Source organism: Rhinolophus sinicus, chromosome X (assembly GCF_036562045.2).
Source record: "Rhinolophus sinicus isolate RSC01 chromosome X, ASM3656204v1, whole genome shotgun sequence".
NCBI classification, from domain to species: domain Eukaryota; kingdom Metazoa; phylum Chordata; class Mammalia; order Chiroptera; family Rhinolophidae; genus Rhinolophus; species Rhinolophus sinicus.
The window spans coordinates 92,584,398-92,656,486 of record NC_133768.1 but is presented as its reverse complement, the minus strand read 5'-3'; the positions used below and the strand labels follow the sequence as shown (position 1 = coordinate 92,656,486).

At 39.0% G+C, this 72,089-nt stretch overlaps 2 protein-coding genes and 1 long non-coding RNA gene across 6 annotated transcripts; 1 reads left to right on the top strand and 2 right to left on the bottom strand.

Annotated features, from left to right (window-relative positions):
* The first annotated feature begins 18,700 nt into the window (after window positions 1–18,700).
* GPR119 (G protein-coupled receptor 119) lies at window positions 18,701–19,991 on the top strand. The gene has a single exon (XM_019716996.2). It carries the CDS (start codon window positions 18,984–18,986, stop codon window positions 19,989–19,991), a length of 1,008 nt encoding a protein of 335 aa, XP_019572555.2. The 5' UTR covers window positions 18,701–18,983.
* Window positions 19,992–23,043: 3,052 nt separating this feature from the next.
* On the bottom strand, window positions 23,044–24,689 carry LOC109437644 (uncharacterized). The gene is made up of 3 exons (XR_002136279.2): window positions 24,625–24,689; window positions 24,043–24,114; window positions 23,044–23,434 (listed from the first exon to the last, which is right to left on the bottom strand). It is a non-coding gene; the product is annotated as an uncharacterized LOC109437644 (long non-coding RNA).
* Window positions 24,690–32,734: 8,045 nt separating this feature from the next.
* SLC25A14 (solute carrier family 25 member 14) lies at window positions 32,735–66,460 on the bottom strand. Of its 4 annotated transcripts, none has more exons than XM_019717016.2 (11): window positions 66,307–66,424; window positions 65,938–66,147; window positions 61,011–61,104; window positions 57,764–57,911; window positions 53,196–53,290; window positions 51,409–51,494; window positions 47,961–48,056; window positions 42,367–42,491; window positions 41,425–41,560; window positions 34,149–34,229; window positions 32,735–33,188 (listed from the first exon to the last, which is right to left on the bottom strand). In XM_019717016.2, exons 2-11 carry the CDS (start codon window positions 66,010–66,012, stop codon window positions 33,147–33,149), a joined length of 978 nt encoding a protein of 325 aa, XP_019572575.1. In that variant the 5' UTR covers window positions 66,013–66,147; window positions 66,307–66,424; the 3' UTR covers window positions 32,735–33,146. The 4 variants fall into 4 exon arrangements, with proteins under 4 accessions (XP_019572575.1, XP_019572576.1, XP_019572574.2 ...); XM_019717017.2 differs by having other exon boundaries at window positions 65,947–66,147; XM_019717015.2 differs by lacking the exon at window positions 65,938–66,147 and having other exon boundaries at window positions 66,307–66,460.
* Window positions 66,461–72,089: the final 5,629 nt, after the last annotated feature.

Sequence of the window (72,089 nt, the reverse complement as noted above, 5' to 3'; positions counted from 1 at the left end):
TGTGGGTGTATCATTGTGCTCACCCAGAATATCAAGGATTATCTCCCCATCTCAAGAGCCTTAACTTAATCACATCTGCAAAGTCCCTTTTGCCATGTGAGGAAACGTGTTCACAGGTTCCAGGGATTAGAACGTGGATATCCTTGAGGGCTATTATTCAGTTTACCACACCCAGGCTTCTGTAACATGGAGTATCCAAAAGACCATTGGACCAGGAGTGAGGAGATTCCAATCCCAGCTCTGCCAGTCCTTCCTAGTTGGGTAGCGTTGGCCAGGTTCTTTCGCCTCTTCAAGTCTCAGCTTCTTCACTTTTAAATTGGGGATAATAATAACATCTGGCTTTTAACGTAGTATTTAAATATATGAGGAGCTCTTTCTTGCTGCATCCCACAACTACTGCAGCTGCGGGAGAGGGAAGAACTCAGACTGCTAAGGCTCTGCTTATGGCCCACAGGGCTGAGGGGACAGCATATAACACGGCTGAACCCAACGCTCACAGCAGAGACCTCGGAGAAAAGACTGAGGGAAGAAGGCTGAAAACAGTGGTTTAAGCGCTCACTGCTGAGCACACAATGGAAGACTTAGGCACTGAGACTAGCCACCCCCTCCCTACCTGACCAGAGCTCGCGCTGCCACCACCTACCTAGTGCTAGAAGTGAAACATTAGCAGTGTCAGATCAAAAGATCAGAACATTTTCAGTTCGGAGAACTGTGGTCCAAAGACACTGACTCACAGGCCAACTAGTTCTGGCAAACAGGATGGAGCTGTGGAAGCACGACTGGCTATAGTGGTGGTCACCGCCGCCATGGCTCTGCGCCACCTCTCACAACCCACCCTGACCCTGTCTTTACCTATCTGGGTAGATCCCTGGAGAAAAAAGAGCTGCAGGAACACATGGGCTCTGAATCTGGTGCAGGAAGAGCTTTGGAACTTCACAAGCTCTCCATATCCTCCCGAGAAGGCAGCGCCCTATCAGCCAGGCGAACTGTTCACAGAGCAGAAGCCACCTTCCGGGCAATCCCCCCCATCGTGTGAGAAGCTGGAATAATGTAGAGAAAACATAACACTACAGTGTGAGAGAGAATAAAAGGCTGCAGTCAGAGAAAAAATGAAACATTCTACAGACACCTACTGGAAAACAAAAGAAAGACCACTTTCTATCAACCTGTTGCAGAACGCACTTCTGTAGATGTCTAGGAAGAGAAATAATAAATGATTAATTGCCATGAATACCAAGGCAACTAGACAGCTCAGAAAGAAAATGAAAAGTCACCAAAAAATGAACTTAAAGATATGGCAATGTGTGACTTAAATGACAGAGAATTCAAGATTGGAGTTCTTAAAAAATTCAATGAGATGCAAGAAAACACAGACAGGCAGTTTCATGAACTCAGAAACACAATCAAAGAACAACATGAGCATTTTACCAAAGAGATTGAAATTTTAAAAAAGAACCAAATAGAATTTCTGGAGATTAAGAACTCAATAGAAGAAATTAAGAATGAAATAACCAGCTTAGGTAGTAGAGTTGACCAGATGGAGGAAAGAATCAGTGACATCGAAGATAGAAACCTGGAAATGACACAGATGGAAGAAGAAAGAGACTTGAGACTTAAAAGAAATGAAAGAACTCTACAAGAACTTTCTGACTCCATCAGAAAGAGCAATATAAGAATAATGGGCATACCAGAAGGAGAAGAAAGAGAGAAGGGAACAGAGTATATTCAAACAAATAGTCAATGAGAACTTCCCAAACTTGTGGAAAGAACTGGATCCTCGAATCCAAGAAGCAAATAGAACACCTAATTACCTCAATTACAACAGGCCTTCTCCAAGACACATTGTATTGAAGCTGTCTAACATTAACAACAAAGAAAGAATCCTCAAGGCAGCCGGGCAAAGAAGATGGTAACCTACAAGTGAAAGCCCATTATATTATAATTAGATTTTTCAGCAGAAACTCTGCAAGCCAGGAGGGAGTGGAACCACATATTAAAACCATTGAAAGAGAGAAATTATGAGCCAAGAATAATATATCCAGCAAAGATATCCTTTAGATATGAAGGAGGAATAAAGACCTTTCCAGACATACAGAAGCTGAGGGAATTTTCTAATACACGACCTGCACTACAAGAAATACTAAAGGAGGCTATTCGACCACCATCAACAGGGACAATTTGTGGCAACAAAACATAAAAAGGGGGAGAGTAAAGGCCTGAACTGGAATATGGGAATGGAGAAAGTAAGCATGCTGAAGAAAATGGAATACTCTAAATATCAAACTTTCTTTTACATAAACTTAAGGGTAACCACTCAAAAAAAATCCAGAACTGAAATATATACTGTAATAAAAGAAGAAACAGAGGAAAACATCATAGAATACCACCACACAGAAATAATAGACAACAACAAAAAGCAAAGAAACAATGGAGACACAGCCTTACCAGAAAACTAAAGATAGAATGACAGGAAATCCTCACATATCAATAATCACCCTAAATGTAAATGGACTGAACTCACCAATAAAAAGGCACAGAGTAGCAGATTGGATCAAAAAACTAAACCCAACCATATGCTGTCTCCAAGAGACACATCTCAGCTACAAGGACAAGCATAGACTCAAAGTGAAAGGGTGGAAATTGACACTCCAAGCAAATGGTATCCAGAGAAAATCAGGTGTAGCCATAATGATATCAGATGAAACAGACTTCAGGTGAAAAAGATAACAAGAGACAAAGATGGACATTTCATAATGGTAAAGGGACTATACAACAAGAAGACATAACAGTCATCAATATTTATGCCCCCAATCAGGGAGCACCAAATATACCAAGCAACTACTAACAGAACTAAAGGGAGAAATTGACCAAAACACAATTATACTAGGGGACTTAAATACATCATTGACAGCTATGGATAGATCATCCAAACAGAAAATAAATAATGAAATAGCAGCCCTAAATGACACATTAGATGAAATGGACATAATTGACATTTATAGAGCACTTCATCCTAAAACATCAGACTATACATTCTTTTCTAGTGTACATGGAACATTCTCAAGGATAGACCATATATTGGGACATAAAATCAGCCTCAACAAATTTAAGAAGATTGAAATCATACCAAGCATATTCTCTGATCACAAGGCTTTGAAATTGGATATCAACTGCAAAAAGAAAGCAGGAAAAACACAAATACATGGAGATTAAACAACATACTTTTAAGAATGACTGGGTCAAAGAAGAAATTAGAGGAGAGATCAAAAGATACATAGAAACAAATGACAATGAAAATACATCCTACCAAAATTCTTGGGATGCAGCAAAAGCAGTTTTAAGAGGGAAGTTTATATCATTACAGGCCTATCTCAAGAAACAAGAAAAATCCCAAATAAATAACCTCATGTTACACCTTAAAGAACTAGAAAAAGAAGAACAAGTGAAACCCAAGGTCAGCAGAAGAAAGGAAATAACAAAAATCAGAGCAGAACTAAATGAAAGAGAGAACAAAAGACAATAGAAAAAATTAATGTGACAAAGAGCTAGTTCTTTGAAAAGATTAACAAAATTGACAAACCCTTGGCTAGACTTACTAAGATAAAAAGAGAGAAGACACTAATTAACAAAATCAGAAATGAAAAAGGGGAAGTTATCACGGACACCACAGAAATACAAAGGATCATCCAAGAATACTATGAAGGACTATATGCCACCAAAGTCAAAAACTGAGAAGAAATGGACAAGTTCTTAGAAACATAGCCTTCCAAGGCTGAGCCATGAAGAACTGGAAAATCTAAACAGACCGATCACCAGTAATGAAATTGAATCGGTCATCCAAAACCTTCCCAAAAGCAAAAGTCCGGGACCAGATGGCTTCACTAGTGAATTCTACCAAACCTTCAAAGAGGATCTAATACCAATCCTGCTCAAACTCTTGCAAAAGATTGAAGAAGAGACAGTACTCCTAACTCATTTTATGAGGCCAACATTACCCTGATACCAAAACCTGGTAAGGACAACACAAAAAAGAAAACTACAGACCAATATCTCTGATGAATACAGATGCAAAAATCCTAAACAAAATTCTAGCAAATCGAATACAACAATGCATTAAAAGATTATTCATCACGACCAAGTGGGGTTCATCCCAGGGCACAAGGATGGTTCAACATCCAAATCCATCAATGTGATACATCACATAAACAAAATAAAGGACAAAAATCATATGATTATATCAATTGATGCAGAAAAAGCATTTGACAAGATACAACATCCATTTATGATTAAAACACTTAATAAAATAGGTATAGAAGGAAAATACCTTAACATAATAAAGGCCATATATGACAAACCCTCAGCTAATCTCATAATTAATGGTGAAAAACTGAAGCCCTTTGCTCTACGTTCAGGAACACGACAGGGCTGTCCCCTATCACCTCTGCTTTTCAACATAGTGTTGGAAGTCCTTGCCAGAGCAATCAGGCAAGAGAAAGAAATAAAAGGCATCAAATTGGGAATGAAGAAGTTAAATTATCACTCTTTGCAGATGACATGATGCTATATATAGAAAACCCTAAAGACTCCACCAAAAAGCTATTAGAAACAATCAATGAATACAGTAAAGTTGCTGGCTACAAAATCAACGTACAAAAGTCCATTGCATTCCTATATACAAACAATGAAATCTCAGAAAAAGAAATACAAAAGAACAATTCCTTTTGCAATTATAGCAAAAAGAATAAAATACCTAGGAATAAACTTAACCAAGGATGTGAAAGACCTATATGCTGAAAACTATAAGACATTTTTCAAAGAAATTGAAGAAGACACAAAGAAATGGAAAGACATTCCGTGCTCATGGATTGGAAGAATCAACATAGTTAAAATGGCCATATTACCCAAAGCAATATACAGATTTAATGCAATCCCCATCAAAATCTCAATGGCATTTTTAAAAGAGATAGAACAAAAAAATCATCAGATTTGTTTGGAACCACAAAAGACCCCGAATAGCCAAAGCAATCTTCAGAAAAAAGAACAATGCTGGAGGTATCACACTCCCTGACTTTGGCTTGTACTACAGGGCTACAATAATCAAAACAGCATGGTATTGGCAGAAAAACAGACACATAGACCAATGGAATAGAATTGAGAACCCAGAAATAAAACCACATAAATATGGACAGATAATTTTTGACAAAGAAGCTAAAAACATACAATGGAAGAAAGACAGCCTCTTCAATAAATGGTGCTGGGAGAATTGGAAAGCCACGTGCAAAAGAATGAAACTGGACTGCTATCTGTCACCATGTACCAAAATTAATTCAAAATGGATCAAAGATTTAAGAATAAGACCTGAAACAATAAACTCCATAGAAGAAAACACAGGTATTAAACTTATAGACCATGGGTTCAAAAAGCATTTTATTAATTTTACTTCAAAGGCAATGGAAGTAAAAGCTAAAATAAATGAATGGGACTATATGAAACTTAAAAGCTTCTGCACAGCAAAAGAAACCATCGACAAAATAAAGAGGGAACCAACTGAATGAGAGAAGATTTTTGCAAACAGTGCCTCCGATAAGGAGCTAATATCCAAAATATACAAGGAATTCATGCAACTCAACAACAAAAAAACAAACAACCCAATTGAAAAACGGGCAGAGGACCTGAAGAGACATTTCTCCAAAGAGGACATACAAATGGCAAATAGACATATGAAAAAATGCTCAACATCACTAATCATCAGAGAAATGCAAATCAAAACCACAATGAGATATCACCTCACCCCAGTCAGAATGGCTATCATCAACAAGACAAATAGTAACAAGTGTTGGAGAGGCTGTGGAGAAAAAGGAACCCTCATACACTGTTGGTGGGAATGCAGACTGGTGCAGCCGTTATGGAAGGCAGTGTGGAGGTTCCTCAAAAATTACGAATAGAATTGCCATATGACCCAGCAATCCCTCTCCTGGGTATCTACCCAAAAAATCTGAAAACATTTAGAGATAAAGACACGTGTGCTCCAATGTTCATTGCAGCTTTGTTTACGGTGGCCAAGACATGGAAACAACCAAAATGTCCTTCGATAGATGAATGGATAAAGAAGTTGTGGTATATATACACAATGGAATACTATTCAGGGGTAAGAAAAGATGATATAGGAACATTTGTGACAACATGGATGGATCTTGAGAGAGTAATGCTGAGCGAAATAAGTCAGACAGAAAAAGCAGAGAACCATGTGATTTCACTGATATGTGGTATATAAACCAAAAACAACAAAAGAACAAGACAAACAAATGAGAAACAAAAACTCATAGACACAGACAATAGTTTAGTGGTTACCAGAGGGTAAGAGGGGTGGGGGTGGGAGATGAGGGTAAGGGGGATCAAATATATGGTGATGGAAGGAGAACTGACTCTGGGTGGTGAACACACAATGGGATTTATAGATGATGTGATACAGAATTGTACACCTGAAATCTACGTAATTTTACTAACAATTGTCACCCCAATAAATTAAAAAAAAAAAAAGAAATATACCAAGCAACTACTAACAGAACTAAAGGGAGAAATGGACCAAAACACAATTATACTAGGTTACTTAAATACATCATTGACAGCTATAGATAGATCATCCAAACAGAAAATGAATAACGAAATACCAGCCTTAAATGACACATTAAATGAAATGGACATAATTGACATTTACAGAGCACTTCATCCTAGAACATCAGACTACATTTTTTTTTCTAGTGTAAATGGAACATTCTCAAGGATAGACCATATATTGGGACATAAAACTCACCTCAAAAAATTTAAGAAGATTGAAATTATACCAAGCATATTCTCTGATCACAAAGGTTTGGAATTGGATCTCAAGTGCAAAAAGAAAGTAGGAAAAACAACAAATATGTGGAGATTAAACAACATACTTTTAAAGATCCACCGGGTCAAAGAAAAAATTAGAGGAGAGATCAAAAGATACATAGAAACAAATGGGAATAAAACCATATCCTATCAAAATTTTGGGGATGCAGCGAAAACAGTTTTAAGAGGGAAATTTATCTCATTACAGGCCTATCTCAAGAAACAAGAAAAATCCCCAATAAATAACCTCACATTACACCTTAAAGAACTAGAAAAAGCTGAACAAATGAAACCCAAGGTCAGCAGAAGAAAGGAAATAATAAAAATCTGAGCAGAACTAAATGAAAAAGAGAACAAAAGGACAACAGAATAAATTAATGTGACAAAGAGCTCGTTCTTTGAAAACATTAATAAAATTGGCAAAACCTTGGCTAGCCTCACTAAGATAAAAAAAAGGACACTATAAACAAAATCAGAAAGGAAACAGGGATGGATCTTGAGAGAGTAATGCTGAGCGAAATAAGTCAGACAGAAAAAGCAGAGAACCATGGGATTTCACTGATATGTGGTATATAAACCAAAAACAACACAAGAACAAGACAAACAAATGAGAAACAGAAACTCATAGACACAGACAATAGTTTAGTGGTTGCCAGAGGGTAAGAGGGGTGGGGGGTGGGGGGTGGGAAATGAGGGTAAGGGGGATCGAATATATGGTGATGGAAGGAGAACTGACTCTGGGTGATGAACACACAATGGGATTTACAGATGATGTAATACAGAATTGTGCACCTGAAATCTATGTAATTTTACTAACAATTGTCACCCCAATAAATTTAATAAAATAAAATTTAAAAAAAAAGAAAGGAAACAGGGGAAGTTATCACAGATGCCACAGAAATACAAAGGATCATCCAAGAATACTATGAATGACTATATGTCACCAAATTCAATAACCTAGAAGAAATGGACAAGTTCTTAGAAACATACAGCCTTCCTAGGCTGAATCATGAAGAACTGAATAATCTAAATAGACTGATCACCAGTAAGGAAATCGAATCAGTCATCCAAAACCTACCCAAAAGCAAAAGTCCAGGACCGGATGGCTTCACTAGTGAATTCTACCAAACATTCAAAGAGGATCTAAAGCTGTCCTACTCAAGCTCTTCCAAAAATTTGAAGAAGCGACAATACTCCCTAACTCATTTTATGAGGCCAACATTACCCTGACACCAAAACCTAGTAAGGACAGCACAAAAAAAGAAAACTACAGACCAATATCTCTCATGAATACAGATGCAAAAATCATAACCAAAATTCTAGGAAATTGAATGCAACAATGCATTAAAAAGATTATTCATCACGACCAAGTGGGGTTCATCACAGGAGCACAAGGATGGTTCCACATATGCAAATCCACCAATGTGACACATCACATAAACAAAATAAAGGACAAAAATCAAATGTTTATATCAATTAATGCAGAAAAAGCGTTTGACAAGATACAACATCCATTTATGATTCAAACACTTAATAAAACAGGTATAGAAGGAAAATACCTTAACATAATAAAGGCCATATATGACAAGCCCTCTGCTAATCTCATAATTAATGCTGAAAAACTGAAGCCCTTTGCTCTACGTTCAGGAACACGACAGGGCTGTCCCCTATCACCTCTGCTTTTCAACATAGTGTTGTAAGTCATCGCCAGAGCAATCAGGCAAGACAAAGAAACAAAGGCATCCAAATTGGGAATGAAGAAGTTAAATTATCACTCTTTGCAGATGACATGATGCTATATATAGAAAATCCTAAAGACTCCACCAAAAAGCTACTACGAACAATAAACAAATATACTAAAATTGCTGGCTACAAAATCAACGTACAAAAGTCCATTGTATTCCTATATACTAAAAATGAAATCTCAGCAAAAGGAATTTTAAAAAAAGCACAATTCCTTTTGCAATTGCAACGAAAATAAAATAACTAGGAATAAACTTAACCTAGGATGTGAAAGACCTATATGCTAAAAACTACAAGACATTTTTAAAAGAAATTGAAGAAGACACAAAGACATGGAAAGACATTCCACATTCATGGATTGGAAGAATCAACTTAGTTAAAATGGCCATATTACTCAAAGCAATATACAGATTCAATGCAATCCCCATCAAAATACCAATGGCATGTTTTAAAGAAATAGAAGAAAACATCATCTGATTTGTATGGAACCATAAAAGACACAGAGTAGCCAAAGCAATCCTAAGAAAAAAGAACAATGCTGGAGATCTCACACTCCCTGATTTCAGCTTGTACTACAGGGAAACAATAATCAAAACAGAGAGGTATGGCAGACTAATGGAATAGAATTGAGAACCCAGAAATAAACCCACATAAATATGGACAGATAATTTTGGACAAAGAAGCAAAAAACATTCAATGGAGAAAAGACAGCCTCTTTAATAAATTGTGCTAGGAGAATTGGATAGCCACGCGCAAAAGAATGAAACTGGACTGCTATCTGTCACCATGTACCAAAATTAATTCAAAATGGATCAAAGACTTAAGCATAAGACCTGACACAATAAACTGCATAGAAGAAAACATAGGTACTAAACTTATGGACCTTGGGTTCAAAGAGCATTTTATGAATTTGACTCCAAAGGCAATGGAAGTAAAAGCTAAAATAAACAAATGGGACTATATGAAACTTAAAAGCTTCTGCACAGCAAAAGAAACCATCGACAGAATAAAGAGGCCACCAACTGAATGGGAGAAGATTTTTGCAAACAGTGTCTCTGATAAGGGGCTAATATCCAGAATGTACAAGGAACTCATGCAACTCAACAACAAAAAAACAAACAATCCAATTGAAAAATGGGCAGAGGACCTGGAGAGACATTTCTCCAAAGAGGACATACAAATGGCAAATAGACATATGAAAAAAATGCTCAACATCACTAATCATCAGAGAAATGCAAATCAAAACCACAATGAGATATCACCTCACCCCAGTCAGAATGGCTATCGTCATCAAGACAAATAGTAACAAGTGTTGGAGAGGCTGTGGAGAAAAAGGAACCCTCATCCACTATTGGTGGGAATGCAGATTGGTGCAGCCACTATGGAAGTCAGTGTAGAGGTTCCTGAAAAAATTACAAATAGAATTACCATATGACCCAGCAATCCCTCTCCTGGGTATCTACCCAAAAAATCTGAAAACATTTATCCATAAAGACACGTGTGCTCCAATGTTCATTGCAGCTTTATTTATGGTGGCCAAGATATGGAAACAACCAAATGTTTGTTAAACTTGGCAAGAGTGGAAGTGAAATCAGGGACATGTGGGTCAAAGTTTATGGGGATAATGCCATGAAGAAAATAGCAGTGTACAATTGGAGTAAACGTTTTTCTGAGGGGAAAGAACACGTCACTGATGAAGAGAGGTTAGGGTGGCCAGTAACGAGCAGAACTGACGAAAACATTGCAAAAATTCATTGAATTGGGCATCCAAATTGTCAGCTGACTGTGAGAAGCATAGCAGACCAAGAAAACATTGATAGAGAAACAGTTAGGAAAATCTTAACTGAAAAATCTTGGCATGAGAAAATTGTGTGCAAAAATGGTCCCGAAGGAGCTTTTACATCAGGACAATGCATCATCTCACATTGCACTGTCTGTGTGGGAATTTTTAGCCAGTAAACAAATAACTGTATTGGAACACCCTCCCTACTCATGTAATCTGGCCCCCAGTTACTTCTTTCTTTCCCCAAAGATAAAGGAAATAACACTAGCACAGATGGAAGAAAATAAAGTGCTAAACAAGAGAGGCAATAGCAAGAATGGAAAAGCAGGACCAGTAACATAAATGGAGAGGTATACGTGAGTACAGATTTATATATTTCCTTGGGCTTGGGGTAAAAATGACCCTAATTTTCCACAATCACTAGGCTTTAGCAACAAGAAGAAAAAAGGAGGGGGGGGCCCTTCTACTTAATCTCAGCTCAAGCACCTTAAGAAAAGGAAACATGTAGTCTCTATGGTTAATATGAGACAGGACAAACTCTTGCTGTCTGTCCCATACAAGGTGCTGTTTCCAACATCTACAGCTTACAAGCTATGTGGCCTTGGGCAAATAAGTCACCCACTCTGTGCACCTTGGTTTCCTCATCTGTGAAATTGAGGTATTAATAGCACCTACTTTATAGAAATGTAAGGATGAAATGAGAATCCATATTATATATTTAGCACAGTACTCAGCACTTAAGGGCCCCATAAATATATCATTGGTGCAAGAAGGCTCGGATGCTCCCAGAAAGCTAAGGCTATTTCTCAAAGTGCCTCCCACTTCAAAAAGAGACTAAAGCCTCAAATACTGATTCTCCTACACTGTCTTGCCCCACCATTTCTCCCACTCCACACACACAGGTAAAAACAATATGAGCAAAACCATATATATATAATATATATTTACATACATAAATTTACACATATAAATTTACATAGTGTATTTAAAATATATATATATATAAATATATATACATAAATATATATACACATACAAATGCATATTAATACATACAAATACATATACAAATACATATATAAATATAAATACACACTGCATTTTTGTGTGGTCTGAAAAAAGCCTTTGCGAAATGGTGTCTGAGTTGGAACAAGGAGGGGGAGTTTTGAGGTTACTTTCTTTTGAAATTCTCCCTGTGAAAATATGTAAAGTCAGAAGTAGTCAAAGTAAATTGTGAAAGTGTCTCTTCTCCCCCCCACCAATCCTACCCCCTCCTCAAAGTTATTCACTTTCTGTTAACAATCTCCTTTCTATGCATTTATATACACATATAGATGTGGTTTGGGGTTTTATTTTCATAAGTGAGCCCAGACTGTACATATTGATGTGTGACTTGATTTATCAATCAACAATATGGCTTGAGGTCTCTCTGTGTCAAGACATATAAACCTTATCCCATTTTTTTCACATGGCTGCATAATATTTTATGGTAATGGATGTACCAGTCTAGTCATTCAGGAGCAGATAGGAAATATCACTGCCGCCTCTGTCCTTGAGCAAGATGCAGCTAAACCATCACAGGCAGGTGGCTGGTCTAGGCACCGCAAGAAATCAGACACAACTTGTCTTGGACATCTTTCTAAAGGTCCTCTGCCAAGGGCCTAGTTCCAAAATTGAGCTGTGTTGAAGCCTAGTACCTCCACTCCCATTCCAGCTGAAACTTCTGGTCCCAGGTCGCATGCCCTCAGGGTGGATGAAGTGCCCTTTTGCATCCTTGGTGACAGCCCAGTATGTCCAGCCTTTAATGTGTTCATTATGGGATAGTTTAACCAGAGAATAAGCCCTCTTGTCCTTTCCTTTCCTTCTTGCCTTGTGGATACTTCACTACAGAGACTCTGAGAGCCCTCAGCCCACTCCAGTGGGGCAGGAATGTAAGGACTAGCAACCACCCTCCCAGAAAGGAACCATGTTCTCTGTGGCCTTGACCTCCTGGCATAGGTACACCCTTAGGGTGCACAGCTGAGACCATGTGGTGGTGTGGGAAAGGGGGTAGAAAAGACCAAAGTTGGACACAGAGGTGGAGGTAGCTAAGCAAGAAGGGAGGGAGCTGAGGAGGGAAAAAGACTATGGGTGCCCGTCAAAAACAGATTATGTAGGGACTGAAAGACAAATCGGGAATAAGTTTTACACCACTGTAGGAATTCCTTCTGAGGCCCTCCTGACAGTTGGGCATTTGGCCTCTGCTTGCATATGAGGTCTGACAATTAAGTTCGCGAACTCGTCCTAGAAAAAGTGCCACATACCTCATTGCTGAATATCACTTACCTTCGAAGTACTCCCCTTGGGAAGCTATGCACTGATGCCAGTGCCTAGTCCACCCTTCAAAGCAATTTTGGAATTCTTTTTCTGGAATGGTCATCAGAGCTGTCGTCATATTACCCTTGATGTCCTGATCAAAATGCCTTCCTTTCAATATTTCCTTTATCTTTGGGGAAAGAAAGAAGTCATTGGGGGCCAGATTACATGAGTAGGGAGGGTGTTCCAATACAGTTATTTATTTACTGGCTAAAAATTCCCTCACAGACAGTGCAATGTGAAATTATGCATTGTCCTGATGTAAAACCTCCTTCAGGACCATTTTTGCACACACCTTTCTCATGCCAAGATTTTCAGTTAAGATTTTCCTAACTGTTTCTCTATCAGTGTTTACTTGGTCTGCTATGCTTCTCACAGTCAGCTGACGATTTGGACGCACAATTCAGTGAATTTTTGCAATGTTTTCGTCAGTTCTGCTCGTTACTGGCCACCCTGACCTCTCTTCATCAGTGACGTGTTCTCTCCCCTCAGAAAAACGTTTACTCCAATTGTACACTGCTATTTTCTTCATGGCATTATCCCCATAAACTTTGACCCACATGTCCCTGATTTCACTTCCACTCTTGCCAAGTTTAACAAGAAATTTAATGTTTGTTCGTTGCTCTAATTCAAGCTCAGACATTCTTGCGATGGCACACAAAAACATGCAACAATGAACGCCACTCAGCAAGACACCTCCACATGTCAACACGAACACAGCTGTGAGACACTGATATACCAAGGTTATGAAACCTTACCAAGCTGTTTGTACATTGCTGACAATGTACGTGCATGATGGCAAGTTCGTGAACATAATTGTCATATCTTGTACTTCCAATGACAGGGAGCTCACTATTTTCCAAGGGTGCCTAGATTAGTTTAAATCAGCTCGTGAGTTCATGAGAGGACAAAACAGAAAGAGGAAAGTGAAAAAGGGAAAGGAAGGAAGGAAGGAAGGAAGGAAGGAAGGAAGGAAGGAAGGAAGGAGAGAGAGAGAGAGAGAGAGAGAGAGAGAGAGAGAGAGAAAGAAAGAAAGAAAGAAAGAAAGAAAGAAAGAAAGAAAGAAAGAAAGAAAGAAAGAAAGAAAGAAAGAAAGAAAGAAAGAAAGAAAGAAAGAAAGAAAGAAAGAAAGAAAGAAAGAAAGAGTCTAGGGCATGCATAAAGGAAGAACAGAGTGAGAAGAGCACCTGTCGGAGGATGGAGGAAGAGACCTGGGCAGGAAAGAATACTGATGTGGTGGGCAGCATAATCCTCCCCCAAAGATGTGCGTGTCTTAATCTCCAGAACCTGTGATTATTTTACTTTACATGGCAAAAAGGACTTTGCAGATGTGATTAGGTTAAGGATGTTGCAATGGAGAAGATATCGTGGATTATCTAGGTAGACTTGATGTAATCACATGGGTCCTTAAAGAGAGAGGCAGGAGGGTCAGAGTCAGAGAAAGAGATATGATTATGGAAGGAGAGGTCACAGTGATGTGCCATGGGCCAAATAATGTGGGTAGCCCCTAAAAGCTGATAAAGGCAAGGAAGTTGTCCTCCCCTAGAGCCTCTCGAAGGAATGCAGCCCTGCCAACACCCTGATTTGAGCCCTGTAAGACCTGGTTCAGACTTCTGACCTCGAGAACTGTAAGATAATAAATTTGTGTTATTTAAGCTACTAAGTTTGTAGTAGTTCGTTCAAACAGGGAAAAAACCAAAAACACAAACAAAAACCTAATACAACCAGGCACCAGAGAGAGAGAGAGAGAGAGAGAGAGAGAGAGAAAAGGAGAACTTCAATGTACATACATACAGATCACCTGAAAATCTTGTTCAAATGCAAGCTCTTCTTCAGTAGGTCTTGGGCAGGGCCTGACATTCTGTATTTCTACCAAGCTCTCATATTAATGCTCCTGATCCGACACACAGACTAGAAGACACACAATAAAAATACCTGTGTAACATTTTACAGTTCATGAAGCCCTTTCACATCCATACCTCATTTTATCATCCCTCCAACCCTGTGAGGTAGGTATTATAGTCCCTATGTTACACATGAGGAAGCCAAAGCTAAGTCAGAGAGGTGAAGTCATTTGTCCAAGCAAAATCACAGACATATTGTCAGGCCAGCACACAGGTGTCCTGACTTCAGTCTCTTTTCCCATTGGACAGTGGTTCTCACCCCTTGCTGAATATTTGAATCATCTGAGGAACTTTTTAAACTCCAGATGCATAGATCACAGCCCATACTAATGACAGCAGAATCTCTTGGTGTGTGACCCAAATGTAAGTATTTTTGGAATCCCCAATTGATGCAAAGCTAAGGTGAAGAATCATTTCACTAGAGCAGTGGTTTTCAAAGTGTGGTCCCCAAACCAGCAGCATCAGCATCACCAGGGAACTTGTTGGAAATGCAGATTCTCTAGCCCACTGCAGACCTAATGTCGTGCGAGAGACCCTGTTCGCTGCGCCATTTGTCGTGCGGGGCGGCCTGTGGGGTCTCTGCTCCCACTCCCCATACAAGAACGCAGGATATGGTGAGGCCAAAAAGGAACACCCATGGAGCCATAGGTAGGGGAGTCATACCGCTATATTCTCTCTGGCGGCACTATACTCTCAATGGAGGCTGGATTCACACTGTCTGCAAACCGCCATCCACACTTGCCAGCCCAGCCACCATCTTCTTGCTAGCCCCCATTCTTTCTCTCTCTTCCCTCTCCCTTAGCGTAGCCACAGCAGTTATATTAGTGGTCAATGGCTCACTGGTTACAGCTGACGGCCAACTAGCCACAGCTGATGGCCATGCAATCACAGTTGGCCATTTACTACCTGAGCCAGCACCTGTCTATGTGAGGCCAAGAGCCTGGAAACTACTTTCTGGGGCTCTGCCCCCACACTCCACCCCTACAGGCTCTCGCCTCATAATCTACGCAACAAGCGTCTTCTGCGAGGGGCCCTGTGCGAGGAGCCTGGGGGTGAATGCAATATCCTGGACACAGCCAGGCTCTCTGGGCACAGCCAGGCTCTCTGGGCACAGCCAGGGTTTCTCAGGGCACCACCAGTACTTCTGGGCACAGCCAGACTTCCTGGACTTCTTAGGGTACCACCTGTCTTCCCGGACACAGCCAGGGTTTCTCAGGGCACCACCAGTACTCCTGGGCACAGCCAGACTTCCTGGACTTCTTAGGGTACCACCTGTCTTCCCGGACACAGCCAGGGTTTCTCAGGGCACTGCCACTCTCTCTGGGAACAGCCCGACTTCCTGGGCACAGCCAGGGTATCTTCAGGGCTCAGCCAGACTTCCTGGACTCAGCCAGGGCTCTCAGGGCACTGCCACTCTCTCTGGGCCTCTCAGGGTACCCTGCTGGAACAACAGCGACTCACAATCAAGGTGCTTACATATTCTCAATGGCGGCCAGTCAAGAGACAAAAGCAAATATCCCCCAGTTCCACTAACAACAGTTCCCAAACAAACAGTCAAGCAGTCCATTAAATTAGGGATGGAAGGCAATTCCCCATAGTCCATAGTCATTCGCCAGGGCTGTCCTGGGGTGAGGGATGACCTTGACCTCACCCTCATCTCCCACGGAGGACTCAGCAAGCGTTACCTCCTGGGACTATAAGTCCTGCATCCGGGCTGCCTGAGCAGGAACTTCCCGGCCCACAGGGCTGCAACGACCTTCGCTTTCTCCGGCCTGTGCTGGTTGGGGAACCGTCCACATCTTTCCACCTCTCCACGGGCTCCATCTCTCCAGCAGCTGCATGGCTTTTCCTGTGCTGGTGGGAGAACCGTCCACATCCTCCCACCCCTCCATGGCGGTCCAGCTCTCCGGCAGCTGCTCCTCCTGGTCTTCCTCAGACTGAGTGTTCACACACACAAACTGCTCCACCACTCTTTGGAGAGCTTTGGCTGGCACCATACCCTGCTCGCTGCGCCATTTGTCATGCGGGAGACCCTGCTCGCTGCGCCATTTGTCGTGCGGGGCGGCCTGTGGGGTCTCTGCTCCCACTCCCCATACCAGAACGCAGGATATGGTGAGGCCAAAAAGGAACACCCACGGAGCCATAGGTAGGGGAGTCATACCACTATATTCTCTCTGGCGGCACTATACTCTCAATGGAGGCTGGATCCACACTGTCCGCAAACCGCCATCCACGCTTGCCAGCCCAGCCGCCATCTTCTTGCTAGCCCCCATTCTTTCTCTCTCTTCCCTCTCCCTTAGCGTAGCCACAGCAGTTATATTGTGGTCAATGGCTCACTGGTTACAGCTGACGGCCAACTAGCCACAGCTGATGGCCATGCAATCACAGTTGGCCATTTACTACCTGAGCCAGCACCTGTCTATGTGAGGCCGAGAGCCTGGAAACTACTTTCTGGGGCTCTGCCCCCACACCTTATGAATTCAAAATTACTGGGGTGAGGCCCAAGAATCTGGGTGTTAACAAACCCTCTAGGGCAGGGGTGTCCAAACTTTTTTCAACGGTTTTCACCAAGTGCCATGTGCAGTAAAATACACAAACAGCCGGGCCACCCACTCGAAGCGAAGTACGTATTGCCTCACCTGGTTTATTTAAGTAAACTAAATATATTTTTGGAATTTGCTGCGGGCCAATTAACAATGTATTGCGACTGCAGTTGGCCCACGGGCCGCAGTTTTGACACCCCTGCTCTAGGGGATTCTGATGTACTCTCACTTTAGCACAGACTTGAAAAGGGCCATCTTGACTTCATGCGTGGAGTCTAGGACTGGGGAAACAAAAGCATACCTTAGATCCAAGTATCAAATTAGGCCAGGTTCTAAGCAACTGAAATCAGCCTCCTAATAGACGTGCCAAAGAATAAGAACTGTTCTCAGACTGGCAATTGGAATACCAAGTCCCCACACCATAGCCTTTCTGATCATTTGTAGGAGAGGCATCTGCCAAAGGCCCTCTCAGACTGTCAAAACATCCTGGAATATATTTGCCTCCAGCTTTGCACCTTGCTCCACTCCCTTACTTAAAACACTAACCTTTCCCATTTGTGCTCTCAGCTGAAATGAGTAAATAAGCTTCTAACGCTCTTCTCCCCACCCTTCTCTTCTTGGTATCCAAGATGAGAGTAGCAAGCAAAAGGTTAGTTCTAATGTACCTGAGCAAACCTACAATCGGAGTGACTTACACAGCCACCCTCCCTGAGCTCATCTCATCTGCCTCAGCAACACTGCCACCCTTTGGCCTAACCCTATCCCTGGGAAATGTTAAATTCTACAACAAACATTACAGCAGACACTTTCAAGGATGCAGCACACCTCCTTTTCTGTCCGGTCTACAGGTTCAAGAAAGGCAAGGCTGGCAGGCACTACTCATGACCAGAAACATGGACCAACGTGGTGCAAAAAAGGGTCTCAATGAGTATACCCTACAAGCACAGCTTTAGACAGGGATGGGCTCTAAACAGAATGAAGGCTATTAACAATTATTGGCTTTGTTTTTCCTGCCCTTCTGAATCCTCAACTAATTGAGTTCCAAGGGATAAGAAACAGGGGAACAGCATGCCCTATTTAAGAGAATTAGAATCTGAGGTGTTAGGAAGCAAAAGATAAGAAACAGCTTAAATGTGTGGTAACGCCTGAAAGTATGCCGGGCCCTGAAATAGTTTGCCTTCCCTCACTTCCCACTTCAACTGATTATGATCATCTTGCTTAAAAGTAGTCATAATAGCAACTGATAATTAGTTATTAAGCAAATGCTTGATTAAATTGAGATTAGTTAAGCTAGTGCTTGGGCTAAGGAAGAAGTGGAAATTTAATATCAAGCTATGGAGGAAGAAAAAGTGTGATTAGAGTCAATTATATCTTCTGCCAGACAGGAGACCTGCTGAATGCTCCAGTTCCTCCAAGTCCGTGAAGCATCAGTGAAAAGGAGAGCACCTGGCGAGACAGTGTGCACCAGGTACTTGGAAGTTGTCTAGTAACTTGGCTGTTGGAGGGGGAGGGACTAACTCAGGGCTCAGGGGGAGGTCTGCACTGGGATTGCTGCTCTCAGAGAGCTCAGAGGCAAGAGACCGAGGACTGAAAAAGAGGGTGAGTGATTCTTAATAACCAGCAGGATCCCAAAGATGCCAAGCTGCCAGCCTAGACTGCCAGTGATGGCCAGAACTGTGCTGCAGCTCTGAATCCATGGCTCCTTCTCCCCCAGCCACTGAGAATTTGAGCTGGAGAGCCAGTATGGCCTGGTAAGTGGAAATCCTGCCACTTCAAGACATGGAATCATCTTTCCCATTTGGAGTGATACTTGCCATCCTGGCCTCCCTCATTATTGCTGCTAATGTAGTCGTGGCTATGGCTGTGCTGTTGTTAATCCACAAGAATGATGGTGTCAGTCTCTGTTTCACCTTGAATCTGGCTGTGGCTGACACCTTGCTCGGCGTGGCCATTTCCGGCCTAGTCACAGACCAGCTCTCCAGCCCGGCTCGGCCCACACAGAAGACGCTGTGTACTCTTAGGATGGCATTTGTGACTTCCTCTGCAGCTGCCTCTGTCCTCACAGTCATGCTGATTGCCTTTGACAGATACCTTGCCATCAAGCAGCCCCTCCGCTACTTCCAGATCATGAATGGGCTTGTGGCTGGGGCCTGCATTGCCGGACTATGGTTGGTGTCTTATCTCATTGGCTTCCTCCCTCTTGGAGTCCCCATATTCCAGCAGACCACCTACCAGGGGCCCTGCAGCTTCTTCGCTGTGTTTCATCCACACTTCGTGCTGACGCTCTCCTGCGTTGGCTTCTTCCCAGCTCTGCTCCTCTTTGTTTTCTTCTACTGTGACATGCTCAAGATTGCTTCCATGCACAGCCAGCAGATCCGAAAGATGGAACACACAGGAGCCATGGCTGGAGCTTACCGGCCCCCACGGACTCCCAGTGATTTTAAGGCTGTCTGCACTGTGGCTATTCTCATTGGGAGCTTCACTCTGTCCTGGACCCCATTCCTTATCACTGGCATTGTGCAGGTGGCCTGTCAGAAGTGCCACCTCTACCTAGTGCTAGAACGGTACCTATGGCTTCTCGGTGTGGGCAACTCCCTGCTCAACCCACTCATCTATGCCTATTGGCAGAAGGAGGTGCGGCAGCAGCTCTACCAGATGACCTTGGAAGTGAAGAAAGGGCTCTCCTCATTCCTCCTCCTCCTCTTTGCCAGGGATGGTGGCCTAGAGGAGTCAATGGGAACTTCCTGTCACATCGCCACTATCTCCCACCCACAGCTTGATGACTGAGATGGTAAGGGCAAAGAAATTTTAAAGTGCCTTCTCCCTCCCCTCTCTGGGTCCCAACTAGATCAGAAGGAACTAGGGGAATGAGAGCACTTGATTCAGGCAAGTGACCACCTCCCACACTCCCTCATCCAAGATTGAGAGGTAACTGAGGCAGGGTGCTGACTTTCTTCTGTAGTAATCATTTTCCCAATTTGCCAATCTCCATTCCTCCTTGTCCTTCTCTTGCAATGAGTCTGTTTCTCCTGTATAAGTATACTTGAAACAAGAAATATACTACTGTAAAGACGCTTAAAGGTTACACCCTGTTTTTGAATACACTAGAGCAGCACTGTCCAATAGAAATATAATGAAAGCCACATATACAATTTAAAATGTTCCAGTAGCCACATTTTTAAAAGGAAAAAAAAAACGGGAAATTAATGTTAATGTTTCATTTAACCCAATATATTCAAAACATTATTTCAATGTAATCAATATAAAAATTATTACACTATATTTTTCATGTTGTCTTTGAAGTCTGGTGTGTATTTTACTATTACAGAACATCTCAATTCAAACTAGCCACATTTCAAATGTTTAATAGCCACATGTGGCTAGTGGCTACCATATTGGACAGTACAGCACTAGAGAAATGAGGTTCTATTCTTTGTAACTGTTTACTAGAGTGACTGCTTTGGTAAAGTGAGGAGTCCCGCCTGCCCCCATGTAAGTCAGACATTTTAAGTAATAAGTTTGCATAAAATGTAGGAACTTGTATTAGGTTGTAAAGGTTGCATTTTCCCAAACTTCATGGTATTCAAAGCAGTGTTTCTTTGGGAAATGGCCTATCATGTGATTATTTCTGTTACCCTTCCCAATCCCTACATTTCTAACTTAGTGGTCCCCTTCCCTCAGTTGGCTTCTGACTTCATTTGTAGCTACTTGCTGATGACAATGCTGAACCACAAATTCTGAGACACGGGGAGGGAAGGAAGAGGGAAAAGGGGTAGGTATCAAGAAAAGCACTGCCAAGCTCTCCACATTGGACCCACTTTGGTCCTGAGGTTGACCTTCTTCCATTTACTGCCAAACTTTCATTTTCCTAATAAACTCAGTTGCCTAAAAGGATATCTCCAAAATGGCTCAGGAGAGCAGCTGAGGAGCATGTGCCTCTTCCTGCTTTCTTGTTTATAGAAAATCGCTGTTGGCAACTGGCAATTATGCTCAGGATCCCTCTGGAAATCCTCGCAGCAGAAAGTCAAGAACAGAGTGGGGAAGAAACCCAGGAACCACCCTCAGCCTTCCTGAGTTTCCCTGTAATCCTTTCCTCAACCCCCTGGTCTCCACAGTAGATTCCTAGAAAGCTTGTCTCTTAAGGCCCTAAACTAGATTATCTCCCTAGAAAGCTGCTGAATGGACAAGAGACCCAGAAGAAACCTCAACAGTATGGATTAATTTGTCTGGGATTTGGTGTCAAAACAACCTTGGAAGGTGAACCCCTCCATATCTCTAAAATGATGGCCTGAGGATGCATTTGAGTCCAATGTGTAAAGGCTAATTCCAAGAGGCCTGTGAACATTTTCATTCAAATCTCAAACTGTAATGTTCAGAACCTGGATGGAATCTGGTCGTCTTCCTCTCAGAAGGATGGCACACCATCATGTTTTGCATTTGGGTTTTAATTATGCTTCAGTCTTAGATTACTCCCAGCTTGACTTCCCTCAGTTGTTCAGAGGTTAATGATCCTCCCTTTCAATTTCTGTACTCTTGAAAATACCCTTCTCCCTCTACCTTCAACACAAATGGCCCGTTTCTCACGAATCTATTCTAATACACATCAACCCTGCTTTGGGTTGATCTTTTTGCAGTTGCCCTACTTACCACTCTGGCCCAGAGGAGGACCGTTGCTTGCCTTCGCCACAGTAGGCTTTATGTTCATACAACTGAAGAACTTTTTGTCTCTTGAGTGGATGATGGAAGCTAATATGTTTTGAAGTGCTGAACACCCAGCAAGTAGCAGTTACACCAGCAATAAGGAACACTCTTGGATTGGGTTATGTGTTACTGGGAACTAGCTAAAACACAAACAGTAACTGGCTTTTTGGAAAAAAAAATTTGAAAGCAGGTTAAAATAAATGCCCTCATTATTGGTGGTTCAAAGCTTAATTTCCTGGCCTTGATGAAAAGGACTGATCTTGCTAAGGTAACGCAAACAAAGTAGAATGCAAATTTAGTTACAGGAGAAAGGCAGGAGCTGAGGGAAGCTAGGTGATTGTAGTGTTATTAGGTTCAGTCTAAGAAACACTGCTATACCTGGGAGTCAGTATGTGCAGTGGAAAAATCACAGGCTTTGAAGTCCAACAGACCAGAGTTCAAATTATGATTCAGTCATTTAAATTCTCAAAGTTTCCTCATTTGTAAAATTGGGGTAATAATGCCTACCTTATAAGGTTATACTGAGGATTAACTCTGATAATGTATGTGAAACATGTCTAGTAAACTACAGCACATTGTTAGTGCTCAGAAAATGTTCTTTCTCTTCCTTAAAAATCCTGAAGAATAGGGACGGCTGGATGGCTCCGTGGTTAGAGCACGATCTCTGGAACAACAGGGTTGCCAGTTCAATTGCCACATGGGCCAGTGAGCTGCACCCTCCACAACTATATTAAAGACAATGATCTGCCGTTGAGACCCCGGAGGGGCGGCGAGATGGCTCAGTTGGTTGGAGCGCAAGTCCTCAACAACAAGGTTGCCAGTTCAATTCCCACATGGGATGGTGGGCTGTGCCCTCCACAACTGGATTGAAGACAACGAGCTGCTGCTGAGCTTCTGGAGGGGTGGCTGGATGGCTCAGTTGGTTAGAGTGCAAGCTCTTAACAACAAGGTTGCCGGTTCAATTCCCGCATGGGATGGTGGGCTGCGCCCCCTGCAACTAATGATTGAAAACGGTGACTGGACTTGGAGCTGAGCTGCGCCCTCCACAACTAGATTGAAGGACGACTTAGGCTCTGGAGAAACACACTGTTCCCCAATATTCCGCAATAAAATAAAAATCCTGAAGAATAAAACTTCCAGCTGACCAATTTATGGGAGTCCATCATATCTGCAGATGTTGTGACCTCCATGGCAAGGACAATTAGTCTCTGAACTGTGAATTCCTCAACCCCTAAATAAGGTTTTTGAACATGAGTGATGAGAGATGACTCAGGTTGAAAAACACAAACATAAATCTAATACCTTAGCAGGATCAAGGTAGAGCGGATACATATAAGGCTCTATTATCATATACTTGGGTTTACGAGTAACTGCAATTAAAAACACTATGCTTAAAAGAGCAGAGATACAGAATGCTATGCAAAAGCCTAATAGCTTCCCTTGACGCAGGCTCCCTCACAGATAAGGGAATGCACTGGAGAAGAAACATTTAATTTCATTCACATATCCAATGTTGTCTCCAGATGAACCTGCAAAAAAAGCCAGATCCTGTTCAGTAATCTGATCAAAATAGCTGAAAGATATTAAGACCTTGTAGGACAAAATGTAGGTCAATTGGTCCCATTTATAATTTCCAGGAACAGCTTATTGTGAATTTGTTACAAAAACTGTGATATAGCTAAGTTTTATACTGATTCTTCGGGTAGCTAACGTTATGCATAGCAAATCTCAGTTTGAAGATTAATCTCAAGAATGTAAGAATACACAGCACTCTGTCTATGGGCATTTTGAGTGGTCTCACAAGTGTTAGAGGCAGGTTTCCCTAATCTACCTACACTCTCCTGCTTGTCCACATGACCAATAAACCCATCTCTTGGCTAGCTAGAGTTAGCTTTGGGTTATCTTTTCACTATATGGAGAACTGTTCACTGGTTTAAATGGGAAATGAACTCATGGCTTTGATTTCATTCTCATGTAGTCACTGGCCAAACTGAATAGAGACCAGTGAAAGCAGCAGGCATGAGTGATACTTCAAAGACACAGACAGAACAAGAGGAAACATGGTGTTGATAGCTGGGCAACAAGAGCTGCAACAGACCTAAGGCCAGACCACAACTCGCTGCTGTCAGCTACTCACTTATTTTGTGACTCCTTCCTTCAGTACCCTCAATGTCATCCTTCAAACTGCTGACTGATCTGGAACCTTCTCCTTTTAATTAAAAAAACCTACATTTGTTATTTCTGCAGTCATATAAACTCCATGATGGTGCCTACAGGTGTGAACTATCAATCAATCATTCATTCATTAATTCATTCATCTGTATCCATCTGTCTTACCTACCCCACAAACATTTATTCAGTGCTAGGTATTAAAATTGCCCCAGCTTTGCTGGGATTTCTGTTAGAGATATATATTGATGTATACATAATTTTCATTATTCTTTTCTGATTACAAAAGCAATTTTTTTCACTTGAGAAATTTCTGAAAATACATAAAGGTACCCATAAGTGTACCACCCAGAGTCACTGTTATTCTTCATCCATTTTCTTCACTTAACATTCTATTGTGCATTTTTTCTGTCATTAAGTTTTCTTAAAAAAAAATGACTTGTAATGGTTGCATGTTTCAACATGAGTATATAATATTTTAACCATTTCCCTATAGTTGTACATTTACGTTATTTCCAATTTCTCAGTGTTATCATACCACTATAAATACCCTTGTGTATAAATCTTTGGCACGTCTGTTTAAGTCCTTAGTATAAATTCTCGAAAGCAGTATTACTAGGTCAAGGAGCATTAAACATTTATAAGAATTCTGATTCATATTTTTGCTGGCATTTCTTGAAGTGTAATGTTTCCCTAGGATATCTGATAAGAGAGTCAAAAACAAGCCATAAATTAACAGGCCACACTGATATATCTCAAAGAAATAAAAGTACATGGCTTCCCAAAAGGATAAAATACACCGAGAGGGTATATCCAGTTGTTTTTTATTGATATGTCCTACTGCTAAACTTAAGCTGCAAATTTACCAATAAGACACAGAATAGTACAACTACATCATCAATATAGCACTGTGTGATATCCAGATACTGATTTCAATGTGTTTCACTCTTAAATTTTTATGAGGTAGTTGCTTTGTGCAATGCCAAAAAATGCTAAGGCACGAGAATATGAAAACTTCATCACATGGAGCCAGGAGATAGGTCTTGTTTCAGTTGAGCCTTGAAGCCATAGTGTCGCAGCCTTGCTGAAAGGAAAAGATGAGCTCCACCTAATGGATCAACTATGGCCAAGTAAAGTGCATGAGAGCTGAAAATGCTCCTACCCAGCCATATGTTCACTGGATTTATAAGCTGTTGGGACCATAATCAGCCACTGGGCACAAAGAGCCCTCTTATAAGCAGTCTTAGAAACGATTAATGCAGCTGCTAAGGGTCTCAGAGTGTTTTAATGCACAAAGCAGTTCCTGGTTTTTTTTTAAATGCCTTCTATACAACTGGGCAGGCAAGATTCATTTGGCCCAGAGCACTGGAGAGACTAAAACCATGTAAGACCAAAAGCCTGGGGGGTGTCCCTTTTATTTGTTTAGATTTTATTTTATTTGGTGTATGTTGCCCAACAATCCTGTGACTGAATTATATTTCCCATTTACCATAATAAAGCCACATCAGTTCCAGTTCTGTCTCAATTGTGTTGACACTAAGGCACTAAAAAGCTTATAAACATGCTGAGATAACAGTTATTGGTGCAGTAAAATGCCACACTGTCTTACAAAACTGTTCACTGTGCTTTTACCACTCATAGTATTTTTACAGATTTGCCCACTGAGCCATTTAACAAATACTAAAGCACTTCCTATAGAAAAGCAAACTGGTGTCACAGCATCCCAGAGGTGGTTTAAAAAGTGAGAAAACTAAACTGATAGCTGAATGGTTAGAGGTTACTTCAAATGTGAAAACAGACTCTTAATCCAAAATTCCAACTAGTACTTTAAGATTACCAAGTCCCTTAGTAATCTTATACAATGATGTGTTTAATTGTTTTTTTCTTATTTACTAAACAAATGGGGCAGACAAAAATTCATGAAGAGTGTTTATAGTGAGTTACGCAGAGCCCAAAATACAATTGAATTCTGATGCTGTAACACTGAATAAAGAAATACCCTTTAATGAAACCTCAGGAATTAAGATTAATGTGGAGTGGACATCCTAAATGAGAAGATATCAATATATTTATTCTTTGAAAAAAGCAATTTTATTACTCTAACTTACATGTAAAATCTTAACTGGGCTAGGCTAACAAAAAATATTATCCCTTACATGATATGCGTTAGTGAATAGAAAAGAAGTATTTATAATCAGGTTCTTAGTATTAATAGTTTTATCATTCCTTCCATAAATTTGTTTATAAGACTAACAACATACTTCTTTGCACTAGAGGAGAGAGGGCGAGAAGTCTAGCCCCATGTCCACATTATTCAATTTCAAACTAGTGGCATCCATATCAATAATTCCAGGTTCTTCAATAAATAGTATAACACACAACAAAAACAAGCTCCTCTGTGTGTGGTGGGCCAGTGATGAAGGAGGTTGTGGAGAAAAAAAAAGGCCATCAAAAGAAAGAGAAGGGAAGTAGTAGAAAGTGGAGAATAAGAGAAAAATGATACATTTGCAGTCAGATGTCTCCAGGAGAATAACTTAAATCCAGTATTGCAGTTACCTGTCAAAGAGTGACCAACCACAACAACTATTGACCTTCTTTCTCCAAGGGTGCTATAAAGATAAGGAAATTAATGAAATCAATATTCTTTACTGCTCACCTGCCATAAACTTTAAGGGACCCTGGACAAGGCTGAGTCAGTATACCTCTAGCGTAGTGATTACAAGCATGGGCTCATAAGCCAGACTGCCTAGGTTAGAAACCTGGCTCTACCATTTCCCAGGAACAAATTATTTTACCTTTCCGTGCCTCAATTTCTCATCTGGAAAAGAATAGTACCTACCTCACAGGATGCTTGGAAGTGTGTAAACAGAGTTTTATAAACACAATACATTTACAACAGTAGCTGTCACATAAAAGCCATATAAGTGGATTTTTAGTCTTCTCCCTATTATTATTATATTATCTGAGTTGTCTCATGCTCTAGCCTCTCAAGTTAAAAGAAAATAATGAAAACTAAAAATGCTGAAAGCTTTTTCATTGTACAGCCTACAGAATGTGATCATTTTATCCCTTCAAATTGGGGTTTCCAGATCAGAAATGTAAGTTGTTTGATCTACAGTTTGCTGGTAACATGGGGAACTTGCTTATTCAAATGGAAAATAGCCATGTGATCATCTTGAATTAATATGAATCAACCTGTATTTTGTTACCAAGCAGCTTCACTGAAATCCTTCACTAGCCATCCCAATCAAGCTAAACCACATGCTGGGCTTAAAAAAAAAAAAAAAAACTTGAGATATAATTTACATACCATAAAAATCACCTGTGTAAAGCATATAATTCAGTGTTTCATAGTATATTTACAGAGTTGTGCAACTATGGTCATAATCTAATTTTAGGGCATTTTCATCACAAAATGAAACTTTATACCCATTAGCAATCCCTCCCCATCCTACCCCACAGCCATAGGCAACCACTAATTTACTTTCTGTCTTTATGAATTTTCCTATTTTGGATATTTAATTGAACTGGGATCATATAATATGTGGCCTTTTGTGTCTGACTTCTTACATTTATCATAACATCTTCAATGTTATTCTATGTTGTAGCATGTATCAACACTTCATAAATCTTTATGGCTGCATAATATTCCATTGTATGAATACACCACTATTTGTTTATCCATTCATCAGTTGATGGATATCTGGGTTGTTTCCATCTTTTAGTTATTGTGAATAATGCTGCAAGGGTCATATGGCAATTCTCTGTTTTGCTTTTCAGGAACTGCCCAACTGTCTTCCAGAGGAGCCCATACCATTTTACAGCCTCTCCAGCAATGTACGAGAGTTCCAATTTCTTCACATCCTCTCCAACTCTTGCTATTGTCTGTCTTTTTGATATACTGAGCTTTTTGTATATCAAAAAGGGAAAATAATTATTTCTCTTTTGAATCAGTGGTGCCTGCTCATGTTGTGTTACCCTTTCATTCTAAGCAGGTTTTTAAATTACTAGACTACTTTTTAGAAAAGTTTACAGATAAACTGAGCAAAAGAGTTGCCTTGTTTTGTTTTTGACAAACAAGATTTCAGTCAAAGTCCTTAGTCCCTTTAAAGATCTCTTCCTTGTTCTTATTGACTGAAAGATTTCCCTTCTCAGTCTACCTTCAAAAGACATTGGTGGATCTATTCATATCTGATGTGCCCTTAAAAAGTTATTTTTTCAATCAAAAATTGCACTTCAAATATACAATGGGGAGCTGTTACTTAAGGGAACTCTATGGTGAATATCTTTGTGAAACACTGAATTCTTCATACATGTGAAATAATCCCCTTCGAATGTTATGTGGCATCCTTACAGTAGGCTACTTTACTATGAAAACGGGTTAACCCTTAGTGTTCAATCAAAATATTCTATTCATCATATCAGTTACCGGGGCAGGCGGTGGTGGGAAGAATACTGTATTAATCCATGACAAAGAATAAGATAGGATACTATATGAAAAATAAAAATAGCAAGTCAAGTTCTTTAAACTAATTGCCCATGATTATGGCTACTATAAAGGCAAGCAATTGTTAAAGCTTTGGTAATTTGGCTAGCGAGCTCATCAGCTTCAAATTCTTTTTCTCCATATTTTATATTGAAAATAAGTGACCCTCTCTGCCTCTTTTACTCTTTATCATTCACCAAAATATTAGTCATTTTTAGACAACTTCAGGCTGGGTATTTAGTCATAACCAGTGTCCTCTGTATTTTTCTTCCCCAACTGTTTTATGTTAGACTGCCCCAGGCTCAGTACTTGGACTTCTTCTCTTGTGTACTGACACTCGCTTGGTGATCTCATTCAGTATTATGACTTTAAGCATCATCCATATGCTGATGATTTCCAAATGTACATCCCCAGTTACCTCTCCCCTGAACTCCACACTTCCATGTCTCATTGCTTACTACACATCTCTATTAAAGTCTAATAGACACTTCAAACTTAACATGTACGAAACAAAATTATTGCTTTCCCCCCATCCCACAAAAACCCCTAGACCTTCCAGAGTCCATCTCTATAGCAATACTGCCCTTCTAGTAGCTCAGGCCTTAGAGTAATTGTACCTCAACTCGTTTTCTCTCTTACAACCCACATCTTATCCCTTAGCAATCTTTATTTGCTCTTCTCCAAAATATAGGAATTTCAACCACTTCTCACAGCCTCTACTGCTTCTACCCTCATCCAAGCCACCATCACTTCTTGCTTGAATCATCACATTAGACTCCAGGCACACTCTCACCTCAGGGAGTCTGCATTTGCTTTAAACCTAGATTGGCTTTTTATCTCAACTCCTATGGACTTCAATCAAATTTGGCTTTCTCAGTGCACGACCCTGCCTCATATCCTCATCCCCCTTCCCTGCTTTGTATTTTTCTACAAAGCATCTACTGCCATTCTAACATACTATGTATTTCACTCGTTCATCTTTTATTATGACTCCCTTCTGCAGACAGTAAGCTCCACGAGGCAGAGATAGTTGTTGAATGAATAAATAGTTTAAAAGATTAAGTGAAAAAGGGATCAAATATGTGGTGATGGAAAGAGAACTGACTCTGGGTGGTGAACACACAATGTGATTTTTAGATGATGTAATACAGAATTGTACACCTGAAATCTATGTTACTTTACTAACAACTGTCACCCCAATAAACTTTAATTTAAAAAAATTAAGTGCATCTCTCCACACACCTCTATATTCCCTTAATAACCTATTCTTTATCTACCGTCCCCTCATTATTAGTAATTCAAAATTTAATTTAATTCCATTTAAATCTCACAGTATTTGCTGAACCTTTGCAAAGTTTTAGGCATTTTATCAGATCTTTGGATACAGATTAATTCATTTATTCATTTTGTAAATATTTACTGAGTAATATAACCGTGCTAAGCAGTGAGAACACAGTAGTAAACAAAATCAACAGAATCCCTGTTTTTATGGAGCTTACAGATGGACAATACAGATATTAATCAAATAATCACACAAATATATGTAGTTACAAATACATGCTATAAGAAATTATATTATATTGAAGAGGAAATCAATGGAAGTTTTCTCTGAAGGGATAACATTTAAGCTGAGGTGAATGAAAGCCAATTATATAATTATACACACAAACACACACACACACACCTTTTAAGAAACTATCAGCCTATACCATTGTGAAAACATGACTTCCTTTTTGCTCATCTATTTGGGAATGAGTCAGGTATCTGACTGGTGTTGTAGTTCTAAAAATAAATGCAAACAATGAAATACCACTCCACACCTATAAGAACGGCCAAAATTGAAAACACTGACAACACCAAAAGCTGGCAAGGATACGGAGAAACAAACTCTCATTCATTGCTGGTGGGAATGCAAAATGGTACAGCCACTTTGGAAGACATTTTGGAAGTTTCTTACAAAACATATTCTTACCATACCATCCAGCAATTGTACTCCTTGATATTTACCCAAATGACCTAAAAACTTGTGTCCACAAAAAAAAAAAAAAAAAAAAATCCACACCTGAATAGTTATAGCAGCTTTACTTGTAATTGCCAAAACTTGGAAGCACCCAAGACGTTCTTCAATAGGTGAATGGATAAATATACTGTGGTGCATCCAAAAGAAAGATAATGAATTATAAAGCCATGAAAAGACATGGAGGAACTTTAAGTGCATATTACTATCATGTTTCCCTGAAAATAAGACCTAACCGGAAAATTAGCCCTAGTATGATTTTTCAGGTTGACATCCCCTCAACATAAGCCCTAATGCGTCTTTTGGAGCAAACCTTAATATAAGACCCAGTCTTATTTTCGGGGAAACATGGTAAGTGAAAGAAGCCAATCTGAAAAGGCTATATAATACACGATTCCAACTATGACACTCTGGAAAAGGCAAACCATAGAGATAGTAAAAGGATCAATGGATTCCAGTGATTAGGGGAGAGGGAAGAATAGGCAGAGCACAGAGGATTTTCAGGACAGTGAAACTATTGTGTGTGATACTATAATGGTGGGTACATGTCATTATGCATTTGTCAAAACCCACAGAATGTATAACCGCAAGATTGAATCCTAATGTAAATGATGGATTTGGGGTGATAATGATGTGTCAATGTAGATTCACTGATTGTGACAAATGAATCACTCTGGTGAAGAATTCTGCAGGGGGAGAAGCTGTGCACATGGTAGGGAATACATGAGAAATCTCTGTATCTTCTGCACAATTCTGTTGTGAACCTAAAACATCTCTAAAAAATAAAGTCTAATAAAAAAAAAATAAAGTCTATTAAAATTAATTTTAAAAAGGTAGTACTTCAGACTGCCAGTTAAGAAGGCATTGTGGGGTGGTAGAATGAGACAGAGAAGAAATCTGATAATTATGTGTTAGCCTCAAATCTGCCAGTCTGGCTATGTGACTTAGGATAAATTTTCTTAGTTTATCTAAACCGTATTTTGTCTAACTGTCCATAAAAGGGAGTAGATTTCAGTGGGTCTTAACCTTTTTTGGATTGCTTCTTTCCAGGCTACCCTCCACAATAGGGTTGTCTTCCTAAAAAAACAAAAGCTGGTTATACCATCTCCCTACTTTAAACTTCCTTTGCCTGCCCCCTCCCTCCAGGATGAAAGTCAAACTCTTTCTTTGGGCATACAGACACACTTCATAATTTGACTCTTTTGACCACACTATTTCTATTTCCTTTCATTCTAGCCCATGTTTCTTTACAAGCGCTTTTCAAAGTATAATCTAAGGACCCCTTGTATTGAGTGCCTGTGACAAAAGCAAAAAGCCTTTGCCCCAAATAAGGTTAGGTTCTCAGGTGATAGGATGCAAGAACCTATATTTTTACAAGATCTCCAGTGAAAACCACTGCCCTACATATTAGCCATGCTGAACTTTTCCACATTCGTGTCTGGAATGTCTTTCCCTGACTCATCCACATGGTAACATCTGCTTTTAGCACAAATGTCACCTCCACTATGAAGTTTTTTGACAATCCCCTAGGGAATTGGCTGTTCCCTTCTCTGTATTTCTGTAGCACTTTGTTCATTTCTCACATGTACCTTAGTACATACTGTAATTATCTACTTACATCGCTGTTTCTCTTACTATAATGTGAACTTGAAAACAGAGACTGTCTTAACTTATTTTTTATATTCTCAGCATCTGCGACATAAGAGATACATTATAAATGTTTTTTGAACAAATGAATGAATGGATAAAGACGAAGAACTAAACTACTCATTCCACAAATATCTGAGTGCCTACAATGCACCAGGCACTCACTGTTCTAGTACAAGAAAGCAGCCAAAACTTTTGCTTGTAAGACAATTAGAACCCTACCACAGGGTTCTATTTTAAGCCTCTTTTAGCATTTTATCTGTGGAAACTTCCAAATGAGCTATTTGTTTACTCATGCTTAGGAAATAACCACTTGCTTGATGTTTAACAAGTAAGCAGCATTATAACAATGAATGGCAGTGAAAAAGCACCATGCAATTAGTCCGTTCCCATAAATGTGCTTTAAGAGTCCAGAGTCAATTTCATATTCACCTTCTCTTTATCACTTTCTGGAGAATGTAATTTAAAGAGTTGCAAAGGAGAAAATAGTAAATGAAGACAAAGTCAAAGTGATTCTGCCAATAAATACTTTAATGAGAACTGAGGTCTGTAACATACATAGCAGTAACTGCCCTGGCCTATGCCTTCTGCTCTAGCCCAAGTCTGGGACTAATCAACTACATTTAACCCACATTTGAAAAGAAAGCCATTTTGAATGTCACCCATTAGTATCCATCTTCACAGAAGATACCAATCCGGGGCCAGAGTCTCAATGTTAACATTTTCTCTCAGGGAAAAGTTAACACGGTAATAACACAAATACATAAACAATTCTGAACCATCCTATTGTTCTTCCATCAAGAGGCCTTTGGGAGACCAATGATTCATGAAACATTACAACTTTGTCAAAATACATTTGAACAAGGGTAAAGAGAAAAGAGTAGAAAGGTTGACAGGGCGTGGCTCACATATGATTCAGGCCTTAGATTTGAAGCCTCTTAAGCTGCTCGTATGTAATAAAAAACTGAAGAGGAAGTCATGGAAGATCAGTGGGTTAATACTGAAAGCCAAACCCAGTTCTAAAATTGTGTATTGCATTCTCTTATTAATAAACTAACGTACCTAGGCTGTGCTATTCTAAGTTGCACTTGCTTAATTAAAAGTCTTTTTAAAAACAACACCTGGTACATCATCAAACATGCATTGAGTGCCCACTATGTGCCCATTATGATCATTGGCATTTAGCAATATAAAAAAATTAAAATTCCACCATACTTATAGTCTTCAGGGACAAACAAGCCATACACACACACACACACACACCCCAAGAACATTAATGACAACATATAATTCAGTGTCAGAGAAATTGTTAGAAATTAGGTGATCAGTGTCATCCCAAGGAAGGAGAGAGATACTATCTCCGTCAACCTATAGACTCCACAAAGGCAAGGAATTACTTCTCAACCCTGCAATGCTCACCACTATACACACAACACCACACACAGTATCCAACTCATGGCTCTGCACATAGAAGGCACTCAAACACAGCTAAAGGAAGGAGATTCACCCCTGGAAAGAGCTCTATTTGGCCCTGGATTCCTTCATCCTATGAGTATTTTCTATCTTATTATTCCCCGGCTATTTTGGTCCTACAGTTGGGGGATAGGAAATACGGACCACCTCACCATGGACTTTTCTATGGGCATCTCCCAGCAAGGTTTCCAAAAACTTCAGAACCCCTTCCAAATTTGGCTGTGTTTATTTTTTTTTAAGTAAAAAAAAAATTGTTTATCATGTCTTTTCTGCTCCCTTCAGTTTGTATTAGACTCCAACTGAAAGCCATTTCTTAGTTCCATCCTTAATGATCACCATAAGAGTATTTGATTTCTCACTTACCTAAAGGCTTCAATAAGCAAATTTTCCTTCCCATAGTCTAGAATAACCTGGGATCTTAAAGCATTGCTCTCATGATCTAAAAGGATACAATGATGTTCCAGGGTCCAAGTCGAAGCCAGTTTGGCCAAAATCCTTTATACAGTGCAAAAAAGCCCTCATGTTTCCACATCTGAGAGAAAGATACAATAAAAAAAAATAGAGTAAATTCCCCATATTCTTTACATCCGACAATTAGTTTTATTTTAGTACTCATTTTCCATGCCCCTCTCCCAACAACTTATGACTCCATGAATGGTCTTTTTTTTAAGACATAAATTTGAATTAATATGTAATCTAAATGCATACACCCACTCTTTCAACAAATATTAAGCACCTACCATATCGAGGTATTCTTGATGCGGAGGTAATAGTAACTTAATAGTAAACAAGAGAAAGTATCTGCAGTAGCCAGCTTCCAAGATGACCCCCAATGAAAGCCACCTCCAGTTATTCACATCCTTGTGTAGGCCCTCCCACATATATCAGGATTGGTCTGTGTTGCCAACAGAATATGGCAGTAGTGAATATATGTCACCTCCAGTGCTTTGTTACAAAAGACATTTTATGTATATAATAAGGCTTATGCCTTGTTCTCTCTTGGATCATTCACTCTGGAGGAAGCCAGCTTCCATGGCATGAAGAGAGGCCCACATGGTAAGAAACTAAGGCCTCTAGCCAACAGCCAGAGAGGAATGGAGGCTTCCTGCTCATAGCTACGTGAGTAATCTTTGAAGCATCTATCCCAGACCCAGTCAAACCGTCAGATGACTGCAGCCCTAGCTGATATCTAGATTACAACCTCATGAGAGACCCTAAGCTGAAATCTCTCAGCTAAACTGCTTCTGAATTCCTGACCCATAGAAAATGTGAGATTATAAACGCTTGTTTTAAGGCACTGAGTTTTGGAGTAATTTTACACAGCAAGAGATAACTTATACAGTCCCTGCCCTCATGAAGTATGTACTCTAGTGGAGCTGACAAACAAATGCACATAAAAATAAACAAATATATCTCTGTGTATTTGTTTGTCAGCTCCAGTAGAGTACATATACATATAAAATTTTCAGAAATAAGTGCTAATAAGAAAACTAAAGCAAGGGAGGAGACCAGGGAGTTCAGCAAGTCACTATCCTCTGAGTCTGTATCATCATTGTAAATTCTCTGTAATGCCATGGCCTATTACATGTGAATGCTTTGAGGATTATGTGATGGACAATGTGAATTGCTTTGAGCTCAGGTCTCCTGTTTCATATAATGGGGGTTTATACACACCAATTGAGTGGTTACTATAATTAAATGACAAATTATACATACCAAAGGATATAAACTGGTACTGCATGTTGAATTCAGCCTACAGAAACAGTTCCTATGTAATGGACAAATATCTATTAAGTAACTACTGTGTGTTAAGCATTGTGTTAGACTTGAAAAAATGTTATTTGCCTTTCTACTGGTGAAGTGAAACCCAATGCTATACTAAAAAATGGATCTACCTGGATCAAACAATAATATGAATATCCAGACTTATAAATATCCCTGATCCCATCCTGTAGATTAAGAACACTGGATTTCTTGCCAACAAAAACCACAATGAGATACCACTTCACTCCAGTCAGAATTGCTATCATCAATAAATCAACAAACAACAAGTGCTGGCGAGGATGTGGAGAAAAGGGATCCCTTGCGCACTGTTGGTGGGATTGCAGATTGGTACAGCCACTATGGAAATCAGTATGGAGGTATCTCAAAAAACTGGAAATGGAACTAGCTTATGACCCAGCAATTCCACTCTTACCTATCCAGAGAAATCCAAACGGCTAATTCGAAAAAATATATGCACCCTTATGTTTATTGCAGGGCTATTCACAATACCCAACACATGGAAACAACAGAAATGCCCATTGGTAGACGACTGGATAAGAAACTGTGGTACATTTATACAATGGAGTATTACTCGGCCATAAAGAAGAATGAAATCTTACCATTTGCAACAATATGGATGGACCTAGAGAAAATTATGCGAAGTGAAACAAGTCAGACGGAGAAAGACAAATACCATATGATCTCACTTATATGTGCAATGTGTAGAATAGAATAAATGAGCAAACTAATCAGAAACAGTCTCAGAGATATAGAGAAAAAGCTGAAGGTTGCTAGATGGGTGTGGGGTGCAAATGAGGGAGAAGGTGAAGGGATTAGAAAGCACAAATTGGTAACCAAAAGATTGCCACAGGGATACAAAAGACAGTTTGGGGAATATAATCAATAATGTTGTAAAGATTTTGTAGGGTATCTGATGGACACTTGTCTTATTAGGGAGACCACTTCATGGATGGTGTAGATGCCTGACCACTGCAGTGATGCCTGACCAATGAAGCTGAAGCTGAATAACAATGATGTGAACTATAACGAGATATATATATATATATACACATATATATATACATATATGTGTGTGTGTGTGTACATATATATATATATATATATATATATATATATATATATATATATAGTCATGGGATATAAAGGACAGCGTAGGGAATAGAGTCAATGGAATTGTTACAGCTATATATGATATCAGAGGGGTAGTAGATTGGGGGAGGGGGTTTTCACTTTGTGAGGGGTGTAAATGCCTAATTAGTACACTATCTTGAACAACTGAAACTAAAACAAACAAACAACAACAAAAACACTGGATTTCTTTGGATAAATACCCAGAAGTGGAATTGCTGTGTCATATGATGGTGATCATATTGTAAGGTATATAAATGTTGAATCACTATATTGTATACCTGAAATTAATAAAATGTTGTATACAACTGTACTTAAATTTTAAAAAAATACTCAATATAATTATCCTGATTGATCATTTTTTTTTGGAGCAAACATAATAAGGAGTAACATAATAAGGGCAGTATTTATGGAAACTGTGGTAATATGCTTCCACCAATGGATCATCAGCAAATGCTGAAGGTCTCAGACCAAAACTGACGTTGGAAAATTGTGAAAATCAGCCAAAATAAAGCCCAGATGCAGTAACACAGAATCACAGACTGCTAATATTACAAGGGACCTTAGAGATACAATCCAACCTCATCACCTCTCACCTGGACTACCACACTAAGCCTGCTAACTGGTCTACAATCTCCACCTGGAAACCAAAACAATCTTTTAAAATTATAAATCAGATAGAGTCACTTTCCCTTTTAAAGCTCTCCAATGACTTCCCAGGGAATTTCATTCTAATTGCAAGTATTCTGTGATGACCCACAGGATCTCACGATTTAGTCCCTGCCTCTCTCTCCAGTTTCATTTCCTACTACTTTCTCCTTCATTCCCCACATCTAGCCACACTAGCCTTCTTTTTAACCCTTGAACATGTCCAGCTCATTCCCAACTGTGGGCCTTTATACCTGTTCTTTCATTACAAAATACTTTTGCCTCAGATCTTCACGTGGTCACCTTCTTCTCATCATTCACATTTCTGCTCAAATGTTACCTCCTCGCAACCTTCTCCTGACCATCCTAGCTGAAGTAGTCTCCCACCACCATCACGAAATCACTACCTCATTATGCTCTGTTAGTTTCTTCATAGCAGTTACTTCTATCTGAAATTATACTGTTTGTTATTTGTATGTTTATTGTCTGCCTCCCTGAACTAGAATGTAATCTCCAGGGAAGCAGGGACTATGTTTTTCTTGTTCACGATTATATCCCTACCACCTAACACTGTCTGCCACAGTAAAGTTTCCAATAAATATGTGAACAAACGTTTGTTGAATAAATGAACACGCTAATATAGTGAGGGTCTCTAACCACCCATGAGTCATCGGAATCCTTATAAAGCTCCAAAACAGTGACCAACTTCTTCAGAACATTAGAACTGGGAGGCATTCTTTTTAGCTTGAGGCAGTTAGGTAAAAACAAACAAGAATTTCTATAGATAAACAGAGACAACAGGCTACTTCATGAAGTTATGCACTCATTCAATAAATAATTTGCTGGGCCGGCCCAGCGGCTCAGGTGGTTGGAGCGCCGTGCTCCTAACACGGAGACTGCCAGGTGGATTCCCACATGGGCCAGTGAGCTGCGCCCTCTACAGCTAAGATTGTGAACAACAGCTCTCCATGGAGCGGCTGACCGACTGCCTCAGCCAAAGGGAGCACAAGGCTCATAATACCAGCACCGGCCAGGGAGCTGTGTCCTACACAACTAGACTGAGAAACAAGGGCTTGAACCAGAGTGGGGGGGAAGCAGAGGAAGAGGGAAAATAATAATTTGCTAAGGATAAAGTGATAAACAAGATGCATATGGCCCTGCCTTCAAGGAACTTACAGTCTACTGGGGCGGGCAGACAGACATTAAAACTAATTATAATAAAATGTAACAAATGTGAATAAATGTGATAGAGCCAAGAGCCATACAATGGAATATTATCCAGCAATAAAAGGGAACAAAGTACTGATACATGCTATAACATGGATGAACCTTAAGACATTATGGTAAATGAGAGGAGCCAGTCAAAAAGGTCACATATTGTATGATCCCATTTATATGAGATACCCAGAATAGGCAAATCTATAGCGATAGAAAGTAGATTAGTGGTTTCTTAGGGCTGGGGGGTGGGAGGTGATAGCTAAAGGACATGGGTTTTCTTTCTGAGGTAATGAAAATGTTGTAAAATTGACTGTGGCAATGATGGTTGCAGATATCTGTGAATATACCAAAAGCCACTTTGAACAGGTGATTTTTATAATATGTGAATTAGTCCTCGATAAAGATTTTTTAATATAATAAATGCTATGATAGAGCAAGTGCATGAAACTATGTACACATAACCTAGTTCAACAATCAGGCAAGGCCTTTATGAAATAGAAATGGGATCTGAAGAATGACTGGGGCTAGCCAAGTGAAAGGCATATTTAGGGTGGGGGGGTATCTAACAAAGTATATGGCATGGGTGAAAACTTGGGAAAGAAAGTCTAGCACTAGAAATTGTTCAGTATGTCTGGAATGTAGAATAAAGGTAGCAAAGATAAGGATGTGGAGGTAAAAAAGGGTCAAATCATATATGCCTCGGGTCTATGAGAAGCCATTCAATAGTTTTAAGATAGAAGTTACAGGATGACATTTGCACTTGTTTGTTTCCATGTCAGAGATGAATGCATAATTCCATTCACCAAAGTGTTTTGGGACTCTTAGAGACGAAATATTAAAGTATGATGCCATTACATATAATGACAATATAGAGTGAAATCATTTTAAAGAACTCTAATAGCAAATAAGTGAATGAGTAAATATAAGTACTTAAAGGTTACTAGGTTACTGCCAACATGAAAATACATTTCTGCGAATACAACACAGAATAGTAGTTACAAGTACAAACTTTGGAATCACACGGACCCTGTTTTAAACCCCAGATTTGCCACTTATTAGATGTGTAATCTTGGATACTCAGCTACTCTGAACTTAAATTCCCTCATTTACAAAATGAGAAATATCTATTCCATAGGGTTGCTGTGAGTGAACAGATTTGTTACCATGTATGGTACATAACAGGCATCAATAAACACTAGTTATTACCATATTATTGTACCTTCTAGTTCCTCTTAACCTTCTTGAAAGAGTATTTTACACTTGTCTATTTATCCTCACTTCCTATGTGTTTATCTGTTTCTTCCTACTAAAATTACAGTGTCATGAAAGCTGGGACTTTTTTGTTCACAAACCTAGAACAGTGCATGGCACAAAACAAACATAAACATTATAAGTAACTTGCAAAAAAAAAAAAAAGACACAAACATTTTTGTATTGAATGAATGATAAACACTCCTCAGTGTACAGCAATCTGGCTTTTGCAAACACCGATCCAGCAAACCTCCTCTAGAATATATTAAATCCAACAGATACTTTGCAGATACTTATACTGGATCTCTCTATTCCATTTGACATTAAATAACTACTCATCCCTTCTTGAAACTCATTACTCCCTTGGCTTCCATGCCACTAATCTCTTTTAAGTTTCCTCACATCTTTTGAACTGTCATCTTCTGGTGTCTTTCCAGGGCTCCTTATCTGCCAAGTCTTTAAAAACTGGTATTTCCCCAGAGTTCTTTCCTTGGCCCTACTCTTCTCTCTATACCAGTGATTGTCAAGTGGAAGGGTAAGCTGTGAGAAATAGCAAGGGGGGCTTTTGCCAATCTCTACTCCTCAGAGTCTGAGAATCACTGCCTCTGTGAATCGCTATAAGGGAAGGAGTTTTATAACACTCCAGTGTGCTAGGAAGGCAAAAAAAAGTTGTCACCTACTCTCCTTGGTCTCCCCCTCCACAGTCCATGACACCTGTACACCACAGATTGCCAAGGCTCTGAATTCTCTACACCCATGAACTCTCCCCTAAGTTAAGACTAAGATATCCAAATATACCCACTGGGTGTTCCTCATACACCTCAAACCAAGTGTCTAAAACTATGATGTCTCCCATAAAATCTGTTTCTCTCCCCATGATGCCTCTGTCAATGAATGTCACCACATGGTCACCACTTAAATGACATGTAAGTCTCATTAGGACAGTTCTTGATACATAGTAAAGCACTCAACATATATGAGTTAGTATTACTCTAGATGCCACCATCTGCAGGGACCCTATCCCAAACTTCCAAATTGGACTAAAATTTCCTCCCATAGATCTCTGAGTTTATAACTTACCAAGCTGTGTTGATTATCTGTTTATACACCCCCAGTACCCTATATTTTCTCTGTACCTACTAAAATGTGCCTGATATATAATAAATACATATTAAACTAAATTGAACCACAGAGGAACCATATGGCACTATCATATTTTAGCCTCAACTTTCGGTTTTTTGGTAGAAGTATTATCACCAGTGATTATACAATACATTTATGATATTCAGCTTTTTACATGTATAACATAGCAGAAATTTTCAAAGTATGAACAATAGCACAATGCTGAAATGAAATTGAGTACCAGATTTTCTACAATAGGGTCTCCATCTTTTTTGAAGCAGGCAAATGTGGGACATGTTAAAACCTTTAATCAATAATTCTACACGGTGCTATTGATAAATGTTTACTGCAGTCTCAAGCATTCAAATTGGAGTAATAATGTTTAGGACCACTGTGCATCAGGTGATTGCCAAGGGAACAGCTTTTCTACCTGGGAATTACTCTGAGAGGCTGCTAAAATACACATGATTCTTCCAACTTTAGAATGATATATAGTGACTAAGAATAAGGCTTGAAAGAAGGTCTGAAGCATCAGAGAAAATTAAAAATGTAATCCAAGCTCACAGTGAGCGTACCTTTAAAATACCATCCAAAGTACCCTTGTAGAGGTCCACATGTCCCACGATTGCCCTCTGGTTCATCATGCGAGTTCGAACTACATCAACTGGATTGGAAGCCAGAGCCCCAGCCAAGCCACACGTAAAGCTGGAACTAAAGATGAAAACTTTAAGACAATAGATTGTCCCACTCTCACCCCTGCCCACTAAACAGAAATGAGACCAGACTTAAACGTACAGTGAGTCACTCATCAGATAAAACCTGGCACTTGCCTTTCATTACAATCTAAAGAGAAAGTAAATATAGGTTGGTACAAAAGTAATTGCCATTTAAAAGGTTAAAAATAATTGTAAAAACCACAATTACTTTTGCACCAACCTAATATTTTCTAAAGAGGCATCATTCAAAAGTTGCCCCCCTCACTTTTCAATCTGAAACTCAGACAGCCTTTTTTTTAAAGGGGACAGTTTATAACTATAGCAAGATCCCTAAGGAGGAAATGTCATGCATCATGTATTAGTTATGTAAATTTTTCAAACCACAGCATCATATGCCAAATGTATTTGAGTAGTAAAATATCATAAAAGTTGCAAGATGAAGAAAATGTAGGATGAGACTGACAACAGTAATCAGCCCAAAACAGTGATGTCATACCGCAAGCCCTACAAAATACCACCTTTTTTTCTGAATCTCATTGAGAAAAGTTTGCTTTCTTATCCAAAATTAACCAAAGCAAATAACAGATGAGCTTATTAGATATAGAGGCTGTGTGTGAGCAATTGCAAACCCTACAGACTTCTGATAGGTTGCTGTACTAGACACTGCCCCCAAGTACCAAAGTGCCCACAGAATCTGGAATATAGACTAAAGGTATCAATTCTACATAAAGATTTCAGTGAAAGATCTTTTTGTGCTCAAAATACTGGAAATACAGCATGAGCACAACTTATCATACTTACACAAAGTGAGTTAAAATTGTGTCTCCCATCACCCCTGACAATATTAAGTGCTTCTTCGTAATATCATAGACTGGTAGCTCTACTCCCACAACGATAGCAGCCCGCTGAGCAGTTGGGACAACACCCTACAAAACATGAATGACATCAAGACACAGATAGTCACATACGTCTAAAAGTGAACAAAATATGTTGGGAGTTAAAAAGTGACAGAAACATCCAAGTCTGAAGTACAGAAGTGACTCTTTCAAATCAATGCCTAATACTGGGACATTCATAAATTACCAATTCACTTACTGTACTGAAAATAAAATCACTGACATGACACCCAAAATGCAAGCGACGAAAGAAAATGGATAAACTGAACTTATAACAATTAAACATTTTTGTGATTCAAATGACACCATCAAGAAAGTGAGGGGCCGGCCCAGTGGCTCAGGAGGTTAGAGCTCTATGCTCCTAACTCTGAAGGCTGCCTGTTCGATTCCCACATGGGCCAGTGGGCTCTCAACCACAAGGTTGCCAGTTCGATTCCTCGAGTCCCGCAAGGGATGGTGGGCAACGCCCCCTGCAACTAGTAACGGCAACTGGACCTGGAGCTGAGCTGCGCCCTCCACAACTAAGACTGAAAGGACAACAACTTGAAGCTGAATGGCACCCTCCACAACTAAGATTGAAAGGACAACAACTTGACTTGGAAAAAAGGCCTGGAAGTACACACTGTTCCCCAATAAAATCCTGTTCCCCTACCCCAAAAAATCTTATAAAAAAAAAAAAGAAAGAAAGTGAAAACACAACCTCCCATTTCTCTTGCAAATGAGAGAAAATATTTGCAAATCATATACCTGATACAACTAGTATCCAGAATAAAGGACTCTTATGACACAACAATAAAAAGACAAACCCAATTTAAAAAAATGGGCAAAGATCTAGACATATATTTCCTCAAAAAAGATACACAAATGGCAATTAAGTGCATGAAAAGATGTTCAACATCATCAGTCATTGTGGAAGGCAAATCCAAACCACAAAGACATACCACTACACACCCACTAGGATGGCTATAATAAACAAAAAGCAAACAAACAAATAAAAAAACAAGTGCTGGTGAGGATGTGGAGAAACTGAACTCTTATACACTCCTGGTGAGACTGTAATATGGGGCAGCCACTGTGGAAAACACTGGCAATTCCTCAAAAAGTTAAACATTGAATTACTATATGACCCAGCAATTTCACACCTAGATATATACCCAAGAGAACTGAAAACACATATTGATGCAAAAACCTGTACATGAATGTTCATAACAACATTATTCATAACAGCCAAAAAGTGCAATCGACCCAAATGCCTATTAATTAATGAAGGGATAAACAAAATGTGGTATATACATACAATGGAATTATTATTCAGCCATAAAAAGAAATGAAGTACTGATAAATGCTAAAACATAGATGAAACTTGAAAACAGTATGCTACATGAAAGAAACCAGTCACAAAAGGACAAATATCATATGAGTCCACTTATATGAAATGCCAGAATTGGCAAATCTGTAGAAACAGAAAGTAGATTAGTGATTGTCTAGGGCTAGGAAAGCTGAGAGACTTGGGAAGTGACTGCTGATAGGTATGAGGTTTCTTTTTGTGGTAATGAAAATGTTCTAAACTTAGACAGCAGTGATAGTTGCACGAGTCTGTGAATATACTAAAAACTATTAAATTGTACACTTTAAAATGGTGGATTTTATTGTATGTGAATTTAAAGATGTTATAAAAATACAATAAAACCATGAAGCGAAAGTCAGTGGGGAGAGAAGAGCTTCCAAGTTTAATTCACAGAATTTTAGGATGTGTAGAAAGACCACACTAGGATGACAGCAAAGGCATGATGCAGTTAGCGAGAAAGCAAAGGCAAAAATGGGTACTTCCTTACAAGTCCTCCCATGGTAACACTACCAGCATTTCACTCACTAGCACAATACTCCTTTCACAGCTCACATTACAATGCAGGGCTGCTAGAGCATTAAAAGTCACGTTTTTGAAGAATACTAATGATACAAGAAAACACTTATGATGTAACATAAGGAAGGCAAGACATAAAATTACATATAATATTAGATTGGTGCAAAAGTAATTGTGGTTTAAAAGGTTAAAAACCGCAAACACTGCAATTACTTTCGCACAAACCTAACATTATTCTAACTTCAGGGAAAGGGTATAAACACACACACCAAAGTTTTGTAAAGGACTAGAGGGAAATACACCAAAATATATTTTTTTCATCTGGGATTAGGATAACAGATCAGTTAATTTACATTTTTAAGCCTTTCTATGTTTAAAAAATTCACAATGAACATTTTATAACTGTGTTTAAATGTCATTTAAAGTTGAAAATAATATACTGTGGGAATAACTGCCTTTTGGGATATCTGCCATATTAAAGTGTTTAATAATCTCTAAAATCCCTAACTCAGTTTATAAAGTGGAAGTGATATAGCTGTGCTGTCATCAGATGTTTGATTATGCTGATTGGGCTGTCTGGCCCAACAGTGCCTTCCTCTCAGATCCTTCTACCTGCTGGACTCTGTTAGGAGACGACCTTTACAGAAGACTACTTTAGTAAACAATAAGGCCTCAAGCTGGAGCCCACGGGCCAAATTCAGACCACAGACATGTTCTGTGTGGCCAGTGTTTCTAGAAGGCTGAATTAGCTGTCAACATATAAGAAACCAGGACACTTCCCATAAGAACACAGATTTCCAGATTCTCTTGAAAGTCCAGAAAATTTGGCCAACACTGAACTCACATAGTGCCTGGCAGCAATGAGCAGGGCAGTGCTGTTCAGTTACCACACTCCCCACCACTCAACTATCTCCAAATCTGGCAATAGTGCCAGTTGTGCTTTATTATTGTACTCATGCTATTATTTCTCACTATAGAGTTAGGAAGAAAGTGAAATGTTTCCAGTACCCATGTTACAATCAAAACAGGAAAATAAGATATACAAAAAGAGGACCATGCGTTTGGAGAAAAATGCAAACATATTTCCTTGTTGAAAGGAAGAAATAATTCTGTATTTTAATATGCAAATAACACATTTGTGTCAGAAGAATACATAATACAATGTATTTCACTTCTTTATCTTACATGCATGGATGATGTGAGTAGCCTGGATCATAAAAGCAGCTATGTTTATTTCTCCAAAAAATTAAGCATATAATTACCACACAACCCATCAATCCCACTTTGGGGTATATACACAAAAGAACTGAAATCAGAGTCTTTGCATACCCATGTTCATAGCAACATTATTCACAAGAGCCAAGACAGAGAAACAACCTAAATGTCTGTTAACAGATGAACAGATAAACAAATATGGTATATACACACAATAGAATATTATTCAACCTTAAAAAGGAAGTGAAGTCTGACACTTGCGACAACATGAATGAACACTGAGGGCATCATGCTAAGTGAAATAAGCTAGTCACAAAAGACAAATACTATATGATTCCACTTATATGAGGTACCCAGAATAGTCAAATTCATAGAGACAGAAAGTAGAAGGGTGGTTGCCAGGGGCTGTGGGGGGAGGCTGGGAGAGAAATGGGAAGCTGTTGTTCAATGGGCACGAATTTCCAGTTATGCAAGATGAAAGAATTCTGGAGACTGGTTGTACAACAATGTAAATATACTTAACACTTCTGAACTGTACACTTAAAAATGGTTAAGATGGTGAATTTCATGTTATGTGTAGATTACTACAACTATGTTTAATTAAAAGTAAAGTTGCTGTGTTCCCCTGACAAAATCTCCAATTCTATTTATTGCTCTCTGTCTTTCCTTTAGCATTAGTTTGTGAACAAGTTATAGTTAGTTCCATTTTTTTTATATTAAATTTATTGAGGTGACAATTGTTAGTAAAATTACATAGATTTCAGGTGTACAATTCTGTATTACATCATCTACAAATCCCATTGTGTGTTCATCACCCAGAGTCAGTTCTCCTTCCATCACCATATATTTTTTAAGAAGGGTGCAGCTCACTGTGGCCCATGCGGGGATCGAACCAGCAACCTTAGTGTTATTAGCACCATGCTCTAACCAACTGAGCTGACCGGCCACCCACCCCTCCATTTTCTAGTTTTAAGTTAAACTAATCAAGAAAGTACACCCTACTGTTAGAAAAGCAAACCTTAAGGATCATTAATGGATGCTAATACCATGGGATGAAATCTTATTAGGTAATAGGATACATATATGATGCTAGAATATCACCCTACAGATTACTTGCTAATTGCAAAGGGGGAAACAACTTATCTTTTACATTGGTGAGATCTAGTGGATATCATCTTACCAAGTAATCAAATTTGGCATCACTAACTGTGGGATAACCTAACATTATGTGCCTCGTGCTGTGATGCAGTATGAAATACAATGTCACCTATCAAGTTCTCTTACCAAAAATGTACAACGTGAATCTTATCAAGCCAAGAGACCTAACTTCAAGTTTACCGGAAACACAGGGGAAATGTGAGGAAACATTCTATAAGAAAGCTGGCCTGGTCTCATCAATAAAGGAAACTTGAATATGGGCTGGATGTTAGGTATTAGGGACTTATTTTCTTAGGTGTGATAATGGTATTGTTATTACGTAGGAGAATGTCCTTATTCTTAGAAGATGCATAATGAAGTGTTTGGGGAATACCATAATATATACAACTTCCCTTCAAATAGTTTAGAAAACAACAACAACAACAACATAAACCTGTGTGTGTGTATATATGTATATGTGAGTACACACACATAAATAGATAAAGCAAACATGGCCAAACTTTAACAGTTATTTAATCCATGTGTGTAGGTATTTATTGCACTATTCAACTTTTCTGTATGTTTGAAAATTTTCTTAAGAATTTGGGGAAAATTATATAGGAAGAAAAACAGTAAAGCTCTCTTTTTTAAGAGTCTATTAATAGATTTCCCATTCTACTCTCTCTGCATATTTTATTAGTAGTTTTACTTAGTTTTACAAACTTAAATGATTAAAATAGCATAAAATGTAGAAAACAACAAAAAGCATAGATAGAAGACTGAAAGATAATATGACCAAATGTTAACAGTGATTATCTCTAGTTAGTAGAACTTACTGGATTTTTTCTCTTTTATGTATTTCCTCAGAATATTATAGTGTATCTTTTACCTTTCAGAAGGTTAAAAAAGTTGTTTTAGGTAAGAACTTTAGAACATAAGCACTACAGAGACTTTCATAAATAGACGCTGCTGTTAGTACAAAACTGGCACAAAAAATATATATTGAAGAACTAAATTCACTGTGAATTTGAACAAACCAAAATGGCTATCTCAAATAATGTAACGACTTCTCTCATACATACAATCCTCAAACATTAAGTAGAAATAAAGATAAGTTTTGGTCCTTTCAGAGGTGATAAGAGCTTCTTGCCTTATTTTTTGGGTTACCAAGAATCTTACACAGTATAAAATGACAATTCACAATTTTATGGCTTTATATAAAAGGTATTCTTTGCATATTCTAGGAACTGAGTACAGAACAATACCAGGAAAAGAATACTCACCCTCCACAGACCCTTGGTACCTTCTTGTCGGTATATATCAATGAAGCTGCCAATCATGCTACCTTGGAACAAACTTCCTTGAGCCTGCATTCGAATCTAAAATAAGTAGAGACAAACATTTTGTTTTGACAGAGAGAACCAAAATGAGATGTTTCACTCACTTAAAATTAAGAAAACCTTATTTGGGAATTATCAGAAAAATTGGCCTGTTATAATGATGAAATTAATGACTTAAACTATTATATATATAGAAAGAATGTAATTTGTGACAAAGTATATCTTATAAAGATGATTTTTATCAGCCTCACATTTCCCATACAAAGTCCATCATTTCTGGAGTTGGAACAAAATTTGGGGAAAAGAGAGAACAAGTACTCAGTGAAGGTAGAAAATAATTCATTTAAAATATGATAAGTTTAGTGAAAAATTAAAAGCAACCTACATGTCCAAAAACAACAAAGGATTTGTTGCATAAATTATGGTACATCCATCCACTTAATGGAATACTACACAAGCATAAAATTTTGTTGTAGAATAATATTTATTGACATTGAAAAATGTCAACAATTGCTGAACAGAAAAAGCAGGTTTTAAAGCAGTGTGCATGGTATATCATTTTTACTAAAAGCATGTAAATGTAAAAATAACCATATGCACAACAAAGAGACTGGATGAACATACACACCCAAATGTTGGCCATGGTTTAAGTCTGAGTGATGAGGCTACCCTGAACATTTTTCTCTTTCATGTTTTTTTTTTCCTTCCTTCCCCTTTTTTCTACATTACACATGCATTCCCTATGCAATTATAAAAAGCAAAAAATGTTTTAAAATATAATTTTAGGCTTACCTAACCTTAAATTGACTTTTATTTGTAAAATGAATGATACTGTATTCTGCAAAGTGACCTTTGAGAGGCACAAAAAAAGAGATATAAGACTAAAATGCCATGTGCAAGATTTGGTACAATTTCCCACTGACTCTGCACACATAGTAGAATCACAGTAGTCAGTCACTAAATACTAGTGGCCCAAATGTAGGCCTGATTTTCATGAAGCACAACTTTTCAATAAATATCATGTAACAGCAACATGTTTTTATGTGGAGAGTCAACTGCTACTAATATAAGTTTTGAAATAAAAACCTAACCCAAATTAAATCAGAATAGAAACTACCACAAAGACAAATTGAAACCACAAATACCCTATGGTAAGTAGAAGACTTCTTTAAGGAGGTGATTCCTGAGCAGGGCTGGGACTAGGGTGAAGCAAGTGTGGTACTTTCCTCAGGCACAAAACGTAGGAAAGGGATGCAAAAAAACTCAGTAATCCAATTAAATAATATCTTAATGTAATATTTTAAAAATTCAAAATTAATGCACAAAAATCCAAATTAAAACACTATGAACCAAATATCAAAACTGTAACTAAAGGGGTGGCCGGCTAGTTCAGTTGGTTAGAGCATGGTGCTAATAACACCAAGGTTGCCGGTTCGATCCCCACATGGGCCACTGTGAGCTGCGCCCTCCTTAAAAAAAAAAAAAAAAGTAACTAAAGAATGGCTCCAACAGGAAAGGATTAGAGTGAAGTGAGTAAGATGAATTATACAAAATATTGATATTTTGTTCATCATTGATTTTTGTATTCATTTTTTTGAAAATATTGCATAAAATGTTAGTCTTCTTGATTACTGAGTTTTTTGGTGCCCCCCCCCTTACGTTTTACACCCAAGCGGCGTACCTCACTTATCTCATCTTAGGCCTGGCCCTGTTCCTGAGCACTCCTGAACGATAATTTCATAAGCAAAGCAGGGAAAGGCAGTGAGGCTGAAAGAGAACTACATGCATAAAGGCGAGGAAGCAAAACACAGTAGGTCAGAGAAAGAGATGTCCAAGGATAAGTAAAAGGATTGAACAGTCCAACTGTAATTATAAATCCTATATTGACTGGTATTGTCACAGTCTAAAATTGTGACTAACCCGCACTCCCAGCACCACTCAGCCCTACTAGATGTGGGAAAGGAAAAGGTAGATTGTAGCGTTGGTCAATGCTTTTAACTGTACCAGGTAAGTCAGAGAGACAGGAAATTGAAGCCAATCATTTAGGTGATTAAGTCTGTGACCCAGATGGATAACAAAGGAAGCTTTAGGGAATTAAGTATCATTGTTCTTGAAAAGCAAATTCTAACAAGTATAATTATATTGCAAGTATTTTAGAATTTTAGGATACAGTCAATTCTCTTCATAAATACTTGTTCTGTAAATCAAAAGTGATATAAAAATCCTATAGCTAAATTATTCTCAATTCAACCCAGAAAGATAATTTCATCTTTTCTCCATCAATGACCACTGGTTTCTTTCACATATAATGTTTTTCAAGTCACTCTCTTTGTTCTCAAAACTCTCTGAATTGCAATAGATCTTTCACTTACCTAGCTGCCTGTGGCTTCAAATAATTAATGCATATGTCCTCTTACTTTTTTTCACATTCTAAAACAATTATTAAAAACTTGGGATTCTCTCACACATTGTATCATACATTTAGTGCTTTTAATCAATCATAATTTAATTAATCATAAGTTTAAGTTAATAAGTAAAAAATGTTTACCATTTAATGAGATAAAATAAGATGAAGATTGATATTATTAAAGTAAATGTTTCATTATTTGTTTTGATAAAATCTGAAAGAAATCCAATTATATTTCAAAAACTCATCACTAGTAACCTATCCTGTTCTGCTTCTGAATTCAGAATATCCCAACACAAGCCAAAATATACCATTTTTAAAGTCAAACCTCACTCTTAATAGAAATATGTATAAGATAGGTAAAGACAGAGGCATTATAGGCTTAAGGTACCTCAAATAGTTATTAAAGGAAGCTTCTCTAAAAATTGTATTTCAGTTTATCCCTTTGTTTGGTATCCCAGGTTACACCACAGGTCAATATACCATACTAAGCTTTAGAATGGGTGGGGCAAATGCCTTTCTTTCGTAAAGTGGGGGAAGGATTACCATAAACACAAGTTCACTCTCAGATCACTTTTATAAAATAGTACAAATGAAAGTAGGGGATCTGGAAATTGATTCCTCTAAAATCACATAACCCTTAGAAAGAACCTATAGAAGTTTACATACTCTAGTTCGAAGAGCAATGGATTAATGCATATCAGAACAAAATGACTACTATTTATTAAGCATCTACTACTTACCAAACACAATGATAGGCAGGCAGACATATATTATCTATAATCCTTAACAAATTATGCAATAAGTACTAAATTATCTTCATTTCACCAACGAGGAAACAGAGGCTTAAAACACTTATGTGACTTGCCCAAAGTTTTACAGCTGGCAAGTGACAGAGTGGGGATCTAAACCCAAATCTGACTCAAAGTTCATGCTCTTTTCACATCACAGTGCATACATCCAACACTACCAGGCCTCTCTTACCTTTAGTACATCAGTGGGATTGGCTATAGTGGAAGATATCACTCCTGACACTACCCCACAGATCATATTAATTAGAAGAGTTTCATCTGTAAAAAGGAGCAAAAAAAGAAGGGAAGGTCTGCTTGCATTAGCTGCCAGTTTCTGAGAAAAGGGTTATCAGAGGAAGGGAACCCTAGTCAGAGAAAAGAATGTATAAATGAACTACAAAGCTTATGAAAATAAACAAATATTTCTAGATCCCAAATCAGTACTGAAACATGTAAAAATTGTAAAAAATAATTCATTATTTTTTTTTATTTCTAAAGGACACTGGAACATGTCCTACTATTCTGTTTTTTTTGCATTTGTCATTTTCATTTTATTACAGCTGACATCATACATCTCACGTCCAACTGAAACATTTTCATTCGTTTTTCTTTTTTAATAAAATTAATGTAATTTTTAAAATTTACTGATTTATTTAATTTTTCAGTTACAACTGACATTCAGTATTATTTAATATTAGTTTCAGGTGCACAGCATAGTGGTTAGACATTTATATAATTTATGCAGTGATCCCCCCAATTAATCTAGTACAGCCCTGGCCCTATATACATAGTTGTTGCAACATTATTGACTATATTTTCTATGCTGTACTTTACATACCCATGACTATTTTGTAAGTGCCAATTTGTATTTCTTTTTAAAACATTTTTATTAAATTTATTGGGTTAACAATGGTTAGTAAAATTATATAGGTTTCAAGTGTACATTTCTATATAACTACCAATACCACACATAAGTTCAGAATGCGGTATTTCCCCTTCAATCATTTCAACCATCTAAAGAAAATTATTTTTTAAGTCTTTTTTTTCTGGAGAATCATCAACTCTAAAATTTCAGTAACTGAATGTTAAAAGATAAACTCTTTGTCTAATACCAAAAATTATCTAAATATTAATTTTGACTGACCTTGATATCTACTAGCCTCTATTTATTTACAGAAGGTTCCTGTAGACAAATGTGAAAAACTAGTCATTTGAAACCAAATCCTCTCAGCTAACTAAAACAAAACAAAACAAAAACCCACAAGGGCATATTGTTTTAAAGTGAAAGTTCAATCTTCACCACACTTCCTCACCATGAAGAGCCCATGAATAGAAACTCGATAAATCCAAATGAAGAATCTGTGAAAGGAAACTACTTTAGGAAGAGAATTACTCAAAGAGGCTCCAGAAAAAAGTTGATTTAGGACAATAAAGCAATTCAAAGGACATTACAAACCAAAAGGCTCTCCAACAGTCCCCAACCATGCAACAGACCCAGGCCTGTGGTAAAATAACCATTTAGACAGCATCAGCCTGGAAATGTTGAAAGAGCAAATAGAGAGACACATGATAACACTGAATGGGGGTAAAGTGGCCATACGTACATCAGAATCTAGAATATAATAGCCTAAAATCACTCCACCTAACAAAACTTATGAAAATCAGCAGATAGAGAAGTCCTTATAGTTGAAGTCATTTTGATGAGAACAGCATTAATTTTCTGGACAAGTTTGTTATCTGCGTGATGACCACACACTTTGTTTTTCTTTGATAGGAAAAGGGACAAACTAGAAGAGCAGGTCACTCTAATACATATATCACTTCTACAAAGATTAATCCCAAGTCCTTACAAGCTCACTTTGCCCTTGCAATGACCATTACCCATTCTCAGGCATCCTGTGATAGACACTTCTTACTAAGCATGATTTCAATATTCCCTTTGAGTATTACCCCAAAAGAAAATAAGGAGTCTATACTGACCTTCTAAACGGTCTACAAATAACCTCTTCAAGCTTTGGTAAATGCCAATTTTAATGGTGCCATATGATGCCTGTCTTAGCAAGGCAGGAGCAATCCTGCCAAAAAAGAAATAAAAATGTCAGTTAAATTCAACATGCACTTGCAAATTATAATAACATATCTAGACAGTCTACTCATTTCCATTACCTACCTCATTCCACCCAACAGCAGCAGAATACACATTTTTTCAAGTACCAATTGAACATTCACTGAGATAGCATATTTGGGTCACAAAACTAACCTCAACAAATTTTTAAAAATTTAAATCTGTATGTTGCTTTGGGTAATATGGCCATTTTAACTATGTTGACTCTTCCAATCCATTAACACAGAATGTCTCTCCATTTATTTGTGTCTTCTTCAATTTCTTTTAAAAATGTCTTACAGTTTTCAGGGTATAGGTCCTTCACATCCTTGGTTAAGTTTATTCCTAGGTATTTTACTCTTTTTGTTGCAATTGCAACAAAAAAAATTGTTGGAATGTTTTTTTCTTTTTCTGAGATTTCATTGTTAGTATATATAGGTATACAATGGGTTTTTGTAGGTTGATTTTGTAGCAGGCAACTTTACTGTATTTATTTATTATTGTTTCTAATAGCTTTTTGGTGGACTACGGGAGAGACTGTGGAGAAAAAGGAACCCTCATACACTGTTGGTGGGAATGCAGATTGGTGTAGCCACTATGGAAGGCAGTGTGGAGGTTCCTCAATAAATTAAAAATAGAATTACCATGTGACCCAGCAATCCCTCTCCTGGGTATCTACCCAAAAAATCTGAAAACAATTATTCGTAAAGATTTATGTGCTCTGATGTTCACTGCAGCTTTATTTACAGTAGCCAAGACATGGAAACAACCAAAGTGTCCTTCAATAGATTATTGGACAAAAAAGATGTGGTATATATACACAATGGAATACTACTCTGCCATAATAAAAGGTGAAATACTGCCATTTGCAACAACATGGATGGATCTTGAGATTAGTATGCTAAGCGAAATAAGTCAGACAGAAAAAGTCGAGAACCATATGACTTAACTGATATGTGGGATATAAAACTGAAAACAACAAAGGAACAAGACAAACAAAGAAACAAAAACTCATAGACAGACAACAGTTCAGTGGTTACCAGAGGATAAGGGGGTGGTGGTAGATGAGGATAAATGGGGTCAAATTTACAGTGATGGAAGGAGAACTAACTCTGGGTTGCAAACACACAATGTGATATATAGATGATATATTACAGAATTGTACACTTGAAACCTATGTAATTTTACTAACCATTGTCACCCTAATGAATGTTAATTAAAATAATTAATTAATGAATTAAATCATATAGAGTATATTCTATGATCATAATGGAATTAAACTAGAAATCAATAAGGAAAATCCTCAAACACTTGGAAATTAAACAAAACACATCCAAACAACCCATGGATCACAGAAGTATCAAAGGAAACTTTAAAAATACATAGAACTGAAGTGAAATGAAAATTCAACCCATTAAAATCTGTGGGATGCAGCCAAAGCAGTGCTGTAAGGAAAATTTATAGCACAGAAATGCTTATATTACAAAAGAGGAGCAGTCTCAAATCAGTAATCTAAGTTTCTACCTCAAGAAACTAGAAAAAGAGCAAAATAAACCTAAAGTAAGCAGAAGAAAGGAAATAATAAAAGCATAAATTAATAAAATTGAAACAGGAAAATAGAGAAAAATTGATGAAATAAAAAGTCAGTTATTTTTGGAAAAAAGTCAATAAACTTGATAAAGCTCTAGCAAGGCTAACACTAATAGAGAAGACATAAGTCACCAATATCAGGAATGAAATAAAGAATAACACTACAAATTCAGCAGCCATTAAAAGGATAATAGGGGAATAATATAAGCAACTTTATGCTTATAAATTCAACAAATTGGAAAAAATGGACTAATTCCTTGAAATGCACAAACTACCAAAACTCAAGATGAAACAGATAATCTAAATAGTCTCATAACCATTAAAACTTTTAATTCATAATTTAACAATTTCCAAAAAAGAAATATCCAGGCCCAAATAATTTCACTGGGGATTTGTATCAAACATGTAAAGAATTAACACCAATATTACACAATCTCTTCCAGAAAACAGAAGGGGGAATGCTCCCCAACTAATTTTTTGAGACTAGTATTGCCCTGACATCAAAAACTGTACAAAAGAGGGAAAAGTATAGGTCAATATCACTCATGAACTTAGATGCAAAAATCCTTAACAAAATATTAGCAAATTGAATCCAGCAATGAAAAATATGCATAAACCCACCATTACACACATCAAAGAGATTTTTTTTTATTGAAGTTTATTGGGGGTGACAATTGTTAATAAAGTTACATTGATTTCAGGTGTACAATTCTGTAATATATCATCTATGTATCACACTGTGTGTTCACTACCCAGAGTCAGTTCTACTTCCATCACCATATATTTGACACTTTTTACCCTCATGTACCACCCCCTTATCCCCCCAACCCTCTGGTAGCCATTAAACTATTGTCTGTGTCTATGAGTTTTTGCTTCTTCATTTGTTTGTCTTGTTCCATTGTTGTTTTCAATTTTATATACTACATATCAGTGAAAGCATATGGTTCTCAACTTTCTATCTGACTTATTTCGCTTAGCATTATAATCTCAAGACCCATCCATGTTGTCACAAATGGTTCTGTTTCATCTTTTCTTATGGCAGAAACATAGGTGCTAAACTTATGGAAATTGGGTTCAAAGAGGATATTATGAATTTGACCCCAAAGGCAAGGGAAGTAAAAACTGAAATAAATGAATGGGACTATATCAAACTTAAGAAGCTTCTGCAGAACAAAAGAAATCACTGACAAAACAAAGCAGCAACCAACCAAATGGGAGAAGATTTTGGCAAACAACACCTCCGATAAGGGGCTAATATCCAAAATATATAGGAACTCATACAACTCAACAACAAAAAGACAAACAATCCAATTAAAAATGGGCAGAAGACCTGAACAGACTTTTCTCCAAAGAGGACATACAAATGGCCAATAGACATATGAAAAGATGCTCAATATCACTAATCATGTGTGAAATGCAAATAAAAACCACAATGAGGTATCACCTCATACAAGTTAGAATGGCTATCATCAACAAGACAAATAATAACAAGTGTTGGAGAGGCTGTGGAGAAAAAGGAACCCTCATACACTGTTCGTGGGAATGCAGACTGGTGCACCCGTTATGGAAGGCAGTGTGGAGGTTCCTCAAAAAAATTAAGAGTAGAATTACCATATGACCCAGCAATCCCTCTCTTCGGTATCTACCCAAAAAATCTGAAAACATTTATCGGTAAAGATATATGTGCTCCGATGTTCACTGCAGCCTAACTTACAGCGGCAAGACATGGAAACAACCAAAGTGTCCTTCAATAGATGACTGGACAAAGTGATTACTTTAAAACTCAACCTTACTTCCTAACAGCTGCAGACACATCTTTCATTCTTTCAAGAAGGAGGTACTAGAGCCAAGATTTCACCCTACTTAAGTTTTGCTTATAAACTAGAGACATTCTCACTCATACATCCCTTGAGATTCTACCAAATTGCAGAACTATACTTTAGTAGTTATAAATAGAAAGACAGCAGAAGCTCAGCTACCATGTTTCCCTGAAAATAAGACCTAACCGGAAAATAAGCCCTAGCATGATTTTTCAGGATGACATCCCCTGAACATAAGCCCTACTGCGTCTTTTAGAGCAAAACTTAATATAAGACCCAGTCTTATTTTCAGGGAAACACGGTAGTTATGATCAGAAATGATGACTAAATATGCATATTTCTGACTTTATTGTTTGCTATCAGAAAAAAATAATCTTGTGATTATCCATGCTGATGAAAGAACAATTATGTATTATTTGATTTTTCCCCAAGAAAATTATCTTTGAAATTATGTCTAACATAGGATAATAATAAAATTGATATCCATTCTCTGAGCAATAAGCTGGTACCCCAGACACAGGAGTAGCCTAGGAAATTGGCAGTAGACAAACTGGACAATAAACCACAAACTTATGGGTAATCAAAAGTTGACAAAAAAACCACAAACAAACAAATGGATCTTCCTCTCTCTCATTCTGCATTTTATGTTTAAATACACAGAAGAGTATTTCTTTAAAGAGGAAAATTTTAAAAGCAGTCAGTACTTGGCAACTCAGAAAAATGTCACAGAAATATATACAGTGAACTGGTGCTGCTATTCAGTGACTATCAATGACTCTCAGAAAAATAGGAGAAAGCCAATGCTGCAATGAGATATCCATTTTAAAATGTATCACTTATAGTGCAACACACTTATAAATGAATACAAAATCCAAAGCTCAAGGCTTACAAGCAAGTAAAATATAAACCGGTACATCAGTATCAAATTACAAGTTGAAATAAATATGAAGGGCACAATCTATCAGACAGGTGAAATACACGGCTTCTTTAAAAAGTGTTTCTATTCATGATATAAGGAAAGAATCCAGTCTTACCCTGAATATAGACCCAATACACCTTCTTCTTTATAGATCCTGAACAAGGCATGAAACATTCCTCGGTATTTTATCTCTTTGAAGCGGACATCAATGCTTTGGCCTTGAACCTGAAGTCGTGTTTTGGTTAGGTCCACAGGGAAAGTTCCTATGAAGGAAAAACTCATTTATAAGTTTTTCCAAGAAATCAGTGAAATGTTGGGTGAATTTATGCTAATTTTTAATTTATGATAATTATACTAATCTTTAATTTATGATAATTTTTAAAACATAAGACAAACTTCTTTTTATAACTACAGACAGAAGATCTCTACTAGAATACCACTATCAGAGAACAAGAATTATATGTGGTAAAGTGAAATGTACTACCGTATTTTACCTTGTATAATGTGCACTTCTTTTGCCCAAATATGTGAAGGAAAAACAAGGATGCACATTATACACGGGTAGTACTAATTCTGTATTTATACAAATGTTTTCAATTCTTTTATTTATGTTTATGAGTTAAAAGTGTAACTCTAAAAATCAATAACGATATCCGTATGCAAAATAATACCCTGCAGTATAATAATCGGTTTTATTGAACTTAAGACGAACTTGCAACAACGAAGAATTCTTGGCCTTCTATGATGTGTAAATACTGTAAATTTGTTACCGGCACATAAAATTTCTTATAACTTGTTTCTGTTCTTGTGTTTTGTAATTATCTGTTACATAAAATTTATTGTACCATGTTAAAAAATAAATGCTAAAATTCCTTTATAATACAAAAAACACACCTAAATGTAAATAAATAAAAATTTGAATTGGCCGGCCCAGTGGCTCAGGTGGTTGGAGCTCCATGCTCCTAACTTCGAAGGCTGCCGGTTAGATTCCCACACGAGCCAGTGGGCTCTCAACCACAAGGTTGCTGGTTCAATTCCTCGAGTCCCGCAAGGGATGGTGGGCAGCGCCCCCTGCAACTAAGATTGAACATGGCACCTTGAGCTGAGCTGCCTCCCGGATGGCTCCGTGGATTGGAGTGCGGGCTCTCAACCACAAGGTTGCCGGTTCAATTCCTTGAGTCCCGCAAGGGATGGTGGGCAGCGCCCCCTGCAACTAAGATTGAACACGGCACCTTGAGCTGAGCTACCGCTGAGCTCCTGGATGGCTCAGTTGGTTGGAGCACATCCTCTCAACCACAAGGTTGCTGGTTTGACTCCCGCAAGGGATGGTGGGCTGTGCCCCCTGCAACTAGCAACGGCAAGTGAGTCTGAAGCTGAGCTGCTCCCTCCACAACTAAGACTGAAAGGACAACAACTTGAAGCTGAACAGCACCCTCCACAACTAAGATTGAAAGGACAACAACTTGATTTGAAAAAAAAGTTCTGGAAGTACACACTGTTCCCCAATAAAGTCCTGTTCCCCTTCCCCAATAAAATCTAAAAAAAATTGAATTAAACAATTAAAATGAAAGATCTTTTTCCCTGGAAGTGTGGGCCAAAAACGTTGGGTGTGCATTATACACGGGAGCACATTATACACAGCAAAATATGGTATTCTATATATAGGCAGCAGGATTTGGTCCACAATATAACTGAAACTGTGATATAATACAAAAATTTAAGATGGTCCTAATATACAAAGTAATGTAAGTGCAAAATAATTTAAATGTTTAAATTTCATCTGTTACATACAATCTGGCATTTATTTCTGCCTCTTCCTTCTGCCTCCCCTTCCACCTCGCCTCCCCATTTCTCCCTCATAAAATCTCCCCAAATTTTCAAAGAAAATAGGAAAGCATGGAATTGCTGCTCCATATACTCTCATATACTATTACAAAGCTTTTTGTTGTTGTTTTTTTCCTTTACCTGTTTACAAGAAACAAACAGTTCCCTAATATTATCAAAGATAATGGTAAAGTCCTACATGGCCTACTCATCCTAGTTGCTTAGGTAACTCAGGACTAATAGCAGAATAGTGCTTGGGGGGAAATTTCTTTAACCAACCTTAGCTTTCTTTTGTTATGTCAACACAGAGAAGTGGTAATTACATTGACAAAATATATTTCAAGGAATTTTTCAAGGTCTAAAACTAACAAGGTGATTATGTAGCTCTGGTCACTGATGACCCTGATATCACAACACTAGTACATACGAGGTCCGACAATTAAGTTTCCGAATTCATTCTAGAAAAAGTGCTACATACCTCATTGCTGAATATTACTATGGTCACCATCTAAGTACTCCCCTTGGGAAGCTATGCACTAATGCCAGCGCCTAGTCCACCCTTCAAAGCAATTCTTGAACTCTTTTCTGGAATGGCCATCAGAGCTGTCATCGTATTACCCTTGATGTCTTGAATGTCATCCAAATGTCTTCCTTTTAATATTTCCTTTATCTTTGGATAAAGAAAGAAGTCATTGGGAGCCAGATCAGGTGAGTACGGAGGGTGTTCCAATACAGTTATTTGTTTACTAGCTAAGAACTCGCTCACAGACAGTGCTGTGTGAGTTGCTGCATTGTCGTGATGCAAGAGCCATGAATTGTTGGCGAAAAGTTCAGGTCATCTAACTTTTCCACACAGCCTTTACAGCACTTCCAAATAGTAAACTTGGTTAACTATATGTCCAGTTGGTACAAATTCATAATGAATCATCCCTCTGATATCAAAAAAGGTTAGCAACATCATTGCAGCAAGTTTGCGAACTTAATTGTAAGACCTCATATGCCTAAAAAGTCAACAAAGATTAGTGGATTCTAGTCACTTACTTAGTTTAGGAAAGAGAACATTTGGAAGATGAAAAAAATACATAATCTAAAAATATTTCAAAATTAAAATAGAGAAGAATCTTTTGATCTTGTGAGTCAACTTTCTTCTAAAATGGGACAGATATTGGACACGTATTATAAACTAATAAAGTTACAAACAACTTAGCATAAAGGAAAGACCATTAGTACAGGAATATAGCAGAAACCCCTATTTTATCCAACTCCCTCTATACTTTCACGTATATTAAGCCTAGCAAATTAACAAATCATTAAACTATCAAAAAAAAAAACATCCTAAGTTTGACTTTTCTTAACTTCACTTTCCATACCACTAGTTCTTTCTCAGAAAATATTACTTGATGGCTTTGAGACAATAGTTTTTAAAACAAATAGGGCATTTCTTTTTACTTTTTCTCTAGTTTCCACCAAAAATAACTGTCACCATAAGCTACCATGAATACCATCAGAAGCAGATTTGTCAGTTTTCACATTCTTACCAAACTCAGCAACGATAGAGGCAAGGCCGCCATATACAAAGGGTTTCCAATTCAGACCAGACATCTCATGGCTTACAGTGGCACTTTTCTGGTGCTAAAAATAAACATCAATCAGAACAAGGCACAAGAGTAAGGAGCACTTGTTAGTGTCTGATCACATAATTTATGTCAACAAAATTGGCAAATAAAACAGACACAGAGGAAAAGCCCTATCAAGTGGAATGACACAAAATGGGGGATCCTGTTTTATGCAATGGAGGATTATGTGTTCTTTACTGCCATTCTGTAGGGGTAAGCATGTGATTCACTCAAAGATCAACTTGAGCCCTTCATTCTCTCTAGTTTCTTTAATGTTATCCCCATTCCCACCCAAAGAAGAGGTATCAATCCATCCAGCACACCCAATTTAGACACTCAACTCGACAATTACAAGTGAAGGAACCTGGAATTCAAATTATATAGGCTGAGGCATCTCATAAAAGCAGTTCATGGTATTCAGTCAGCTTGACTCAGGTGCAAAGCACAAGCTAACACCACTACACTCTCATATTCTTAGCCCTCTCATCTCTCTACTAAACTTTAAGGTTTTAGTTCGTCTAGCTACTTCAAGCATACACAACTTCCCCCAGTAGGCCCAGGCTGAGCTAAGCACCTTTTCACTTTCCTTCTGGTTCCCAGAGGAATGAGCAATATGAATGATGTCTCTCTTCTCTGTGACATTTAACAACCATACATCCAGTGCATTTCCTTTTCCCTGGCTTTTTAAAACACATATATGCAAACACTGTTTTTCTTTGAAGTTCAGGTTCTTTAACACTGTATTCTACCCTCCACCTTCCTTTCCTCCTTTCTCATACCACTCCCATTAGACCTGTCATCTTCAATCTTTACAGCTTTTTTTCCCTGCCACTCTCAGCTATTTCCCTTTTGGATTTTTTCCCCCACAGCTCTTCCCTTGAGATCAATGGTTTTCAAATTTTAATGTGCAACAGAATCATCTAGAAGGTGGGTTAAAACATAGATTGCTGGGCCTCACCCTCAGAGTTTCTGATTGGTAATCTGGATCTGGCCTGAGAATTTGCAAGTTTCCAAATAATGCTGATGCTTCTATACTTTAAGAACTACTGCTCTAAGCATCACCTACTAAATGCTGGTCCAGCTAGAAGTAATCTCTTTTCTTAGGATAAATGCTCACGTTTCTTTTAAGTATTCCTTTTTCAGAGCTTCACAGAATGTATATTATTGATTTTCAAAAGTAACTTCAAGTAGTTTATGGTCAGGAATGAAGACTCTGAAGTCAGACCACCTAGGTTCAAATCCTGACACCAGTTATACATTCTGTAACCTTGGGAAAGTTACTTAACTACTCTATGCCTGGGTTTTCTGAACTGTAAAATAGGAATAATAAAAAATACTATATTACAGGGTTGTTCTGAAAATTAAATAATACATGTAAAACTCCTAGAAAAGTACTTGGCACCTAGGTAAACAATTATTAGCTATTATCATTACATTTTGAAAGGTACTCAAACATACATTTTAACAGACTGCCCACCTCCCCCATTGCACAATCTGGGGTTAGCACCACTGAGTCACAGTCTCTTTTTAGGGGAGACAAGGTTCTGCTTTGTTTCCACTTAAGGAATTCTCTGTAACTAAGCACAGACTAACAGTTTTCCAGAGAGGATAGCAAACTACAGACAAATGTTTTAGTCAGAGGTCACAGAAATAATTACAGAAATTTCCTTTCAAGCATAATGTGATCATCCAGTTCATCTGACATACAGAATCTTGAATAGATAACTCTTTTGGAGGAAAGCTGTTGAAAGGAATTCTAAATAGCAAAGTAGGGATAGGCACTTCACATAGCTGCACCTTAAAATAAGAGTCTTGAGTTCTAAATATTATCAATATTTTTAGCTATGCACACATTTTAATATTGTAATTGATAGCAAAACATGACACATAAAGTGAGAGGGTAGGCATGGAAAAGCAAGGACCATGGTACATATCCTCTCTGAATTTGTGGGGGGAAATGCCCTTTCCATTGACCAATGTAGAGATTCCCCAAAACAATCAAACATTTCAAATGGCTGTTGTGCTTCTCTCCAAAGCTTTCTCTTACAACTTCTTTCAACTCTTCTCATTACAGAGAAAGCCTCTAGCAGAATTTTACTACCTGCTACTCAGCCTTTTAATAGGAAGATGTGCTCAATGTTCAGGGAGCAATAATAAATCAGGTAAAGGCGGAGGGTAGAGCCATAGCAGGAAGCAGAAAGACCAGTCACTGAATCTTAAATCAGATAGCCCAGTGGTTCCTTGATGAAGTTTTCAAAATTCTGAGGTGAAATTAACAAAATAAGGGCACCTAGTCCCTTTTTTCACCCAAATATATTTAACTTAAAGGACTATATGTTCTTCCAACTCCTGGAACATTTTTCTTATCACCTTTCTTGTATGAAATGATAATAGTAGTAGTTTATTTTGTTTAGTGTCTCTACTTGGCAAAATAAGACTGGCTACCCTAATTTGTGCCTCCTCTCCACACTCTTATTTAAATTTTATTGGTCCATGAAATCCAAAAGTCTGGAAACCACTGGCCAAATTCAACACTGTTACCACTGCCACCTCCCCACACACATCTATCTGATAGTGAAATCCCTTTCCCTCCAATGCTAAGAAAGAATCTTGTTATGAAGAAGTCCTGAGTAGGTCTGATTAGGTCTGATTTTAGACATTCCTTCCTCCTACTGAGCCAAAAATATGACTTCCTGAGGTTTTCACCCAGTTTTTGGAGATAATATTGAACAAATTTACTCTTTTTCCCTAGAAGAGTCTTTCAAATATTTAAAGACATATCTTACATCTTATCTCTCTCAGGATAAATAACCACAATCACTTTCATCATTCTTATATTTCAATTATTAACAGTTGAAAATTGCGGTCACTTTTGTGGGGGCTACATAACACTACTGAATCATTAAAATGTCAGCTAAAACCTCCAAGTCTTTTACATAAAGGCTGTACACATGCACGCATATTATGTCATACCTATTCTACAGTTGTGCAATGTTTTCTGAACCTTCATTTATCCCTTCTACATCTTAATCTCAGGCGTACAAATGACTACAATGAGGTTTATCTTCTAGTTGTCCCCATGTTATTTTCTCTCTTAACTAGGTATGATCCCTGAAGGCAGACACCACGTCTCACAGTCCTTTTTATAACACCTAGAATAGCTTCCACAGGATTGGGTACACGTCCATTAAATACGTGATTGGCTCCAGTGTGATGTCCTTTATTTATGTATGCAGCCTGTATGTAAAAGATTACAGGAGAAATGAATGTTAAGTTGCTGGACCTGACCAATACTATATGCTCTGTACACAACACTTTGCTTATCCTCAGAGATTCTTGGTCTACTAATTCTCTTTCCTCACTTTTGTTGCAGAGAATTACTTGTGTAAAATAACCCAAGCACTCTAAAAATGATTTTGAATTGTGGGTGCTATCCCCAGATATGAATAAAAGTTAAGAAGTCATACCTGAGTTAAAATAGAAATATAGTACCTTAAATATTTTTATTGTATAAAAAAGCCAATGTAAAATGTCTTCAAACTGCAGACATGTATTCTGAAGTCTAAGGAAAATTTGATAGCCTAAAGACTTAGAAGAGTGTCTTAGAATACAAGTTACATAGCCCTACACTATTCCAAATATCTGACCAGAAAAACCTAGGTGTCTTTCTTGCTTTTTCCTTTAAGAGTAGGTATTAGAGATTCTCAGATTCAGGAGATAATGATGGAGACTCAAGCAAATATTTATGGAAGGTATATTAAATGCCCAAACCCATAATGTGCTATGGTCTAAAAATCACGTTTAAAAATAATAATAATAAAACAGAACAAATGTTCTAACACCATGACAATATTTATCATTCAACTTATCTTTCCTGGATAATCAAGGAGACTAAGGTGGGGATAAAAGTTCTACAAAATACAGTACTTGCCTCTCAAGAGCTTATAATCTGGTGGAAGAAATCAGAGTAGTTCATTAGAGAAAAATTAAGTGCTAAACTATATAATACATACTATAAGGAGAAGCATGGAAAATGAGAAAATCAGCATGGGCTTGAATAATTTGGAAAGGTTCATGAAGGTGAGAGAATTTAAAATGGGCCTTGACAGAGGGCAAGTAGAATCTGGATAGGTATAGGTAAAGGGAAAAGGCAGGAGGAGGAAAACAGGATGAATAGAGACACAAATATGGGGAAAAGCACAGCATGTGGAGGCAGGCATCAGTATGGTTTGTTCTGAGAAGAGTGCAACCTAACTGGAACAGAAAATTCCCTTATCCGATTGAAACAATATCAGTCAAGAAATATAAGGACAGTTCACGCTGAAAGGCTTGAAACCAAAGTATGTATGGTGGGGTGTAAGGGATTACCGTAAGTTTCTGAACAGGGAACTGACTTGAGGATATCCATATTTTAGTTAGCCTACCAGGGCTGCAGCAAACAGTGATTACAAATGAAAGAGGAAGGGAAACTAGCTTAGGCTAGTGTGAAGTTAAGCAGACAGATGTTTGTTGGCAGTGAGGTTAGAGATACACTCCTAAAATGGAGACACAAAGGAACTTGATGATGTAGGGAATGAAGGCGAAGGAAGAGTTCATAATAACTCTAAGCATCCCTAGCCTGGAAAAAAACAAGAAAACACTGACAGAAAACTACAAATATCCTAGCTGTTACTTTGTCTGAGAAACTACCTCGTGTTGATAAAGGCTGTCATCTCAATTAGTTAGCTGAACTGCATTTTAATAGATGCCTTTAATGCTGTGACCTCAAGGAGTGGCAGGGGCTAGAAATTCAAGGGGAGCATCTTTCAACAGCATCCCTCACACTAATACAATGGAGGTGTTTGCTTACTCCGCTTACAATCACGGCCGCCGTTGCAAACTTCACCCTTAGAAAAATTAGGATTATTCCGGGAAAGATACCCATTCACCCTCTGGGTAGCAGGATCTTGCCAGTTCCTCAGCTGTCAGAACGAGTTCGTGGAGAGAAAGGAGGCGCCTGAAGGAGGCGGCCTCCCAGGGGAATCGAGGAAGCAGGGTTCAATCGAAGAAGTAAAACCACCTATGCCAGAAGAGTGAAAGACAAGGAAGGGACTCGGCTGAGGGGAGAGAGAAAGACCAAAGGACCGTTAAGCCCCTCCCAGGCCGGGAACCGGGCCAGCCCGGCCCCGCGCGGCCCAACCCCGCTCCCCAGACTGGAAGTTAAGGAGCACCCCCTCACCTGCTCGGGCCCATCGGACGACTGGGAAGCCAAGGCTCCCACAATCGGAAAAGCCACCGCATCGCCAACCCGGAAGCATTGAAACCAACGGAAGTAACCACGTTGTTGCCTCAGCAACGGTGGCGCAGGCATTGCAACTCCGCCTCCTCCAAGCCTTAAAAAGAAGGCGCGAAATAGAAGGCGGAAACGATACGGGTCTTAACAGAGGAGTCGGGCAGGCGGCACGCTTAAAGGCCCAAAGAACCAACCTTACTTTCAGAAGGGAGGTGTCAGGAGAGGAAGGAAAAGTATGAGAACTTGGCAGCTTCTGCAGTTAACATCCTTTGCCAGGGGGAGCAAAGATGTCTCCTCGTCACTGCGTTACTACTCACCTCGCGCGAACTAGGCCAGGAAAGGAGGGGCGGGGTAAGAGGAGAGGCGCCTGCGAAGCCACGGGGACGCGAGGGGCGGGGCAAGCGGAGTGGAAGGGCAGGGCGCCTGCGCGCAGAATGACAAAAAGGAGGGAAAGTGAGTGGGCAGGGCAAAGGGCTTAAAACAAAAGTGGGAAAAGAAGAGAAAGGGGATGAGCAATATTTAGTAAGATGCTTAAGCTCGGAAAGGAAAATCAAGTAAGCAAATAAACCTCAGCACCTACTGGGCACCAGGTGTTATGGACTGAAGAATTAGACTCAGGCCCTATACATAAAGCACAGTTGAGAAACAGCAAGTTGGAAACAGAAAAGGGGACCATAAAAAGTTAAAGACAAAGAATCTGAAGAGTAGAAATGCTAACAGAGCAGTTCTGAATTAATCTGCAACTCACAATCAGCCACAAAATAATGAGGGCCTGCTGACCACCTCTGATTTTAGTCCCCCAGGAGTAGAAGCAATAACTGCAAAGCACCCTGGGTGATTCCGTTTACCCAATGTGTTACATCTGATTTTAAGCCTCTGGCATGAATGTTCCATAATCACACGAGACTATGCAATAACAGGGTTTATGTGTTGAATGTAACAGTTAAGTCAGAGCAAGACACGTGGCGCTAAATGATCATTTGTTGATTGAATGCATTCAGAATACCCTTGTTCCGAAAGAATCTTTCTTATTCCAGTTCACATCTTGGGTTCCTCCCACCTTTAAAATTTTTCTAAAGGCAGCACACATAATAATGTCAGCTGACATTACAGAATGCTTACTGAAGATGATGACAATAGCTTCATGTGCATTGAACTACTCTATGAGACAAGAACCGTTATATCATGCGGGGCGGCCTACGGGGTCTCTGCTCCCGCTCCTGACATAAGAACGCAGGATGTGGTGAGGCCGAAAAGGAACACCCACGGAGCCATAGGTAGGGGAGTCATACTACTATATTCTCACTGGTGGCTGGGTTGGAGAAACAGGAATCAGGAGCCACACTGTTCACAACCCTCACTGCACTGCTTGCGGGCTCAGCCACCATCTTCATGCTAGCCCCCATTTTTTGCTAGCGTAGCCACGGCAGTTGTATTAGTGGCCAATGGCTCACTGGTTACAGCTGATGGCCATCCAATCACAGTTGATGGGCATTTACTACCTGAGCCAGCAACTTTTAGTGTGACGCCAAGAGCCTGGAAACTGCACTTCTGGCTCTGTCCCCACACTCCACCCCTACAGGGTCTCACCTCACAAGTTATGTGACAAGCGTCTTCCACAAGGGGCCCTGTGTGAGGACCCTGGAGGTAAATGCAATATCCTGGACACAGCCAGGGTTTCTCAGGGCACCACCAGTCCTTCTGGGCACAGCCAGACTTCCTGGGCTTCTTAGGGTACCACCAGTCTCCCCGGACATCATTCACCAGGGCTGTCCTGGGGGTGAGGGACTACCTTGACCTCACCCTCATCTCCCAAGGAGGACTCAGCAAGTGTTTCCTCCTTAGACTACAAGTCCTGCATCCAGGCGGCCTCAGCAAGCACTTCCCAGCCCACAGGGCTGCAAAGACCTTCACTTTCTCCGGCCTATGCTGGTTGGAGAACTGTCCACGTCGTCCCACCCCTCCACAGGGGTCCAGCTCTCCGGCAGCTGCTCCTCTTGGTCTTCCTAGGACTGATGCACAAATTGCTCCACCGCCCTTCGGAGAGCTTTGGCTGGCACCGTACCCTGCTCGCTACGCCATTTGTCATACAGGGCGGCCTGCGGGGTCTCAGCTCCCGCTCCCCACATAAGAACGCAGGATATGGTGAGGCCAAAAAGGAACACGCATGGAGCCATAAGTAGGGAAGTCATATCACTATATTCTCGCTGGCGGCATCCGCCTCTCTGCAATCCGCTCTTGCTAGCTCAGCCACCATCTTCTTGCTAGCCCCCATTTTTCTGCTAGTGTAGCCATGGGAGTTATATTAGTGGCCAATGAGTCACTGGTTACAGCTGACGGCCAACTAGCCACAGCTGATGGTCATCCAATCACAGTTGATGGTCATTTACTACCCGAGTGAGCACCTTTCCACATGAGGGCGAGAGCCTGGAAACCACCCTTGGTTCTGTCCCCACACTCCACCCCACAGGGTCTCGCCTCACAAGTTATGTGACAAGTGTCTTCCGCAAGGGGCCCTGTGCAAGGAGCCTGGAGGTGAATGCAATATCCTGGACACAACCAGGGTTTCTCAGGGCACCACCAGTCCTTCTGGGCCCAGCCAGACTTCCTGGGCTTCTTAGGGTACCACCAGTCTCCCCGGACACAGCCAGGGTTTCTCAGGGCACTGCCACTTTAGCCAGACTTCCTGGCCTCAGCCAGGGCTCTCAGGGCATTGTCTGTACCGCCTCCCCAGCTCCTGTAACTCAGTGGGAGTGTAAGGGGTGTAGGCTGTGAACTCAGTCACAGCTGGGTTGCCAGCAGCAATGCCCCCAGGGCCCAAAGGTTGCTCACGTTTTTACCCTTTGCTTCAAGATTGGCTGGGCTTGGGGGTTGGGAGCTATATTGTCTCCACTAGCTTCCTCCACTTCTGCCTCAGAGTCTCCACCTTGGGGCCCCTCTTCTAACAGGCAGACCCGAGCTTCCAGCACTTCCAACCGTGACACCTGGTCCGGCACCTGGGCCATTTCACTAAGCGTATTTTCCGTGTTGAGACTCAAGGCCGTGAGGAACATCCAGCCCACGCGGCCGGCTGTAGCCTTCTCCTCCTCCGGCAACCGCTCAGCAAGAGCCTGCAGGGCCTTCTCCCCGCTGGCCGGAGAGCCATCCATGTCCTCCCACCCCTCCTTGGGGGTCCAACTCCTGAGAACAGTGGCCACCGGACACCACACACTGTGTGGGGGCCACACATTATTTTCCCTTTTTTGATAGATGAGAAAACTGATGACATAAGAAGTTAAGAGAGTAACTTTGTAAGTGGCAGATTCAAATTCCACTCTGAATTCAGAGACAAGCCTCTTAACCACTATGCTACACTGCTCTCAACTTTAATAATACTCTTATTACCTTGTGGGGACAGAGTCCCAGAGAGCAGTTTCCAGGCTCTCAGCCTCACGTGGAAAGGATCTGGCTCAGGTATTAGATGGCCATCAGCTGTGGGTGGCCATCAGCTGTTACCAGTTAGCCATTAGCCACTAATATAACTGCTGTGGCTGCATTGAGGGGTCGTTTGATTGGTTGGTTGGCAGAGAAGCGGACGGCAGATTGCGGCTCCTGCTTCCTGTATCTACAAACCAGCCGCCAGCGAGAGTATAGTGGTATGAACCCCCTATCCATGGCTCCGTTGGTGTTCCTTTTTGGCCTCACCATATCCTGCATTCTTGTGGGGGGAGTGGGAGCTGAGTCCCCGCATGACATACTTTCAGAAACTTATTCAAAATAGAGATAAGAAACATGCACGAGCTTTCCAAAATGTGAATTCCCTTCAATTTACATCTCAGCAAAGCACGCCCTTCCAGCCAGACAAAGGAGACTGTAACTTAGAGTCCTTATTTGGAAGGACTATACTCTCTCCAATGAAATGAATTGTGTGTTCACCGGTGGCCTGGGCTTGTTCCTCATATCCAGATGTCTGAACCTTGTAGAATTATGGCCCTCCTTGTGAGCAAATCACTATCTTAGCTTTTCTACAAGATTGTACCTTTGCTTCCTCAGCCACTGCCATCACCAGCTGACCACCTAACTAAACTTTGGTAAAAGGAGCTTTGTTTTCAAATGACTTATTTTAAATGTTCTAGAATAGAAGAATTTTAAAAGAGCATTTATAGAAACAACATTATAAACACATACCACACTTTTAACACATTTGCAGTTTGATTGCTAAGTTTGTTCTCAACATTTTTCAAAAATTGCATGAAAAAAATCAAATCCTCATTCTCAAAGGTGGCCATTTTCCTTTTTAATCACCTTCTATTTGTAGTCTCTACCACACAGACCAGTATTTGATGATACTCTGTCTTGTGTTATGGTTGAATTCTGATCTCTTTACGAGATAAGCTATTCAAGAGGATAGAATCCTGGAATCATCATGTTGGGAGATTTAGAAGTCCCTTCTATACTATGCATTATAGACACTTGTTCAATCTCAGCTAGAATACCCCCAGTGCATGTATCACAAGTCAGCTCATTTCACTATTGGATAACTCTGTTAGAAAATTCTCATTTACATTGAGCCAAAATGTGCCTTCCTCTTTCTACCCTCCCAAGAGAAATACCTGGTCTTAAAAAATGAAAAGGGCATTGTATTTGAAGCCAGAAAACCTTTTTTTATTAATTGAGGTGAAGTTCACATCACTAATACAATATTAGGTCAATTATATCTCAGTAAAACTGGGGGGGACAACAAACAAAAAAATTAATATTAAATTGAAAACTTTTTTATTTTCATTAAAAGACACTATTAAGAGAATGAAAAGGCAAGCCCCAGACAGGGAGAAGAGATTGTTAATCCATGTATCCTACAAAATCACATATCCAATGTAAATAAAGAACTCCTAAACTCAGCAATAAAAAGACAGGCAACTCAATTTTTTTTTTAAATGGGAAAAATACTTGAAAGGAATGTCACAAAAGAGTACATCCAAATGATCAATAAGCATATGAAAAAGTGTGCAACATTATCAATCATCTGGAAAATTCAACTTAAAATCATAATACACACCCACCAGCATGGCCAAAGTTAAAAGGATTGACAATACAAGGGGACTGGTGGAAAGTATCTCAAATTCTCATGCACTGGTAGTGGAAGGATGTATTAGTTTTTTATTGCTGTATAAAAAGCATTGCTACAAGTTTAGCACCTTAAAATGTACTGCCTCCCAGTTTCTGCAGGGTAGAAATCCAGGTATGATTTAACTAGGTCCTGGGCTCTGGGTCTCAGAAGGCTGCACTCAAGGTGTTGGCCAGACTATGTTTTTATCTCAAGACTTGACTTGGGAAGAATGCCCTTCCAGGCTCATTCAGGCTGCTGCAGAATTCACTTCCTTGCAGCTGTAACATCCAGGGCTTCAGTTTCTTGCTGACTGTTGGCCAGAGACCACTCTCACCTCCTTAGGGTTTCCCCAGTTTCCTGCAACATGGCCCTCCCATAGGCAGTTCACAATGTGGGCACTTGTTTCTTCCAGGCCAGCAGGAGAACAAGAGCCTCAGATGTGGTTTTATCAGCACAGAATATAGTGCAAGTATTATTTTCTGTGATGAAGACTATACCTATTTTTCAAAATTACAAATAGCTTCTTTTTCTGATTATAAAAAAGTACAGTCATAAAACATTTAAGCTATACACAAAAGTGGAAAGAAGATAAAAATTACACTAAATCTTAACATCCAAAGACTAGTACTCTTAACAGTGC

What these genes read in the sequence shown, in the direction of transcription:
- GPR119 (XM_019716996.2), top strand. Translation starts at nt 18,984, where the DNA reads ATGGAATCATCTTTCCCATTTGGAGTGATACTTGCCATCCTGGCCTCC.
- SLC25A14 (XM_019717015.2), bottom strand. Translation starts at nt 66,438, where the DNA reads ATGCCTGCGCCACCGTTGCTGAGGCAACAACGTGGTTACTTCCGTTGG. An exon ending in GTATTGGGTCTATATTCAGG is followed by an intron (nt 53,291 to 57,763) that starts GTAAGACTGGAT and finishes CTTTTTTGGCAG; the next exon opens with GATTGCTCCTGCCTTGCTAA. An exon ending in CTTTGGATGGTATTTTAAAG is followed by an intron (nt 34,230 to 41,424) that starts GTACGCTCACTG and finishes TCTTTCTCTCAG; the next exon opens with ATGTGGAAACATGAGGGCTT.